The sequence below is a fragment of the Plectropomus leopardus genome, chromosome 10 (assembly GCF_008729295.1).
Source record: "Plectropomus leopardus isolate mb chromosome 10, YSFRI_Pleo_2.0, whole genome shotgun sequence".
Taxonomy (NCBI): Eukaryota; Metazoa; Chordata; class Actinopteri; order Perciformes; family Serranidae; genus Plectropomus; species Plectropomus leopardus.
This window is the reverse complement of record NC_056472.1, coordinates 4173745-4234692: the sequence shown is the minus strand read 5'-3', so window position 1 is coordinate 4234692 and position 60948 is coordinate 4173745. Positions and strand designations below refer to the sequence as shown.

Below are 60948 nucleotides of genomic sequence, written 5' to 3'. Positions count from 1 at the left end.
TTTTTAAAATCTGAATCAAAATATTTACCTCAGCATCGGACAAAACCTTGAACAGAGGCCCAAAGAGTCTAAATCCATTGTGATAGTTTTCGTAAACAAAGCAAAAATTCATCAAATCAAACTTTGAAATGTCTAAATATTTCAGTTGTAATGTGCTACAGAATTAAGCGCTAAAACAATCCTGTGGTACCAAACATCAAGCATCTTTTCACTGGTCTTCACTTTTGTCCTCCACACACTCTCCTTTGAAGATTGTGCACGAGGGTTGGGAGCTGACATATACTTTCTAGTGGATTCATCTTGGAGTATGGGCCAGGAGAACTTTGAGCATGTCCGGCAATTTTTGTACAGCTTGATACAATCACTGCACCAGGTTGGAGGGGACAGGTTTAAATTTGCCCTTGTGCAGTACAGTAATAAGCCACAAACTGAGTTCCAGCTCAACAGCTACCCAACAACAAAGGGAGTCCTGGCGCACATCAATGCTATGCCGTACCGTGGGGGGGGCACCCGGACCGGCCTGGGCATGGATTTCCTGATTCGCACACACTTGACCACTGCTGCGGGCAGCCGTGCTGTTGAAGCTGTGCCCCAGGTGGTGGTAGTACTAACAGACGGGCGCTCCCAGGATGACGTGGCCGAGCCGGCTCAGGTGCTGTGGCTGGCGGGCGTGAAGGTGTTTGCAGTGGGAGTTCAGGATGCAGTTGACTCGGAGCTCAGGGAGATGGCTAGCAAGCCCTATGACTCTCATGTGTTCAGTGTAGACTCTTTTCTGACTTTACGGGATATAATCCAAGATTTAGTGGTGGGGATTTGCGGCGCAGTGACCCAGTCAGTGGGTGGTCCTGTGGCAAACGAGGCACCCGTGGCTGGAGGAGGGACAGGTAATGAAATGGGACCAGTGTCACTACCATTACTAATGTGCCCACATGTGCAGGACGAAGCTACTGCATATGTGGCCGTGACTGGATTTTATTATTAACACAATCAAATGTTTTATAACCACAATAACCTTTCCCTGTCCACCTGCAAAATTAACATCACTTGTATTGTCTGACCACACTTAATATGTCCCTAATGCATTAAAAATCACAAAAAGATCTGCATGTGATTGACATCCCTACAGCCTTTAAAATTTTAAAGGCGCTTCACAATAATTAAGACACCATTTCTGGCAAGAAAGCAACAGAATAACATTGTAAAATCCATAAACTGACACCTCAGACTGACATTTGTCCAAAAGACCTTTGGAAAAGAAAAGGGACTCAAGGATGCCTTACCATTTGAAACTTCACATCTCAACATCAATCAAAGAGCTTTTAACAAAAGCTAACCATGCACCACTGCTTATGTGTCTTGCATTTTCTGTGTTTGTCTTTATCAGTCACAATGTCTATCTGTGTAAAAATATGTGCAATATTCTGTATTTGAAACAGTGATGAACCTGTTTGGACTCATCCTTGACCTGCAGAAGTACTTGGAGAATATTTGTATATGTAGATGCCCAGTTATTAAATGCCATATTTTACTTTACTGGAATGACAAAAATACATTCCATGAAACTATATACATAAAAAGTGAAGTTTTCAAAAAAGACCTTACCTTTGCCAGTATACTTGATTCAAATGAACATGAATTGGAAAAATCCCAGATGGACATATCTGGACTCTTTTTACATTAAATCACATGTAATATTTTCTCCATGCACTGTAAACTTGTGGGCCCCAAGGATGCGCCACAGGGTCATGACTGGTCACTTTATCTGACGTGCGTAACAAGAGTCTGCATGGGATGGCTGAACTCAATGGAGCTCATTACAGGGAAACATTTCACACAAATTTAACAAAGAAATTTGTATTACGTTTAATTTAGATAAAACTGCTCTCTTTTTTTAAATGTATCTTTTTTCTCTTTACTTACAGTTGTCATCATAGGTTGATCTTATTACAGAGAACCCTATTTAAATGTATTTCTCCTGAAAATTATGTGATGGATTTTTTTTCTTCTGCAAAATTATAACAAATAAATTAAGTTTTCATTAATTATTGTGGCTATAATTAATCATTAAATTAATGATTCTTAACAATTATAAGAATGTTTTTTACACATTTAAAACATATTAAAGGGGAACTACACAAATTTTCAAAATCCTTATCTTATTCCTATGATCAAAGACAGTCCAAATACATCAGTTATTATGAACTACTCTTTTAGATCCAAAAACTAGGAAAAAGAGTGCTAAATATTATTGATGTGTATGGTGTTAAGTTTGAAGCTGGACCAAAGACAGTGATTGGTGAAAAATGTACTAGATGACACTGAGAGTAGTCAGATTGTTCTGAGCATATGGGAACATTATTTTTTTTTTCAAAACTAAGAACAATGCAACAGAAAAAAGCTCATTTGGGTATAAAAAAGAGAACAATTATTCTGTGGGTTCACAAAATCGGTCTCCTAATCATTGTCTGTAGAGCAACTCCAGACTTTATATTTGATGACCTCACAAGTTAGAGACTTCTCTGATTTCTGTTTTTTAGAGAGAGTAGCTCATGTTCAATTTATTGATCTACACATATATTGACCACATCACTACTGTTCTGTACTCGTTCAGTCACCCTTATTGTATGCCATCCAATCCAAATAACCATTCAGTGACAGCAAAAACCACTCTACAGCTTGCAATAATCTTGACTATAGAGTGCTCAGTTACATTAGGAGGAAAAAAAAAAAGACATAACTTTAGGAAATCTCCTTGGTTCAGCCTACATGCAGTATGACGTGTTTTGCAATGTTGTTATTGATTTGTTCACTTTCAGTGTTACTTGACACATGCAATGATATGCTAGCACGAGTTCCTTGATTGGAATCTTTGTCTCTGTCTCACCATGTTAACGCTTTCACAAGTTCCATTTTGTTTTGTTTTCTCTCTCTCTCCTTAAAGCACAAGATTCCGCTGACCTAGTACTCTTAATTGATGGATCTCAGAACGTTGGACCAGCAAACTTCCCCTATGTGCGCGATTTGGTTGTGAGAATCATTGAGAACCTTGATGTGGGCAGGGACACTGTTCGGGTGGCCTTGGCCCTGTACAACGGCAGCCCAGAGATAAAGTTCTATCTAAATAGCTATGACAGCAAATCATCAGTCCTGGAAGCGGTGAAGGGCCTTGCCTACTCAGGGGGCGACGAGTCTAACCTGGGGTACGCCTTGGAGGAAGTGGCCAGTAGCCTTTTGAGCCAATCAGCTGGGGGCAGGGCAGACGAGGGTGTGCCCCAAATGTTGGTGATTATCAGTGCTGGGCCATCCACTGATGATACTGGTGCTGGTGACCGGGCCCTTAAGCGGGCCAGCGTTATCACATTCGGCGCATCGATTGGTGACACGGCCACAGCAGATCTGGAAGCAGTTGCTACAGATAGAAGTTTTGTCCTGTCAGCCTCTGATTTCAGAGCACTGTCAAGCATGGGTGACCAGCTGCTCCCGTACCTTAACGGGGTGGTCCAGCGCACCATTATAGTTGAGAATGAGTTCACAGAAGGTATGTAACTTTTCTGTAAATGTTGGCAAGGCATTGTGGTTGTGAAAGGGGACTTAAACAAGGAAAAGAGTTCATAATTCTTGTAATATAGTGTACAAGGTAAGATATGCTTGTGCTGAACTTGAAATTGCTATATTCTCAATTGTAAAAAAGACTTCTAACAGAGTTGGTAAAAACAATGAAGAATACTAGGGGCTCATTTACACTCAACGCTATTTAAGTATACCGAGTTAAACAGAGCCCTCTGTCTGCTCTCTGTGTTCATTTTGTCCAGATTTGTGCACATTTTCCGACAGGTTACAGATGAAGACAAAGCTGAGCTATACCGCGTAGTTTAAGCAAGATACCAATATTGGACATGATGAGGACTTTAAAAAATGGTGGAACAGAACAAATCAGTAATACCGTAAAAAGACCTCTCCATATGCATGTTGTGATATATGTAATGGCATCACAGACCACCGCTGTCCACAACGCTACCTCGGTTAAAAGGAACATTTTTACAATCTTCACCATTGTCCCATAGGCTATTGTCTGAAACTTTTGATTCTGCCCTCCAGTGCCATCTATTGGCTATATCTATGCCAATGTAAGAAGGGCAGTGATGTTTGCAACGTTTGAACTGTACAGATCTGTTTTCATATGTAAGCGGAGTATAAATGAGCCTCAACTCTAAATAGTAGTCTGTATTTAGAATTAGACTAAGCTTCTGCAAATGTATAGATCCACAGTTACATTAATTCACTGTAAAAAGACCAAACTCAATGGTCTAAAAAATCTGCATAGAACTGCAGAGTGGGTTGTGACAAAATGATATCACTTATGCCCAAAACACTTACAAACAACAAATTATAAGATCCTCTGTTCAAAATAACATTATTACCACACCTGTGGAATTTACAAGTAAATGAATTTGTGTAAATGCAATATACATGCAGATTACTTTTGAATACAGTTTTCTATATCAACCTTTGAGAAAAAGAACCAGCACTGCACTGCTGAAAACACTCCTCAAGTACATGACCTAACTATACTAGGCTTTGTAAACTAAATGATTGAATGATTTTAAGAACTATACTCAGGACCAAGACAAAAGAATCATGAATGGGATGGCAATTTATAACTCAAGTGTCACTTCTAGGCTATGTATTCATATTTTAGTTTGTTTACTTATCATCAATATTTTTGAACATTTCTATTCACATTCTAAGCTTAATTCAATCTTAAATGGTACAGTGAATCTTGTCTATATGTAGCTATTTAAACATCCCGTCATTCAAAACTCGTCAAATACCACAAGTTGATGTGAGTTGATTTTAACATTAGACACTTCCACAAAAAACACCTTTCATGGTGGTATAATATGCTGGCTGATGATGTCATTTTTTAATGTGGCCAAATGGCACGTGTCACAGCAGAATGATATGCCAATAGACGGCCGGACAGCATCTGTTGTGGTGGTATTATACACTGTTGTCTGCCTTCAGTCTGAAATGCTGTTGGTAATGACATAATACATGGAGCTGGAGAGTCCCTACAGGACGTGCAGAAGGAGTAGCAGATAGGTCCAACAAACTCTTGACTTTCATCTGGGAGCCAGCTGTTCACTTCTTGTATAAATGTGGAGCCAGCCATGGTTATTTTTCTAAACACTGACCACTTTTTTTAAACCTAGCCATGTGTATGCATCTAATGAACAGAATCAGTACATTTTCTGTAAAAATGGAAGTGTATTTTGTTAATGTTACTAAGCAAGCAGTGATATTTGATGAGTTGGGATGAGAATGTAAAAAAAAAATGTTCTTTTTGATTCCGATTGCAAATTAAAATACAAATCTTAAGAGAACACATCTTTATGATGTCCTATGCAGAAGGGTGTCCATCTTTTTTCTCTTCTGTCAACAATAGTTTGCACATATTCAAAATAATCTAATATAAATACAAAGTATGAATTAATGTATAGAATACTGTTGGTGGGCCTTGTACACCTTAAGTAGTAAGATTTCTCATTAACAAATCTCTTAAAATCTTAATTTTATCATCACATTAATGTTTTTCTTTTCTTTTCAGTTCTGGCAGTTGGAAAACGAGACATAATTTTCCTGATTGACAGTACAATGGGTGCAACGATAATCAACTCGGTACGCGAATTCATCAAGAAGTTTGTCGACATCATGCCCATTGGTCCAGACCAAGTTCAAGTGGGTGTGGCTCAGTTCAGCAATGCTGCTCGACTTGAGATGGATCTCAACACTCATGGGTCCAAGGAGGCGCTAATTGCTGCTTTGGGTACGATCAAACCAAGACCCGGACAGACAGTCAACATTGGAGCAGCCTTGGACTTTGTGCGGACAAATATGCTGCGGCCTGAGAGGGGGAGTCGTCTTCAACAGGGAGTACCCCAGGTCTTGCTTTTAATGACCAGCAAAAAGTCCAGTGACAGTGTGGATGCACCCGCTTTGGCCCTGCAGAGAATGGGCGTATTGACTCTGGCTGCTGGCTCCAAGGCTGCTGATGAGCAGGAGCTGAAGCGGATTGCCTTTGCTGACAGTGTTGCATTCGTGATGAAGGACTTCCGCATGCTGCTTCGCAACCCAAAGGCAATTATTGATGCTCTCTCCACTCTTGCTGGGGTGGTGGTGACTGAAGTACCCACTGAGCCAGGTAATGCTTTGTCTTGCATGCACATTCAATATAAAAAAAGTAATTCTATGATTGAAATAAGCGATGAAATGGAAATTTCCAGATGAGTGACTAGTTAAAGGAAAATGCTGAATAAGTAAGTAGAAAAACAACAAATGCTCATGAAGGGTGTTGCACAATAAAATTAGGTCATTAAAATGCTCTTCAATGCATGAAAAACCCAACTGAACACAAGTGGGAAATCTGGGACCAACTTGTTAGACAGCCCTTTCCGCAACTATCATCAAACCACCAAAAAAGAAAATGTCTTTTGGAAGAATAGCATCCAATGACATGAAATAAAATTGAAAAGGAAATCCCGTATTAGGAACAGGTCTGAGTTTGAGGGGTGCTAAAACCTTGCACAGCAGATTAGAATACTCTAGGACAGGATTTTGCAACTCTGGAAATTTATGATGGTGACAACTAAACAGAAGGAATAAAAATAATCATGCAGGAATTTGCTCTTGCATGCATAGGCACGAGGAGCTTTATCGCTGAAGAGCTAGAGTTAACAGACAATTTGTGTAAGCCTGCACGTGTTCACTGCGCTGTGTGGTTGGCTGTTCATGTCTCGACTAAGAACAAGTCCCCATGTTCACCACCTAAACCAATATCTTACTTACATACTTCATGTTGTTGTTTTTTAAATAATACAATAATAATGATAATACATTGTGCTCCAGTGAGACACTAGGAGGCATGCTAGACATGCTGAACAAGTTCATTGGTTAGTAACCCAATACAGCGTTTCCCACACATTCATTTATCTGTGGCACACTGCCACATCATCATCATCTATGACCAAATATAGATTTTCTAGATTTTAAACTGTGTTTCTCTTTAGTGAGAGAGTGAGAGTATGAGTCATTTTACAAATGGAGCGGCAAAGCACTGTAGGCATTTGTGAAACTTACATTGACTGTTTGTTATTTTATATAGTTCTAGTGTTGTTGATCCTTTCCTTCAGTCTACTTAAGATGAAACAGGCTTCATTCCCATGGAAACTGCGCACCATTTGGTCCAGCACTGGGTCTACTCTCCCCTGCAACCTCTACTTCTCTAATCCATTGATCTAATCTGATCAGCTCTGATCGCTGTGACCACAAAACTGATTGACGACATACCTGAGAGTAATAATCAAACAGATTGTTCCTCAATGATCAACCCTGCCACTCAAAAAGCAACAAACGACTGCTGTTGAAAAAATTAAAGGTCACAGAAGTTTGCTTGTGTTCCATTCAAGGACCCGTAAAAACCTCAGACTTTAGAGAAGGGTCATAGATAGTCACACTACCAGCACCAAAAAGATCATACTTCATGATGTTAGTTTTAATAATTAATGAATAAAAATAACAATTGCTCTAGCATTTCTATCTTTATGCTGTAACAAAAGTGTATCATACAGTGACACCATTGTGTCATATCAAACCAAACCATGAGTGTTATAAACCACTGCACCCCAAATGGCCTCTCTCCCAACTTTCAGCTTGCAGTGATAAGTTCTTGTAAGAAAGTGCTTAAAGCAAAAAATTACATATAACAGTTTTAATGTGTCACTAATAGTGTCACATCCTCTAGGATCTGAAAGCATATGTGCATTGTATCACACAAATGATAATCTGTTATGTTTTTTTGCTTTTCCCCCAGTGGTGGAGATAACAACAGTGCAGACTCAAAAAGTCGTCCGAGACATTGTCTTCCTTGTGGATGGCTCAAACTACATTGGCAGCAGCAACTTTCCCTACATCAGAGACTTCATGATCAATGTGGTCAACCAGCTGGATGTACGCCCTGACAGGGTCCGGATTGGTTTAATGCAGTTTGCTGAGAGTCCAAAAATTGAATTTTATCTGAACAGCTACAGCAACGGGCAAGATGTCGTGAATAAAATCTCTCAACTCAGGCTTACTGGAGGATCAGTTCTGAATACAGGTGCAGCCATGGATTACGCCCTCTCTAACATGTTCAAGGCATCAACTGGGTCACGCAGGAGGCAGGGAGTCCAGCAGGTGTTGGTTCTGATCACAGGTGGTCCAGCCCAGGATCAGGTTAAGAGTGTTGCCGATAAATTGGCTCTGGCTGGTGTTTTGACCTTCACAGTCAGTTCTGGGCAAGCGGATGAAGGACTACTGAAGACAGTTGCCTTTGTTCCAGATCTGGCTTACCATGAAGCAAGATTCTCTGGTTTACCAGCTATGGCTGAACAAATCATGCCAAAGTTGATAACAGTGGTCGGCGATACAGATGTGACAACATTCCCTGAAGAAACTGGTGAGTTTTGCATCTCTTTGTTTCTGTTAATAAAATAGATATGATGCATACAAAGGATTCCCTAGTAACCTTTTTTTGCTTTCCTTCAGTGGTTGGAGGTGAAAGGGATGTGGCCTTTCTCATTGATGGCACAGAAAATGTTCGAGCAGAATTCAACTACATCCGGGATTTTATCATTAAAATCATTGAACCACTTGACGTTGGTATTGACAAGGTGCGAGTATCAGTGGTTCAGCATAGCGAGAGGCCAACCCCAAATTTCTACCTCAACACTTTTCAAACCAAGGAGGAAGTGATAAATGCTGTCAACTCAATGTCAGTGGCTGGTGGACGAAGCCTAAACACAGGAGCTGCTCTAAAATTCATGAAGGACACAATCCTGTCTGAGAGGCACGGTAGCAGGGCTGCACAAAATGTCCCTCAGTTCCTGATAATTTTGGCTGGAAGCAGGTCGAGGGATAATGTGAGGGATCCCGCTGGTGCACTTAAGACAGAGGGAGTCGTACCGTTTGGAGTTGGTGTCAAGGATGCAGACCCAAGGCAGATCGAGGCCATTTCACACAACCCTTCCTTTGCCTTCACCGTGAGGGAATTCAGTGAACTTAGCTCTGTGCCACAGAAGCTCAATAACTATGTGAGCCTTCCAAGGGAGGAGCTGACTGTAGTTCTACAGCAAGGTAAGCTAAATCCATTTTCTTGGAGGTGTGTTGAACTTGCTTGAAGAAAAACAACACTTAGCACTGATGTTTTTGGTGCTTTTTCCAAATAACTGAATCTTATTTGTTGTGTCTTAGTACAAAGCAATGCCGCAAAAAGAGATATTGTCTTCCTACTGGATGGCTCTGATAACACAAGAAATGGATTCCCAGAGTTAAAAGTCTTTCTTAAGAGCATAGTGGAGAGCCTCTCTGTCAGTGAGAACCAAGACAGAGTGTCTGTGGTTCAGTTTGCTGATAATCCTGAAGTCAACTTTTATTTGAATTCTCACAAGGCAAAGAATGAAAGTATAAATGCCATAGAGAATTTAAAGCACAAGGGCGGAAGGCGCCTTAATATTGGGAGTGCTCTCCAGTTTGTGAGACACAATGTCTTCACTTCCTCCACGGGCAGCAGACGACTAGAAGAAGTGCCCCAGATTTTAATTCTTCTAAGTACTAAACCAGCCACTGATAATGTGAGAAACCCAGCTTTTGCTCTTAAAGAACATGGCATTGTGTCAGTGGGTGTTGGAGTGGGAGATGCCAATCTTTCTGAGTTGAAAATGATTGCCTTCAAACCTGATTTCACTTACAAGGTCACTGATTTTTCTGAGTTGCCTTCAATCCAATCACAACTTGTTGCTACACTGAACATAAACAAAGACACTGAGGAGACCATAACTGGAATCCCCGATTTAGTAGGTAAGAATTCCACATTACCTACATGCCTAAAATTGGAGTACAGCATTACATTATTTCTCTTCAAAATAACCATTTTTACTCTTAATCTTTTCTACTACCTTTTGTTTTTTCTTTTAATATATTTTCTCTCAATAATATTTAACATACAGTACTGTCATATTATCAGTCTAATATTATGAATTTTTTTGACACATTTCTGCTACATGTTAAAAAAATCATTTTGAAAAAGAAAATGTTCTGTAATTCCCATGCTTTCAAGAACTAGTCAAAATATTCTTTCATACATCTTTCTGATAAAAAGATGGTACATTAGCAGTTCGGCGTGTAATAGCACATTCAGAGCAATGGCTCATCTTTCTTCCATGCTCAGTTTATCCCTCTGAGCATGCTCATGCCTATAAATTTGCATGAGCGTAGACAAGTTTTGAAAGCGCAGTCCGTGAATTCTCTTTTTGTCTCTCTGTGTATCATCTTGTTGGCACAGGGAGCTATAAGAGGGACATAGTGTTTCTCCTTGATGGTTCGAATGACTCCAGAAATGGACTTCCAGCTATGCGGGAGTTCATCAGAAGAATGGCAGAAGAGCTGGATATTGGTGAAGATCAGGTTCGAGTGGCTGTTGTACAATATAGTGATGACCCCACGCTTTACTTTGACCTAAAAACTCACAGAACCAAAAAGTCTATGATCTATGCTGTTCGAAGTCTACGCCATAAAGGAGGAAGACCTCGGAACACTGGAGCGGCATTACAGTTTTTGCGAGATCATGTTTTTGCGGCTTCATCTGGAAGCAGACGTCATGAGGGAGTCCCTCAGATTCTGTTTTTACTGACTGGTGGAAAATCCAATGATGAAGTTTCAAGAGTGGCTTTAGACCTCAAACAAATGGGTGTTCTGTGTTTTGCCATTGGAATGAAAAACGCTAAACAGGAAGAGCTTCAAAAAATTGCCTACTCTCCCAGATTTCTTTTCAACTTTCCTGTCTTTGGTGAACTTTTGTCCATTCAGCCAGAGACAGCAGCATTTGTCCAGGCTGAAATACAAATTGAGCCTCCCACTGTTGTAGGTAAGAAGTGTCCCAAATTCTCATTTGAGAATCAAATTGACTCCATGCTTATGATTTACACTTGTCCTTTCATAGTTTGACTTTCAATGAAACTGCATCATCTTCTGAAGAATGTCAGTCGATCAGTTTCATGGTTCTCAAACTGTCTCCACTGGCTAGAGGCAACTTGTTGGTAATACTTTCTTCTTTGGCTCTCGTCCTTTTTCTTCTTGTACCCCGGAGAGTCCTTTCTTGACAGTCCCACATCAACAAAGTACTTTCTATTCTCAAGCTCTTTCTTGAGCCAATGATAATCACATCATTGACTGTGTATTTAGAGTTAAAGAACAGTGAACTCTTCCATTCAGCCTTCTCGGTCTTTCATTTGTGAAAGACGGATATGCTCCTTATCTTGTGGTTATTTCCAAGTTTCTCAATAATTTCTTCATCTACCAGTTTTCTTAAATTGTCTGGCATCTAACATCTTGTTTATTGCGGAAATTTATTTAATTCTGATTACCAGCTCTTTAAGCTTTGCCAGATATCAATTGTGTTATATTTACACCACATATACTGTTTTTTTATCGCATGTATTGTCTGATTCTTAAACAAGGTTCTCCTATTCTTTTCTAGTTGAATTAGAATCCCCCCAACGAGACATAGTGTTTCTATTGGATGGATCAGATGACACACAGAGTGGCTTTCCAGCAATGAAAACTTTTGTCCAAAGAGTAGTAGAAACACTCAGCATTGGTGAGAACAAAGACCGTGTGTCTGTGGTCCAGTATAGCAGAGATCCACAAACACATTTCAGTTTGAAGACTTACAATGACAAACAAAATGTTCTTGCTGCTGTCAAGTTGTTGAACCATAAAGGGGGCCGACCTCTCAACACGGGGGCTGCTCTCAACTATGTGAGGAATCATGCCTTCACTGATTCCTCTGGGAGTCGGTATCAGGAAGGTGTCCCTCAGATACTGATTCTGTTGAATGGGGGAAGATCTCAAGATGATGTTGGAAGTCCGGCGACAGCTCTGAAACAGAACAAGGTTGTTCCATTTTGTGTAGGAACAAGAAATTCAGATATACTCGAGCTCCAAATGATTGCACACAACCCTTCCTATGCTTTCTCTGTGCTTCGGTTTGATGATATTGGGAGTGTCCATCAACAACTTGTGTCATTTGTGAAAAGGGTGCCTCGACAGCTTCCAAGTCAAAAACCACAGAATGTATTAGGTAAGACTGTCTATCTATGTATCTATCGATCATAATCTTTATTTATTGCTAAATACCTTCATGTCTAACTCTAACTGAGAATCGTCTTTGTGTCTGTCAAAGGTTCTGCAGATGAAACTAATTCCATTCAACGTGATATTGTATTCTTACTGGATTCTTCGGATGACATTAGAAATGATTTTGAGGCAATGCTTGGCTTTGTTAAAAGAATGGTGAACAATTTCAATGTGGATGACAACAAAGATCGTGTTTCAGTGGTGCAGTACAGCAAAGAAACCTCTGTTGATTTTTTTCTCAACACATACAAAACACAGCAGAATGTTACTGACAACGTGCAAATTCTGAGGCATAAAGGAGGGAGACCCCTTAATACTGGTGCAGCCCTTCAATACGTCAAGGATAATGTTTTTACCACCTCTTCTGGGAGTAGGCACCAACAAGGTGTCCCTCAGATTTTGGTTCTCTTAACTGGCGGAAGGTCCAGTGATGATGTCAGAAATGCAGCAGAAAACTTGAAAGGAATGGGTGTGATGGTATTTGTGGTGGGAACAAAGAATGCAGATACTCTTGAGATTCAGTCTATTTCACAGGAAGCAAATCATGCTTTCTTTGCAGCAGATTCCAGTGATCTGCCAGGCATTGAACAACAAATATTTTCTGTCATCAAGAAGCGTGAAACTCCAACTATCAAACCAGCATCTTTTGGTAAGGATACATTGACAGTAGTGAATTTGTGTTGTACGCCGTCTGCACAACTTCATGCATTGTCAGACTGACTAAGACCTTGAGTAATTCACTCCAACTGAGGTTGAATAATGGATAGTAATAGACTAGTCTGTCATGTTGTTTTGGCAGTCCAAACCTGTCAAGCGAAGAGCTCAGCTGCACTGTTCCAGTGGTTTTATCAACAAGAATGGTCCAGTAGCAGTGGAACAAGTTGTGCAAACGGGGTTACTTAACATTTGAAGGAATTGAACTTTTCATCACAAACTCAATCATCAAACAATTTCTTTGAATGCCTTTGTGATTCCAGATCCCAGCAGAAGAGACATTGTGTTTTTGCTTGATGGCTCTGATGATTCTCAGCAAAGCTTCACAGATATTAAGGATTTTGTGCAGAGAATCGTGGCAGACCTAAACATTGATGCAAACAAAGATCGCGTGGCTGTGGTCCAGTACAGCAACACGGCAGTGACTGATTTTAACCTGAGACGTTACTCAACAGAGGACGGTGTTCTTGATGCAGTAAGACGCTTAAGTCACAAAGGAGGCTACCCTCACAACATTGGAGCAGCTCTCCAGTATGTGAGGGAATATGTATTTACTTCTGACACTGGAAGTAGACTTCTTGAGGGAGTTCTACAGATACTCATATTACTGAGTGGTGGGAGATCTGAAGATGACATAAGAATCCCGGTCAGAATGCTGAAAGAGACTGGTGTCATTACAATTGCCATCGGAACAACTGATGCTGACACCCTAGAGCTGCAGACAATATCTCATGAACCCAAGTATGCAGTCTCTGTTACTGATTATGAGGGGCTTCCTACTGTTAGGCAGGATGTGTTGTCATTGTTAAGAGATGCTTCCCGCCATGTAGACCAAACAGCTCCCACAAAGGATTTTGGTAAGATGTAACATTTTTAACCTTTAATTGTAAATGTTTGTCTCTAGTAAAGAGAGACAATCTCCATGACCTCATTATAGGGATTGTCACTGTAGCTGCTTACCTGCAGAAAATCACATTGTCTTTGTTTCTACGTCTTTGTCATTGTTGCAGATTCTGAGAAACGTGATATAGTATTTCTTATTGATGGATCATATGACTCAAGAAGCGGCTTTGAAGAGATACGAGGCTTTATTGAAAAAGTGGTTGAAAGTTTAAATCTAGATGAGAACAGAGACCAAGTGGCTGTTGTTCAGTACAGCCGTGATGCCACAGTCAATTTCTACCTGAATTCTTATTCATCCAATAATGATGTGCTCAATTTCATCAGAACAATAAGACACAAGCCGGGGAGACCTCTCAACATTGGCAAAGCACTTGAGTTTGTCAGGACTAATGTCTTTGCTGATTCAGTTGGAGGCAGACGTGCAGAATCAGTCCCTCAATATTTGTACATATTTAGCGGTGGAAGATCAGGGGATGATGTCAGAGGACCAGCACAGTCACTCAGAGAAAATGGAATTAAGACTTTTACGATTGGAACAAAGAATGCAGATACATTGGAAATGCAAACTATCTCTTTCACCCCAGCGCATCATTTTCATGTCACAAACTTTAATAATCTGCAAAGCATACATCCATCTGTGGATGCCACACTGAAGGGGGCTCAAGTAACAACTGAATTTCCTACTGTTTTTGGTAAGACAGATTGGAGATGTTTTGGGCAAAAAAGTTGTATGATTTTAAAAAGAGTATATTAAATATGTTTTGTCTATTCAGCAATTGCTGGTTTTGTGAAATGTTTTATTTATATCCATTTCAGACACTCCCACAATTGCAGGATTACAGAGTGCCGATGTTGTTTTTCTCCTTGATGGATCTGATGAAATGCAAGCAATTGAAAGACAAATTTTGGATTTTGTCAGAGAGCTTGTCAAGCAAATAGAAATTGGGCCGAGCAAAGTGCAAGTTGCTTTGATTCAGTACAGCACAGAGCCCACAACTGATTTCCTCCTGAACACACATGCACTGAAAGACAATGTCTTGAGCCATCTGAGCAATGTAAAACTAAAAGGAGGGCTAAACGTGAAGACAGGTGTAGCCCTTGATTATGTGAAGAACAATGTGTTCACTGCTTTGTCTGGAAGCAGAGCTCAACAGGGAGTTCCACAGATACTGATTCTCTTAAGTGGAGCAAAGTCACAAGATGATGTCCTAGGTCCGGCAGACAGACTGAGGAAAGCTGGAATTGTCCTTTTTGGTGTTGGAGTGAATGATGCAGATAGGGAGGAGATGGAGCAAGTAGCTCACAGTCCTAGAGCGAAGTATATTATAAATGAGATTTCTGACTTTTCTCTTGTGAGAGAACAGTTGCTCTCAGACATTGCATCTCACAAAGACACTGTCAGCCCTGGTGTAGGTAAGTGAAAACAAGTATTAATCAACTTCAATTTATCCCTTATAATCTCTGATCTTTATTTAAAAGAGAAATCTGATAATATCTTTAAACAGTGTATTTAAACACTGTAAAATTGATGTACCTTTACTTACATCAACATAAATCAGATTTCTGGGGAACTGTTGACTAATACTATCTACACAATTGTGGACTTTTCTAGGTTCAAGCTCCACTGTGAATAGAGATATTGTTTTCCTCATTGATGGATCTGATGATGTCAGGAGTCGATTCTCCGCTATACGTGAATTTGTTGCAAAAATCGTGGATGGCATTGATGTTGACCAAGGAAAAGATAAAGTTGCTGTTATACAGTATAGCAACAATGCTGAACTCAGTTTCAACCTGAATAATTACAACACAAAAGCTGATGTTCTCAAGCAGGTCGCAAACTTAAAACCAAAAGGTGGAAGGCCTCAGTATATTGGAGCAGCACTGCAGTTTGTGAGGGATAATGTCTTTGTCAGAAATGCCGGAGGACGACATCACGAAGGTGCCAAACAGATACTTGTTTTATTGGCTGGTGGAAGATCTAGAGATTCTCCACGAGGGCCAGCAAGTATGCTCAAGGCTGCAGGGGTTGAGACATTTGCAATTGGATCAAGAATGTCAAACTCAGCTGAGATGCAAGTCATTTCCTCTGATCCAAAGTATGCTTACTCAATCTCTGACTTTGTAAATCTCCCTCGTATTCAACAAAGTTTGATGAATCAGCTTATCCAAATGGGGGTTGTTGAGGAAACTAAAGAAGGTGAGTTTCTAGATTATATGATTAATAATTTAAATAAATCTTCTTTGGGTGTATTACATTTACAGTTATTGTGAAACTGTGATTAACATAATACAAATTATATCTATTTTTGTGAACAGAGCAAGGTCATGAAAAGGAAGGGGACACAGTTTTTCTTTTGGATGGATCTGATAATACCAGAAATGGGTTTTCAGCCATTCTTGATTTCCTGTACAAAGTACTAGAAAGGCTTAAAATTGAACCAAAATAAGACAAAGTTGCTGTGGTTCAGTTCAGCAATGTGGCTCTAGCCAATTTCTTTTTGAATTCATTCATGAGAAAGGAAGATGTTCTTACTGCTGTCAGAAGGCTCTCACACAAAAATGGAAGACCTCTGAAAACAGGCACAGCTCTAAAATAAAATGTATTCACAGCTGCCTCAGGGAGCAGATATACTGAAAATGTGCCACAAATTCTTGTTGTTTTAAGTGATGGACCATCGACAGACAGTGTAGATTTGGCTGCTGCTTCTCTTAAAGAAAGCATTGTCACAATAATTATAACTGGAACAAAAAACTCTGACCCCAAGGAAATGGAGAAGATATCACATGCTTCATGCTACACTTTATCAATTTCTGAAGTCACCAAACTTTCACATATACAAGAGCAAGTTATTGGTGTAATTACAGAGGAGAAATTAAAAAATGAAATTTCAAAACCAGAAGTCATTGGGAAGAATAATAACATAATACTGTGCATTGCATTATTCAGTTCATACACAAGTACACAGCCTTTTCTGATACATGTTCAACTTGCCATTTTTAACATTATCTCAATGCATGGGTCCACACAAACACTCACAAACAGATATTACTGGTGTTTGCTACTTTGATACAGACAGTAAGGGTCGTCAATACTAGGCCAGAATCACCAGTATTGATAGAGAGACCAATACTGCCAAATGATTTGCCGAACATTAACAATTTTGTTCAACTCTCCTTTGTTAAACAAAATTAAACACTGTCAATTGTAGAAAAGACAAAAGTTCAGTGTGTGATCTGAACTAATCAGGTGATCACTGTGCAGAGGCACACAACAGCAGTAGAAAAGTAAAGAGTGCAGGCTGTGCTTTTTTCTAATTCAATATAAACATGACACAAGGCCTGGTATCCAAGTATCCCCAAAGACACTTGGGTATGGATCACACTTTTCTACCGTGGCCCTGAGAGCTCAATGCACCGCATATTAAGAAAACACAAGCAAAAAGACACATGTAGAAAAAGATACATCTTACATCACGTGTCATCCAATTTGATGACGTGCATTATTTAAAACAACTATATCAAATTGTCAACACACAAGAACATAAATTAGATGACAAAATGCAGTACTTTTAAAACTCTGCAAGAAGCTCACAACACAACAGAGACTGTTTCCAGGGGATACTAAAGAAAGGGTGCACACACCTGTGACACAGCACTTTTTTTGTGGTCGCTTTTATGCCTTTGATCTATAGGAAAGACTTAGCATGAAAGGTGGAGAGAGAGAGGGGGCAACATGCAGCAAAGGGCTGAGGATGGAATCAAACCCATGGCAGCTGCAGCCTCTGTACATGGGCCACCCGCTCTATCCACTGAGCCACCAGACGCCCCACACATCACTTTTTGCCATTTGCTCATTAATGAAATCAGCTATCCATCAGTGGTGATAGGAAAATTACTGAAAATATATGGGTTTTTTTTCATGCTTATTTTAAGACCACAATGAAGTCCTTACCCAACTGTTTCCGGGGACCAAAACTGTGGTTATTTTGCTTATGGTAAAAATTTGTTGAGTTTGGTGCAATGTAACATCTCTGGTCTCCCCCTCTTTCTTTATCTGTTCTTGAATATAGTGTGGTCCCATCTCAATACACTACAGAGTGTCTACTTCTAGTGGTAGTGACGCACTATCAATAAATATGTCCTGTAGAGCTGTAGAGATCTAAAGAGCTTGCACTTGACACTGCACTTGGATTGTAAGCAAACCACACAAAGTGTGAGTTCGATTGGATAAAAGAATCTTGAGAAAATAGTTTCATAAATACAGACAGACAGAGACACTCCTTCCATCTTAGATATCTTGATATCTTGATGTGCTCATACTGATCAATAGCCAACTTCAATAACTTAATAAGCCAAAAACCATGGCAATGACTATGGTGTCCCAGCCATGTGCATCACATTTTAGTGTCCCCTGGAAGCGGTTCCCATTGTGTTGTGAGCTTCTTGCTTTGTAATTTTTATTTGCACAATTTTATCTCAATTCTGCATGTCATCAACTTCATGTTTTCATGTGTTGTCAAACTGGTGTTCTCTAATCGCTTTGCATGCTTTTTTTTTTTCAAATTGGTTAAGATGTTGTTGTTTAGTTCTGTTTTTTTTTTTACTCCTGTTGTGTTATTTGTAAGTTGTTTTTTTTTTAATTTGTAGTGCCTGAGCTCTTAGGGCCACTGTAAATTTCTTTGACTCAGTGATATTTGTGTCATATCTGCGTGAGAGAAAAAAATCTCATTTTCTGATAAATGTGCAGATGGAGTATTTTATGTGCCTTTGAATAAAGCAGAAGTGTAGAAATAGCAGCAGAGGCAAAATTCCTACATCAGTTCTAACACTGTAGTAGTTGAACACTTTGCCAGTAAATTTAGATTTTCTTTAAAGTGCTGGGAAAAAAACAGAAAACAGAAGTTTATGCCACTGCTGAAGAGTGCTGCAGACATCTTACCTCTTGCAACAACACTGTTCAGGATGATGGAGCTTAACAGTCAGAGCCAACTGCTTGAGTATTTACCCATAATTGTGTTCTGTTTTGACAGATTGTACATTTTTAAACTTTATTTCTGACAAATTATGAAAATAAGACAGTTTTAAAAAAAGGGTGACTCAAACATTATACATGAATATTGATTAGCAAATAAAGAATAAAATAGGAATACACGTTTTCTGATGAATGATCTTGAATTCCATCTAGATATGACTTTTTTTCTGCATTTATTAGTTTACCATTATCTGATATGTTACCTTCAAACTCATTTGAAGATGATGTTATATAAATAAATGCAGAAATAAATGAATAAATGAAAGAAAAAATAGTGAATGAATAAAAACTGAAGAAATGCAAAATAAACAAATAAAAATCACCTTGTAAAATACATGAAAATGCACTGTTTTAATATTAACAGCACGTATAGAGAGGGCTACTGCTTTGGAAATTACATGTTAGTGATTGTTCAAATTTTCTGTTATGATAAAGAACAAAATACCATTGGAAATGTATGAAGCAAGTAAAAAATGTATGTGACAGACAAAAATTTTTAAATCTAATTTATTAAAACATTTCTTAGAGGTGTCTTTTGCATTTCTGACGTATATATTTATTATTGATTTGATACACGATGGTTAATATCAAACATAAAATAATTAGTGAGAAGAAAGCAAAGTACATTGAAAGATAACATTGCAAGGTGAACTGTCTCAGAGAGATCACTAACTTAAGGTTAGCCAGTGCCACTTGACCAAACAGTTGTGCCAGCAATAGCAGAGCAAATGTTGCAAAGCTTGAGGCTAGCTTCCATCGTCTCATTATTGCATGGAAAACCTTTGACGCATGAATCTAAATATGTTTCTTCATACTCTGTTTCCCTAGTAGACAGACAGCCACAAGGAAGGGATGTTGTGTTCTTGTTGGATGGATCTGATGCTACTAGAAGTGGCTTCTCAGCCATGCGAGAATTTGTCCAAAGACAAGTAGAGAAACTCAGTGTGGATGACAACAAAGATCGTGTCTCAGTAGTCCAGTACAGCAGCGATCCAGCCGTCCAGTTCTATCTGAACACGTACACCACAAAGGGCGAGATCCTTGACACTCTCAGAGATTTGAGGCACAAAGGCGGAAGACCCCTCAAGACTGGAGCAGCTCTCCAGTACTTGAGGGATAATGTCTTCACGCCGTCCGGCGGAAGCAGGCGCCTGGAAAGAGTTCCACAGATCCTGGTACTGCTAAGTGGTGGAAGGTCTTCTGACAGTGTTGATGCGCCAGCCTCTGCTCTCAAACAGCTGGGTGTCTTGATCTTTGCAATTGGAACCAGGGACTCTGATAGCAGCGAACTGCAGAAGATATCCCACGACCCCAATTATGCTCTATCTGTGTCTCAATTCTCTGACCTTCCCAGTGTCCAACAGCAACTTCAGTCCTCCGTGGAGACTGTGGTTACTGACGTCACCCCAGAATTACCAACTGCACCGGGTATGTTGAATGATTTCACTGCAATACCTGTTTAGCTCCAGCCGTGCATTTAAACAGAGGCGGTGGTTAGCCGTCTCTTCTGTGCAAAACTGAAATAGCCAGTGCTAGGCGCTTTGGAAAACATACTCCAACACTTGGGGATGAGTCCACCAGCATACTTTAGGCCAAGGTTTTTCATTTCTTCTCTTCCTGTCTTTCCTCAGTTGGCACTGCCAAAAAGGATATCGTATTCCTTCTGGATGGTTCTGATAGCACGCGGAACGGCTTCCCTGCCATGCGTGATTTTCTTGAGAGAGTGGTGGAGAAACTCAATGTGGGAGAAAACAACGACCGCGTCTCTGTAGTCCAGTACAGCAGAGATGCGCAGGTCCATTTCAATCTGAAAACATACACCACAAGAGAGGATGTTGTGGATGCGGTTAGAGGGCTGACACACAAAGGAGGCACGCCGCTCAGAACCGGGGCCGCTCTCCAGTACGTCAGGGACAACGTCTTTACAAACTCCTCCGGGAGTCGGCGCCTGAGAGGCGTTCCACAGATGTTGATCCTGCTAAGTGGTGGGAGGTCTTATGACAATGTAGATACCCCAGCCTCTGCCCTCAAACAGCAGGGCATCTCTGTGATTAGCATTGGAACAAGGCGCTCTGACAGCGGAGAGCTGCAGAGGATATCATATGACCCGAGTTACGCTCTATCAGTGTCTGAGTTCACTGACCTCCCCACTGTCCAAGAACAGCTCTCCTCTGCAATGGGCAGGGTGCTAGCCAGGGACACGCCCATTACACCAACAGTAGCTGGTAAGAAAGTGCCCGATTTTTACATTCTGAGATTGTGGTAGGATGGAAATCCAACTGTACTGAAGTGTGTTTCACTAAGGTCAGGTCAGCCAGTGCCACTTGACCAAACAGTTGTGCCAGCAATAGCAGAGCAAATGTTGCAAAGCTTGAGGCTGGCTTCCATCGTCTCATTATTGCATGGAAAACCTTTGACGCATGAATCTAAATATGTTTCTTCATACTCTGTTTCCCTAGTAGACAGACAGCCACAAGGAAGGGATGTTGTGTTCTTGTTGGATGGATCTGATGCTACTAGAAGTGGCTTCTCAGCCATGCGAGAATTTGTCCAAAGACAAGTAGAGAAACTCAGTGTGGATGACAACAAAGATCGTGTCTCAGTAGTCCAGTACAGCAGCGATCCAGCCGTCCAGTTCTATCTGAACACGTACACCACAAAGGGCGAGATCCTTGACACTCTCAGAGATTTGAGGCACAAAGGCGGAAGACCCCTCAAGACTGGAGCAGCTCTCCAGTACTTGAGGGATAATGTCTTCACGCCGTCCGGCGGAAGCAGGCGCCTGGAAAGAGTTCCACAGATCCTGGTACTGCTAAGTGGTGGAAGGTCATTTGACAGTATTGATGCACCAGCCTCTGCTCTCAAACAGCTTGGTGTCTTGACCTTTGCAATTGGAACTAGGGACTCTGATAGCAGAGAACTGCAGAAGATATCCCACGACCCCAGTTATGCTCTATCTGTGTCTCAATTCAATGACCTTCCTAGTGTTCAACAGGAACTTCAGTCCTCCGTGGAGACTGTGGTTACTTACTTCACCCCAGAATTACCAACTGGGCCTGGTATGTTTTCAAAAACAGCCTCTTGATGGTCTGTAAGGCTACCTGACTTGTTTTACCTAAACTGAGTGTAGTGTTTTAATTGTAATAGCTGTTAAGCTCCATCTGTGCATTTAAACAGAGGCAATGGTTAGCATTTTTTGCTGTGTAAAATTGAAAGAGGCAGTGGTAGGGCGCTTTGGAAAACATACTCTACCACTTGATGATGAGTCCACAAGCATATTTTTGGCCAAGGTTTTGATATTTTTTCTTCCTGTCCTTTCTCAGTTGACACTGCCAAAAAGGATATCGTATTCCTTCTGGATGGTTCTGATAGCACGCGGAATGGCTTCCCTGCCATGCGTGATTTTCTTGAGAGAGTGGTGGAGAAACTCAATGTGGGAGAAAATAATGACTGTGTCTCTGTAGTCCAGTACAGCAGAGATGCTCAGGTCCATTTTGATCTGAAAACATACACCACAAAAGAGGATGTTGTGGATGCGATTAGAAGGCTTAAACACAAAGGAGGCAGACCCCTCAATACTGGGTCCGCCCTCCAATTCATCATGGACAACATCTTTACAAACTCTGGGAGTAGGCACCTGAGAGGCGTTCCACAGATTTTGATCCTGCTAAGTGGTGGGAGGTCTTATGACAATGTAGATACCCCAGCCTCTGCCCTCAAACAGCAGGGCATCTCTGTGATTAGCATTGGAACAAGGCGCTCTGACCGTGGAGAGCTGCAGAGGATATCATATGACCCTAGTTACGCTCTATCAGTGTCTGAGTTCACTGACCTCCCCACTGTCCAAGAACAGCTCTCCTCTGCAATGGGCAGGGTGCTAGCCAGGGACACGCCCATTACACCAACAGTAGCTGGTAAGAAAGTGCCCGATTTTTACATTCTGAGATTGTGGTAGGATGAAAATCCAACTGTACTGAAGTGTGTTTCACTAAGGTCAGGTCAGCCAGTGCCACTTGACCAAACAGTTGTGCCAGCAATAGAAAAGTAAATGTTGTAAAGCTTGAGGTTAGCTTCCATCATCTGATTACAGCATGGGAAACATTTCGCACATGAATCTAAATATGTCTCTTAATATTCTGTTTCCCTAGTGAACAGACAGCCACAAGGAAGGGATATTGTGTTCTTGTTGGACGGATCTGATGCTTCAAGAACTGGCTTCCCTGCTATGCGAGAATTTGTCCAAAGACAAGTGGAGACACTCAGTGTCGATGACAACAAAGACCGAGTCGCAGTGGTCCAGTTCAGCAGAGATCCCATTGTTCAGTTTTATCTGAATACTTATGCAACAAAGAGCCAAATCCTTAAAATTGTCAGAGGTTTGAGGCACAAAGGCGGAAGACCCCTCAAGACTGGAGCAGCTCTCCAGTACTTGAGGGATAATGTCTTCACGCCGTCCGGCGGAAGCAGGCTCCTGGAAGGAGTTCCACAGATCCTGGTACTGCTAAGTGGTGGAAGGTCTTTTGACAGTGTTGATGCACCAGCCTCTGCTCTCAAACAGCTGGGTGTCCTGATCTTTGCAATTGGAACCAGGGACTCTGATAGCAGAGAACTGCAGAAAATATCCCACGATCCCAGTTATGCTCTATCTGTGTCTCAATTCACTGACCTTCCCAGTGTCCAACAGCAACTTCAGTCCTCCGTGGAGACTGTTGTTACTGACGTCACCCTAGAATTACCAACTCCAACGGGTATGTTGAATGATTTCCCTGCAATACCTGTTTAGCTCCATCCGTGCATTTAAACAGAGGCGGTGGTTAGCCGTCTCTTCTGTGCAAAACTGAAATAGGCAGTGCTAGGTGCTTTGAAAAACATACTCCAACACTGGGAGGGTCGGTTTCTGACTTCACTCCAGAATTACTAATGAAATGTGGTACGTTTAAATGAAAGGGCATCTGACTTTTATTCTTTCTTTCCTTACAAAATGTAATTTGTTTGGCAATCAAAGCAAATTACAGTACAGGCATTAGCTATAGCAGTAGTATTACAGACATTATGAGCAGTGTCCTGACACTTACAGTCAAATGAAGTCGGGTAAAGCGAGTTTTTGGCAGATGGACATCGGCTTACTCTGATGACAGACATGTCAGACCTATCTCTTTCTGCTGTAAAGTCACTTCTTTTGTTGGAAAGGACAAACTAAATATTCGAAGGAATTAATAAGAACATACTCTCCCTAAAGTGGATTCATTTTTAATTGACATTAACCAAATAATATTTCTAAAGCAGTGATCGTCTGCACTTACTATATGCCCGATTTTTACAGCATCTGTTGTCTACAGCAGCATTTGATAATTCTGCATCCTCCAGTTTGAGATGTGCTGCAATCCAGCAGTACTTTTCAGAAAATACACAGACTTTCATCAAAATCTTGATTTCTTCACATGCAGGTGTTTACTTGCCATACAAGAATAAATCAATATAAAATCCATTAAGTTACAACTGTCAGGCCCCATCTTTTTCTTCTCTGACACTCTCAATGTGCCTGTCATTTGAGATGTTAACAAGACCGTGTTGCACGTATCTTTGGGACTGGCCTCATTGGCCAATCACAATCCCAAGTCAGTTCAGCTTTTGTCTGCTCCAAGGCAGCCTACTCTGTCTCCAGTTTTGTGGTTTTCAATTGGTAAATCATTTTGAGCATCATAAATTCTGAAAAAGTTTGGAAAATCCAGAAAAGCTGCACGATAGAATTATTTAATTCCCATTCAGGCTAGCATAGAGCTACAGCAGAAGTTAGTCGTCACAAGACACTGTTGCAATTTTTTTAATAGAAATTAAACTAGCACAAATCTTACATAATTCTTACTTAATGAAACCAAACAAAAATATGTCCCTAAATTAATGCAATGATGATTTCAAAAATTAAAAACATAGCACTGCCTATATAAAAACTAGTATATTTTACCCTGGTATTAGGGCATTATACATATTTTAAAACAAGCCAAATAAGACAAGCAAATGTTTGTCATCTTTCAACAGGATACTTTATACTGAACATACTGTAGTATGTCATCAACCCTCTCATTTTTTGTATTGAAATTTACCATTTGTAAAAAAAAAAAAAAAAAAAGAAAGCACTCCTTGAACAATGAGGAATGTTTTTAGTCTGACGCTCTTGAGTCAGTCTCAGTATTTCCCAATGGCATGGCTGGCATCGCATCTTTTTAAGTCACATTCTTTCCATTGCCAGAGACCAACTGTTCCTTTTTTTTCATCTTATTCATATTTTGTATGTTCGTTTAAATTCTTTTCATATTCTGTATTTGATTATTAGGGGCCAGGCTGCTCTGCTGCCGGTCAATGCCTGTTGTATTTGCCATTTCCTCCTTCTCCTTCTCCTCCTCCTCCTCCTCCTCCTCCTCCTCCTCCCTCCCATTCATGTAAATAAAACAAACTTGGTGCATAGGTCCAGTCATAATACAATAGTTTCTCAATGGAAATTAGGGGCTAGCAGTCCTGATCGTGAAATTACAGCGGCTGTTTGAAGTTCAGACTTTGAAGATTCATAACAAACCACTCTGATCTGATATTTCATTGAATCTAAAACTTAATAAACCTATCTCCTCCCACATGTTTTGCTTAATTCATACCAAAATGTTTCATCTACATCTTCAGAGTTTCCTACATAATAGGGCTGGGTATCACCACTGATTTTGAAAATGTAAATGAAATAAATCATATTCCTGACATTTTCAAGAGACAGTTACACAGACACAAAAAAATAGACATCAGTTATTCTCTTGTCCTCTGTTCTCCTCCCTCTACTGCTGAGGAGGGTCACTGCCTGCAGGTCAAGTTACTGGTGGTATAAGATACAATGCAAACTAATCAAAACTGTTGAAAATAAACAGTTGTTGTTTTATGCTTGTTAATTACAATTCGCTAGCAACTGGAAAAGAGACTGCAGACAGAAATATTGCTTTGTTGAAAAGTTGTTATGATAAAGTGTTGGCTTTTTCCTCATGGAGGTTTTATTGCACTGAAAGTAACGAGTCAAGCTGTTGCAAACTTAAATGATGTAATCTTGATTTCACCATCACCACCACAGCCATATCAGCTCAGTGCCTGTGCACATGTGAAGCAGCAACCCTAATGCACAGACAGGGAAAGGCTGCTGCAACATGATAATAAATGACACTACACATGTTAAAAAAGCAAGCTAACAGATAAAAGAGCTGGTAGGGTCGCAATTTTTAAATACTGCAGTCTTTAAAAATTTAGCACAGGGCCATTAAATACCGGCAAGATTAACAGGGCTGAAGCTCTGGTTGGATTTTATGTATTTATGTATGGATTTTATGTACCAATATTGGATTACACAACATAGGATGGATTTAAGCAGATGAATTAATTATTACAACCCAGCCCTACTATGTAAACGCACTACACAGATATTGGAATGATCAAAAATTGAGCCCACAGAGCATCAAAATGTGTCACTGTAAACAGCTACTGCAAATTCTCAATAAATAAAGCTCTTATGTTCATGAAAAAACTGATAACGTTTTGTATTTTACATTTTGAATTCTGCCATCAGGTCACCTATAGCAGTCAGTGGAAAAGGAGTATGATTAAGCATCATTTTTTTGACTTAAAGATCATTATTTGTGTATAATTGCTGCTGTAATATACGTTTGACCTTTTCTTCCATATTTTGATCATTTCTGAAGCAGATTATAATATTTCCTGTTCTCTATCTCTTTCAGCTGAGAGGCAGGGCCCCCGAAAGGATATCATTTTCCTCGTTGATGGATCTGAAGGCGTTGGACGGGAATTTCCGATCATCCAGGAGTTTATCCGCAGAATCGTGGAGAGTCTCAATGTGGGCGAGAATAAGATCCGGATTGGCGTGGTGCAGTATGGTGACACTGCTCAGGCTGACATGTATCTCAACACACACACAACCAAAGAAGGTGTTTTGAATGCTGTCAGGGGAATGAGGCAGCGGGGAGGAAGACAACGTAACCTGGGTCAGGCCTTGCAGTTTTTAAGTCGGGATGTTCTGACAGCATCACGTGGCAGCAGGAAGCAAGAGGGTGTACCCCAGTTTGTGATTGTCGTCTCGAGTGGGTCTTCAACGGACAACATCCGCAGTGCAGCAACTTCCCTCAAACAGTCAAGAGTTCTTCCCTTCAGCATTGGGACCAGGGATGTTAACCCAGCAGAGCTCCAGGTGGTGTCATACGTGCCTAACTTTGCCTTCACTGTAGATGACCTCCCCGGCCTGTACACAGTCCAAGAAAACTTGATCACCACTCTCACTGAGCTGTCAGATGATGACATCAGCAGGATGCGTCCAGTCTTCCCAACTACTGAAGGTAATTTTACTCAGTGATGTTGTATAAAAGATCATTTACAGCCTACACACATTCTTGCACACCAAGCCCCACTTGCTTTACAGAAGGCACGTGCACAGATAGACCCCAGGTGGTGCTCAAGAACCTGCCCTTTTACCCTCTGATAGATAAGTGCCCCTTTTGCAAGACATTTCAGTTTTTAACCCTTAAGGTCCGCTTTAATATTACACACGTGTATCACTCTGCACACAAAATGTGCTTATCAGAATCAAGCTTTAAAAAATTGCATAAATTGGTATGATTTTCTACATATAGATTTTTTTAATTAACATCAGCCCTTATCAAAAATATCAAATATTTATTGGTATTTTAAATGAAATCAAATTTCTTACAAAAACGTTTTGTGAACAGATAGGATAAAACCCAGTGTTTGTGATTATGTTGCCAAAGTATAAAGGTTTACAATGAAAATTAATAATTTTGGGGGGTTGAATTGTGATTCTCAAAATGTGTATTTTAAAATGCTATCTAATTAATGTAGCTATTAACTTGCCTCTCATGATTAATTGGTTGTAAGCTGTTGTTACACTGAATGACATTTTAGAGGGGTGGTTTTATGTAAATCATGTTAAAAACGTTTATTATTTCAGTTAAAAATAATAAAATTGCACTTTTTACATCCCAGTGTACCATAAAAAGGTGAAATGGTAAAAATGTGTTTCACTTTAAATTTTTGGGTGCTTAAAAAAAAACCAATTATGTCTTTGACCCATACATACTCTATGGAGTCTATAAAGTAAAGTCCATGAAGTCTATAAATCTATACAGTAACTAAAGCTGTCACATGAATGTATTGCAGTAAAAAGTACATAATTTGCCTCTGAAATGAAGAGACACAGCCTACAAACTGGCATAAAATGGAAATACTCCAGTAAGTACATGAACCTTAAATTTGTACTTAGGTACAATACTTGAGTAGAATTATTTAGTTACATTCCAACACTGTTGACATAAATACAAATCTAAACAAATACATGTCTAATGATAGCCATTATGAATTACTTCCAGTTTTGTCACTTCATGAGGTAGATATTTCAACTTTCCAAGATTTAGTACTTTGAATGTAAATAAGGAGTATCAAATTAGAGCTTGTTTGTCAAAAAAAAAATTCCAGAGGGAGGATCCCCCTGGACCCCTATACTTAGGTCCAGTCTAAGCCCCAAATATCCTCAAACTCTAAAAAGCAAAGCCAATTAGCTTTGGATAGAAACATGAAATGCCTACATCATAGCACACATCAATTTAAGAATAAGTCATATTCGCAACCAACATCTCTTTCTGCCCCTGTATTCAAAGCAGTCTAGAACCAGGCATGACTTAACAGCATTGCAGGTAAAGCAGGTGCCCTGCAGTTCAGGCAAGAAGACAAGAAACATGTCTGTAGGATGATGATGAATATGATGTAAATGAGAGCGGTGTAAATGACCAGTTTCATCATGATAACAAATAATATATATTCTCTTGACAACAGGATGTTTGCTGACACATAAAAAATATTAATAATTGTAACTTGCAGTAAAGTTTACTTAAAATTGACTCCACAAACACACAACAACCAGGAGAGATGATGAAATGTATACATTTTAAAGCCAAACTATGACCTTTTCCCGAAAACTTCAGGGCTATATGTCATTAAGTCCTGACGCCAAACTTCTCCCAACAGCCATAAAACATGTATTAACAACAATATGATTTAATAGTGGTATAAAATTCAGCTCTTTAATGACTGCCAAGCTGCACAGACAAAACAGCTGTTTTAGCTAGTCACACTGTGTTAGTTTAAGCACGCTCACGTTGCATAAATTGACCTAGCAGCTAGCAGAGTTTAGCTTGACAATTAACATGTATTTTTCATACTTTTTCGTACTCACCGCTTGCTGAGTCAATGTATCTCCCGATAGAACAGCATAGTTGAGTTTCAGTCTACGTGGACATTTTCCAGCCTTACATTGTTGAAATAAAGCTGCTAATGTCGCTGCCTGAAGTTAGCCCATAACATGTCTGTCCAGGTGCAGTCATTAATCCCATACTGTCATTGTTTACATACATGTGCTCTGTCTGTTGATCCGTATTTTCTTCTAAATCCACGATATTTCCACACTGCTGATTTATTCCCGTGTAAATAGCGTTCTCCTCATCATCTTCTTCCTGTTTCCCTTACTGCGGTCACCTTGTCTTTACTTCAGAAAGAAGCGGTCGCGCAATTGGCACTTGAAAATCCAATGCGCGTCTCCAAATGCTGGGATAAAGCAGAGAGGGACTTCATGGTGCATTTAAGGTCACCTCGTCAATTCAGTAATCTCTACTCAAATGGCATGAAGATTGATAAAAAAGCGGAAGTTCCGACTGTTTCATGTACATTTATCGAAATATATATTTGACGTAAGTTTATGATTATTTAAATACAGAACTGTAATATGGAATAGAAAGACTTTATTGTCATTATACAAGTACAATGAAATTTAAAGAGCTGTTCCCGAGGTGCACCAGCAATATACACTATAAGACATTCAAGACATATATTATAAGACTTGATAGGGAGAGCCGTGAGCCGCTGCGTCTGTGTGCTCCACTATCTTAGATACATTTTGATGGTCATATGCCAAAATAATGACAATATCCCTATATATATATATATATATATATATATATATATATATATAAATTCATTGAGAACTATAATCTCATGTAACATGTACCTCTATGATGATTTCAAAGTAGATTTACAGCGGTAATTTGTTATAAATTCAAAGTCATATCCCCAGGTAATTTTGTATTGATTTTCAAGTAACCTTACTGCAGTATTTATTAATAATTGGATTTTAAAGTTATATCTCATATAATATGAATTCTCATTTGCCAAAAAACCCATTTTTAAAAAGTCGCATTGTTTTCAGCAAACTATAATAATAATAACATAATAATCGTGTTCAGATTACAAAGCAATTATAAGTAACTATGCAGTAAAATTACTTGAAAAACCTTACAGTGGTACCTGGGGGCATCTTGAACAAGATCATGATGGAGTTTGATGAAAACAATGATATTATTTTTAAAGGATTTTTAGAATTTAAGATTACAGTAATGTATGAGTATGGGGTATGACCTTCAAATTATTATTAAATGCTGCAGAGAGATTACTTGTAAATCAACACAGTGGTACCTGGGGACATTTTAACAAGATTATAGTAATATTGATGAAAGCAATTTGATAGTATTTTTTAAGCAATTTTTAAATATGGGAGTGCAGTACTGTATGAGTATGAGACATAACTTTACCAACCATTTTAAAAAGATGCTGCATGTAAATTACTTGAAAATAATTGCAGTATTACCTGAGGACATGTTGAACAAGGTTATGATGGAGTTTGATGAAAAGAATTTTCTATTCTTTTTAAGGATTTTTTAAATAGAGTACAATAATGTATACATATGGGAACTTTACCATCAAATTATTAATAAATGCAGCAGTAAAATGACTTGACTGCAGTTTGCTTTTTGACAGTGACACAGAATTTCAAAATAAAGGTGCATCCTAAAGATGGTGATATTGATTGATATTTTCACTTTGCCTCAATCAAATCATTGATCATTTAACCATTTAAATTTCACTGCAGAACGCCATCCCTCATTTATCCACATTAAAATGTGTGTTGACTCAGTCAATGACAAGAAATAAGTGCCGATAGAGATGTGATCTATAGAGGAGCAAATATTTCAAAGAATGCCCGAGAGTCTTACTGCATTAAAATCATTTAGGCTTATATTTCTGTTTTGGTTTGTCACCTGCCACCTGAATTTTGTGTTTTCCTTTACATTATAAAATACATTTCTATCATAAATTGATGCAGAAAAATTCACCAGAAAGAAGGAATTGAAGTATTTGATGCAAAAAATTATTTAGGGAGGACCCTAAAGAATTGTGTGAGCATTAAAATAAATATGTAACTGAGCTAAACATGTGCTACTGTATATAACTTTTTTTAATAATTATGAGAGAGATGCCCTTTTTTGTTCGTTTTTTGCTAGAGCACCTGCCCCAAAATTGTCTGTGCACAGGACTGCATACACTGTATATTGCTCTACATGTGGCTTATCCTTTACACAATATTTGGTTCCGTCAGTCATACTGTGTGTTCTGTGTGTTTATTATAAACGTTTTAATTATACTTGTAACTGTGCTTGTGTTCTTTTTGAGCAGTAATCACAACAGAATCCACAGGAGGAGAAAAGAGGGATGTCGTATTCCTGATTGATGGCACAACAGCAGTGCGTAGTGAGTTCCCCTCCATCCGCGAAATGATAAGAAGAGTTGTGGAGAAGCTGGATGTAGGGTTGGATAAGGTCCGAATTTCAGTGGTGCAGTATAGTGATGACGCCAGGGCAGATTTTCTTCTGAACGAGTACTCCACCAAAGATGAAGTACGCCAGGCTGTGACAAGACTTCGAAGCAGAGGTGGGAATCGTCTAAACACAGGCCGTGCCCTCGAGTGGGTCTACAGAAATATCTACCAGAGGACAGCTGGAAGCCGCATTGAGGACGGTGTGCCTCAGTTCCTCATTCTAGTCACAGGTGGCAAGTCAACAGATGATGTATCCAGTGCTGCTGACCAGCTTAAGAGAGGCCAGGTTGCACCCCTCGCCATTGGTTCAAGGAATGCAGACCCTAATGAACTGAGACAGATTTCCCTGAAGCCCGAATTGGTATATACAGTTGACAGTTTCCAGCAGCTTCCAAGAGTGGAGTCACAGCTCATTGATTCAGTCAAAACAATATCCACTGCTGATATCATCAGTTCTTACACTCCTACCACAGTGGCCGTTGGTAAGAAATACAGTCTCATATATTCAAGGTTTCACTTCAATCCAACTATTTTACATTCTTTCTATAGCTGACAAAAAAAAAGAAAGAAAGAAGGCTCCAACAACCTGTTGTCTTTTATTTTGGCACCTGTGTTAACAGGTTACAGCTGCCACACTGCTGGCATGAGCAGTCCTGCAAAGGCACATCATGGCTGCGGCTCAGCTACAGCGCGTCTAGAGAAACTGAGTCTCGCTAATTTTTTTCCCTGTGACACGTGTGGTTTTTGCAAAAATAGTGAAAATGGTGTTTTGATAATTAATAATACCACCTTTTACTACAGTTTCGCTGTTCTCATTTGTCACAAACATAAAGAAACACAAATATGTATTTTGACTCAATTTTTCTTTACTGTGTTTAAAAAAGCCCTCTGATAACGGTCCTTTCAACAGAATCCCTTCAGTTGTTGACACAAGGCTTTTCACTGGAAAATATTTGCAGGACTGTGTTGTTGACAATACAGTGGCTTGCGCAGCTTCATAATGATTGGAGTGTGTGTTTTTAATAATTAGAAATACAGTGCAGTGGTTGCAGTAGCAGTAGGCAGCTCTGCAGCAGTGCCGCAGCAACAATGCTATCAGTTTGAAAACCTAAAGTACACAAACCGCAGCAGTTCAGCAAGGTGGCCATTGTGTGCTGCTCATGGATGCAGTGTGCACTGCACTCCATGGGTATGTTCACCTATTTACCACCGCACAGCCTTCGGGCTCGATTCTATAGTGGAGCTTTGTTAAAGTAGTAGATTTTTCATGCACCAGCCTCTTTTTAATGTATATTTCAAATGAAGTATATAACCCTTATTCTTTTTTGTGCTTATTTTGCAGACATCCTGGATCTTGGGAAAAAGGACATTATCTTCCTTATTGATGGCTCAGACAATACAGGTGCTGCTGGCCTTGCTCATATCCGTGACTTCATCCTAGACATTGTCAAACAGCTCGATGTCAAGCCTGATCAAGTGCGTGTGGCTGTTGTCCAGTATGCAGACAGAGTTCAGACAGAGTTCTCGCTCAACTCTCACAACAATAAGCCAGCTGTTGTCTCTGCTGTCAGAAGACTTCGTCAGATGGGTGGCCGGTCATCAGATCTGGCAGACGCCATTGAATATGTCATAAAGAACGAGTTAAAACCCGCTGCTGGCGTTCGTCTCGCTGATGCCTCTCAGCATCTTGTGGTTCTCACAGGTGGACGTTCACCCCAGGATGTTTCAATCTATGGACCTCTGCTTAAGGGCTCCCGGGTCAACTGCATTGGTGTTGGATCTGCTGGTGCTGACACAAGGCAGCTGAACCAAATTGCCACCACACCAGATGATGTCCTCCAGGTCCGTGACTTCAATGGCCTGCCAGCAGTCAAGCAGGGAGTTCTTGAGAGGTTGAGTGGGACAATCACTGTGGAACCACCCACAGATCCTTGTAAGTTATGAAAAAAAATGTACACTTATTGCACATACTTAGATACCATATGTTTTACCTAAATATGATCTAACAGTGCTAAACTCTAATCACGATTGCCCCCCCCCCCCCCCCCCCCCCCCCGCCCCTTTTCCATTCCATGTCCTCATCAATATCTCATCTTCCGTCTCAAAGCAACAGATCTTGCCCTCACCCAAAAAGGCTGATATAGTGTTTTTGGTGGACGGCTCCATCAACTTGGGCAGGGACAACTTCAACACAGTGATGCAGTACATCTCCAACCTCATTGATCTGTTCTTCAGCGAGAGAGATGACCTGCGGATTGCCCTGGCGCATTTTGCTACAGATGTGAATGACGTCTTCTTCCTTAACACCTACAACAACAAGCAAGACATTGTAGAAGCCATCGGCCGAGCAGAGTACAAGGGTGGACGTACACTTAACACCGGTGCAGCCATTCGCCACGTTCAAGATGTTCACTTTACCAGAGAAAAAGGCAGTAGGATAGATGAAGGCACTCCTCAGATCCTAATGCTTCTCACTGGAGGACGCTCCACTGATGATGGCAAAACAGCAGCCCTTGGTCTGAAGAAAAAAGGTGCACGAGTCTTTGCTGTAGGAGTGGGTGACATTCAGAATGAGTTAGAAGACTTGGCAAGCGAGTCCACCACTGTGGCTCGAGCAAGCACCTTTAAGGAACTTGACGAGCTCACCGAACAAATTCTGGAGACCTTGGATGATGAAGTGAAAGGGAAGCTGTGTGTTGGTGTGCCAGAAACTTCTAAATGTAAGAGACATCGTATTTTTACTTTTTTTTTCTAAATGAACTTTATTGTTGAGCTGTTTTACAGTTTCAATTTCCAGTTGTGTTCTGTGGTTCACAAAAAAATTGCCTTAAAATGAACCCATGCTCTGTTTTACAGCCTGCAACATAGAGGTGTTGGTGGGCTTTGATGTTTCTGCCCAGAACATCTTCAGTGCTCAGACCAACCTTCAGAGCAAGATGGGAGCCATTTTGCAGAGGATTTCCAAGATGGCACCTATCAGTTGCTCATCAGATCCCACTGTGCAAGTGGGCATGCTGGCCATGGACTCTGCCTCTGAGCCTGTCCAGCTGGATTTCAAAGACAATGCTGATGAGCTCTTTGAATCCTTCAGAGCCCTACGGAGTCGTGGCCCCTTTGTCCTCAATGGCAAGACCATTACAGCTTACAACAATAGGTTCAAAACCAGACAGGATGACACTGTCAAGGTTAGTTCCTGAAAAAGTTTTAAATATAAATGTCCTGAGCCAAAATAACATGGGAAAAATGTGCATTGTATCTGTAATGTCAGAATTTAACTCTATCATTAGCAAAAGGCAGTGTACAAAGGATCCAGGCGGTAGCTTCTTTTTTTTGGCCAGCACTGAGGGCTTTACAGCATGCGACATCCCTCTATCCTTAGGACCCTCACGTCGTCTAAGGAAAAACTCCCAGTCTGTAGCTGTTATTTCAATGTATTATAGGCTATATACAACCACACTTCCACAAAAGTTGGGACACTGTATAAAACATAAATCAAAACAGAATGCAATGATTTGCAAATTCTTTTTGACCTATATTCAATTGAATACAACCCAAAGACAAGATGGTTGATGTTTAAAGTTTTTTTTCAATAATCAAACACTAATTCTGAATTTGATGCCTGCAACACATTTTAAAAAAAAGTTGGCGCATCTTTACCACTGTGTGACATCACCTTTTCTCTTAACAACATTGAGTGTTTGGGAACTAAGGACACTAATGGTGCTTTTCCACGACATGGTACTGGCTCTACTCTACTCGCCTTTGGTATCAGATACTTTACTAGGGGTCATTTTCCATTGTAAGATAGTACCAGCTCAGTGTAGCTGGTTGTCATAGGGATGCTGTGGGACACTCCCACTTAGGGAAAGCCCCATTTTCCGGTGCGCACCACTAATACAACATGTAACATTCATAAAATGTGCGGCAGCACACGGTCAATAACAGGGTTTCTGCGAAAAAGATTCTACTAATACAATACCCGCTGGTAACATTTCCTCTCTCTCTCTCTCTGTCCCTTCTGTCGGATGATGAGGACTTCAGGTGACTACTTAAATGTAGGAAGTTAAATGCAGCACCGCTTCATGCACAGATGGCCGCAGCAGGAATAAACACAGAAGTTAAATAGTGGAGACAGATGTTCGGAAATGGAATGTAGTGAGTGAATAAACATACAACATTGACATATTTCTTCTATACTTTTTATTATTTCAGGAACCGGTATGTGCAGAAAATATATAATCTGTAACACAAAAGTGACCCATTTTTTAGAGCTCCCCCTGAATGTGTCAGAGGATCCGAGCTCCCCTTAGCTCCCCCGTCATTGAACCATGCATACACACAGACCTGCACTCGCTGGATACGCTCGTTGGCCAGTTAGGTGAGGAACGTTTGCATCTCCTCAACCGACCACGGTGCAATCTTTATGGTTACCATTTTGGGAGGAAAAAAAAGATATTAAAGTGCGGCCGCTACGTTAGCTTAACTGTTTGTGCTGTTTAGGGTATTCTGTGCGTGCCATGCATTGATGACGCAGCGACGTTTCTCTCTCACCAATCAATGGTCTGCAGTGTTGTCACCTCATCTTTTAGTACCTCTTAGTATGTGGTCTCCTGTTTTTCGAGCCCCAGGAGCGCAGGTACTAAAAAGGTGGTACCAGGTACCAGGTACCTAATGGAAAACCAACAAAAAGGCCAGCAGAGGAGAGTAGAGCTGGTACCATGTAGTGGAAAAGCGCCATAATTGTTAAAGGCTGGAAAGTGAAATTATTTTCTAGTTTAGCTTAATATGTCTTGAGTTCCTCAACAGTCTGTGCCTACATTGCTGCATTTTGTGCTTCATATGCTCCACACATGTTCAGTGTATCGAGTCTGGACTGCAGACAGGCCAGTCTAGTACCTGCACTCTTTTAATACATAGCCATGTTGTTTTAACACATGCAGAAGTTGTCTCATTGTCTTGCTGGTATAAGCAGGGATGTCCCTGAAAAAGACACTGTCGAGATGGCAACATATGTTGCTCCAAAACCCTTATGTGCCTTTCATCATTCATGGTGCCTTCATAGATGTGAAGTTACCCATGATGCCATGGGCACTACTACTGAAATCCTAAATTTCTTGCAAAGGTGCAGAAACGTTGTTCTCAAACTGTTGGACGATTTGCCCATGAAGTTTTTCACCAAGTGACCATCCTTGCTTGTGAACAACTGGACCTTTTGAGAATGCCCCTATCAAAGCTAATAATGATACTTAAGCCTATTACCAGTGAACCTGTTTACCTGTGGAATGTTCCAAACAGGTGCTTTTAGAGCATCCCATAGCCTCACCAGTTTTGCTGCCCCCGTCCCGAATTTTTTGTAAAGTTTTGTAGGCATCAAATTCAGCATAAGTGAAAATTTGACAAAAAATAACACATTTGATCAGTTTGAACATTTGGTCTCTGTACTGATTCAATTAAATATACATCCCAACTTTTTATGCAAATCATTGCATTCCATTTTTACTTATTTTTACACAGCATCCCAACTTTTCTGTAATTGGGGCTGTATTTAATTTACATGTAGGTAAATAAAACTTCAGGATCAGGATTTGGGCCAAACACCTGATATGGACATCTCTAGTTTAAATTTACCAATGAAAGGATTTATGGAAAATGTAAGGAATGGTAACATTAAATTGTTTTTCCTCCAAAGATTGTCATTCATCTGACTGATGGTCTTGATGCCCCATATAATGAAATGAAAAGGCGAGTTGAGGAGCTTCGGCAGTCAGGTAAGAGGATGATCCAGCACAAATGTTCCTTTATGATTATCTATCCTCTTTGAAATTATAGCAGTATTATATTATGGAGAAGTAATTGGTGTACCTAAAACTCTTGGATGTGCAAAACAGGAGTGAACAGTTTCATCCTGGTTGGGCTGGAGCGGGTGCCCAAATTTGAGGATGCTTTGCTCCTGGAATTTGGTCGTGGCTTCAGGTACACAAGACCCTTGCGCCTCAACATCATGGACTTAGACTATGAGCTAATGGAAGAAGTGGTGAGTACTATCAGAAGTCAAAATATTTTTGTGAGCTTTCTGTTGTTCCCCTTTCCCAGTGCCTAATATTTTTTTTCTTTTGCTGTATAGGACAACATTGCAGAGAGGGAGTGCTGTGGTGTGCCATGCAAATGTACTGGCACCAGAGGAGACAGAGGAGCTGTTGGCCTTCCAGGGTCTAAGGTATGCAATGTTTAAAAAAATATTTTTTGAGACCCTGTCTTTAATTATACCAGAAAAGAATTGTTTATCAGAGGCTAATACTTTGGCGTTTGTCTTTCAGGGCAGTCCAGGATCAGCAGGAAGCCAAGGACATCCTGGAGATGAGGGTGGACCTGTAAGTTTAAATGCTTTGCTTACATATGTAGCAGTCTGACATGAGTAACATACAAATGTAATTTCTAGGAGACAGGGTTGTCCCTGCTGTAAACTCTCCTGATCCACACCTTTTTCAGTTCTGAGAAAAGTTAAGAGACAACTGTCTTTTTTTGTCTTTTTTTACTCAACACTTCATGTCCCTTTATACTGTATTCCTTTTGCATTTTGCCATGGTATTTATTGTCTTCATTCCGAACTAACAGGGAGAAAGAGGTCCTCCAGGTGTGAATGGAACTCAGGGTTTCCAGGGATGTCCTGGACCAAGAGGTCTTAAGGTAAGGCTATGATATAAGCTGTAACATTCAACTTACTTTAAATTCAAGTATCTTCAATATAATGATGTAACACCATTCCTGTCTTTTGTTTAGGGCGGTCGTGGGTATTCAGGAGAAAAGGTGAGTCTTTGTCTTTTTCATTAATTCAAAAAAGATATTATTAGATAAGGGTGTTAGAAAAAGGCCAACACACTGATTATTTTACCAACTGCTGCTATGTTGCAGGGTGAAAATGGAGAAATTGGGCTAGATGGAATCAATGGAGAAGAGGTAAGTGTGTCTTAGATTTTGTGATTCAGTCCATTTGATTTATTATTATGTATTTTACGGAATCATGAATGATCATTTATTATCCTAAGCTGTTTGGTGATCTGTGTTCATGTGGCAAAAACATGTGAATGTGCTTTGTTTTGTGCATGATTGTGGGTTTTAATTTGCATTTGCTTTTTGCTTTTAGGGCAAAAGTGGAGTGGCCGGACCCCCAGGAGACGGAGGAAACCCCGGCAGAAGAGTGAGTGACTGGATGCAATTTTAGCTCAGCCTTTTCCACACGTTTTTCTGTAAAAATCCCTAACTCTTATCGCTGATAAATACGTTTTTGCTTTTAGGGTCCCAAAGGTCTCAAAGGACAAGCAGGAGACAAAGGAGAAACGGGAATCAGAGGAGACCCTGTGAGTATTATGGAGACTGTTTATGTTATCATTTATGGATTCCCAGACCAGCTTGGATTGAGACATTAAGCAAAAGCCATCCATTCTTTTAGGGCCACTGTTTTAATACCCTTGAGCTTAACTCTCAACAGTCAAAAAAGAAAATGTGCTGTCTGACCATTTAGCATATGACTGAAAAATTCCCGCCTCAGCCTGCCATCACTCTCCCAGGCAGCTGGTATACATAAGTTCTTGGTTTGTGGTTTAGGTTGTTTGAATGTAAATTGAAAAGTGGATTTCTGTTTAACAGGGTACAAGTGGAAGAGATAACAACACCCCAGGACCTAAAGGAGATCCTGGTGATGCTGGACCAGCGGTAATGTCTTCCTTCATACTTAAAGAAAAAACAAAGACAACAGTCCCATGAATGTGTTATTCACCCTTGGAAACCTGAGAAAATTGGCAATGAGCAATTTGACACGAAATGAGCATGAGGGAATAGAAGATACCAGAAAATTACCTAAAGAAAATTAAATTTAAATTAAATAATAAATTTAATAAAATGGAAAAAACAAAATAAAAATGAAATGACCTGGAAAAAAGTTAAAAAAAAAATTATAAAAATGTTTTAATAAAGTCTTTCTGTAACATTATTTAATGCATAATAATGATAATTCCAACCATACATTTCCCCCTGTTTTTAAATTTTAATTTTAATAATTTGACTCTTTCTTATTTGAAAATGTTACAAATTTCTTGCATTTTGCGGGATATTTTTTGCCAAACTGCTGCCTATCCCCCTATTTTTTTTAAACATATCAAACCAATTTGTTCACGCTTCAGAAGTTTAAATGCTTGTAAATGCAGCACAAGTAATCTTGTCAATCCAGGTTTAAAAGGGTTAACTAATATGGTTGGTTTTGTTTGGTGTGTGTGTGTGTGTGTGTGTTTTATTTCTTGTGAAATGACAGGGAGAGCCTGGCGAGGATGGAAAGAAAGGAGGCCCCGGTGAAGTTGGAAGAAGGGTAAATCATTTCACTATGTCACAGTATATTTGCTAGATATTGACTTGCCTTTTTTTGTTAATCAAGACTTATTTCTACTCCCTCTTCATTAGGGTGCTGATGGCAGAAGAGGCCCACCTGGACAGTCTGTAAGTCCCTTTTTGTTATACCATATACTGTTTAATACTTAAACAACAGTAACTGCTGTAGTGGCAGTAAATGTTACATATTGTTCCTCGAATGTCATTCAAAGGGAACCCCTGGAAAGCCAGGTGCTGATGGTGTTCAGGGAGGGCCTGGTATTGGAGGATCTAGAGTAAGTTTGTCATTCCTTTCACTGTATTTGGCAGATTCTTAAATACACTTGCCAAAACATGCATTATAGTGGATGTTGTCATTATTGCTCATACTTTTCTTGGCCACATCAGCAAGATGACATATTGTTTTGACTGGACTGTGTTATATATTGTGTTGTCTTAAGGGTCCGGAGCTTTTCTGTGTATTTAGTCTTTTTTTAACAAGTCAATCTAATTCTTGCAGACAGAAGTTAAAGAAAATAAAACCAGGTTTTTAAACAAAATTCTAATGCACCATCTTTTTGGTAATAAAACTATAAACTCTTCTCTGTCCACCTCAGTCATTGTCTGTCCATCACACACACTGATTCCCCTGATCTTTTCAGCTCCCACACCAGGGCAATTATCTGATCTGTTTCAGCTGGGCAGCAACCATTGTCCTGACTGCCCTGCTTGCTTACTATAGGTCTTGCAGTCTTTTATATGGTGACATAATGGTTTGTAATATGTGCAAAATATGTCAGGCAGACAAGAAGACAAACATGCATGAGAGCACAGATAATTGACATTTTACACAGAACATAAATAATAATAATAATAATAATAAACAACAACAACAACAACAACAACAACAATAATAATAATAATAATAATAATAATAATAATAATAATAATAATAATAATAATTGTTATCATTATCATCATCAAAATAATAAATAATCATAATATCAATACATAAACCAATAAAAAGTTAAACAATAAAATAAAATAATAGATGAATGAATGGACATGGACAGAATTATGACAAAGATATAATTTGTCATAATGATGATACAAGTAAAAAATATCTGAAGTGAGTTGAAACGCTATCCTCCCTTGCTCTTACACATAACAAAAAAGCAACAGCTTTTTAAACTCTTTCAAAAACATATTTGGCAAACCCCCCTAATGAGATATGAAATATGAATTATTTTTGTGTGCTTGCTTTTGTTTCTGTCTGAGTGAATACATCTCCCTTCATGACTCTACCTCTCATGACATCTCAATATCTAGAAATGTGAGTTCATTCTTTACTTGTGGGTCTGGAGTACAGTTCTAATATGTAGCATCTTTGATGTCTGCTTTGTGTTTTTTAAGGGTCCATCTGGACCACCTGGAGCACCAGGACCCAGAGGAGAAGCTGGAAACCCAGGACCCAGGGTGAGTGAACTCGTTGAGGCCATTTTCTAAAATACAACCTGTTTCTCCACCTGTAACTTATTCTTTATGGATCACATGCAGCACCAGTTTTAAATGGTAAAACACAGAAAGGGAGCACAGAGCAGACATATTAAAATGTCACATAACCTGTGTCGACTACACATTACCACAACAGCAATGGCACACTGCTTTAATCCATTCAGATCCCCCATCCATTCCAATGGACATCACTTTTCTCAGATGTCTAGATGGACAGAAAACCCCCCACATAATTAAGAATAATAATACCAAAAATGTTTAATGAAAAATGATTCATGAGTGAATTTAGAGTAGAACTCTTCTATTCATTAGTAAATATTTTTTGTGTTTGGAACACCATTAGGTTCTGAGCAGGATAATAACTGACTTGAAAACATGTGCACAGTATTTTGAGAAAAATCGTCTTGCCTGTGTTCTTGTCCTCTGATGTCTAATTGTTTTGTTTTTTAGGGTCCCGGAGGTAAACCAGGTCCCGCAGGAGATAAGGGTAGAAGAGGAGCTCTTGGGCGCAAGGTATTGAGTGGTGGCACAACTTAAATTCTTCCATAACAGGCTTGTTTAATTTCTAAACATGCTGGCCTGAGCCTAGCTCGCTCACATTACTGGACACACACGTGTAGTCCATTGGCGCAAACATGAAAGCACTATAAGAAAACATTGAGGCTCAGCTTGAGATCGACTGCAAAAAGACAACATAGTAACTTAATTAAATCTATAGACAGTGTAAGGAAATATTTGACTTTTAATTTGAAGCCTGGACATTTTTTGAATCTTCAACTCTTGTGTATTATATCTGTCTCATTCTCTGTTTCTGGCTATCTCTGCACCTTTGTAGGGAGAGCCAGGAGATCCAGGACCTAAGGGTGTTGTTGGACCTCTTGGTCCCCGTGGAGAGCCTGTAAGAATGAAATCTTTATTGCATGCACTGTAACATAGAACTGGTGAAAATTAGCAAGATTTAAACTCCCATGATATATCGAATTTGCATGGATTGTCATGTTGTTTATAAAACCAGATATATTCTTTATGATATAGTAGATGATTATTAGATAATCTTCTCAATAACTGTCCTGTGAAAGAGAACACTTTGGCAGGAGAGTTGTGGCTTCAGGCTGCAGGTTGAAGAAGCTATATACTTTGCAGCACTGCCATGTGTGATTTAGATCAAGACTTGTGTTGCTGTGTGTGTTATATGTTAGAATGTTTGGTATGCGACCTGATTTAATGAAGGAATCAACGTTTTTGCTGAGGAGGATCTTATTCCATGTGTTCTGTGTTGAATGAATACCATAACATTTCTTAGTATCATATATCAACACTGTTGGGACAGAATGGGGTGGGGACATGGGGGGCTGTTGGCCTTGTTTCCTTTTTACTACCAAGCATTTCACACTCTTATTTGTTTTATAGGGTGATGATGGAAGAGATGGATTTGGTGTTGCAGGGCCTAAAGGAAGAAAGGCAAGTGAATTCTGACCCCTAGTAATACACAGTAAAGGTATATGTGGTAATCCCCTGGTGTGTCTTCATTTTGGCCTTGATTATCACCTGCTATTATAGCCAATATCCAGGGAATGTTAAAATCACAGACAGAAATTAAAAAAAGTACAATAAAGGTAGTTACAGAGCTGTTGGAGTACTATATAAGAAATAATGTACAGCGAGAGGGTCATTATTGCAAAATGAACCCCAACAAAGAGATGCAGCGCCCCAGTGCAAAGAGGTGGGTCTTGAATCATCCGAATCACCCACTCACTGTGCATCGTCCTGCTTGTTACACGGCAACATACTCAAGACATCAATAATTTGACACAAAATAATGATTTAATCATACCTATTTAAAAATTATTGTATTGCTTCTGCTAAGTGTCAGTGATTAGAACTGCATCCAGCTTAGACTGTATAAATAAAAGACAGCTACAGTGATATCACCAATTGGTCTGTAAACTCCCACTTCGAACTCTCAAGTTTAGCATTTTGGCTGTCGCCAGCTTGGATTTTTGGGGCCAGAAATGACCAAATTTGGATGAAATATTGGAGCTGTGGAGGAGTGAGTGGCAAATCTGACATATATTTATTTGGAACATCTTACAAACATATAGGGCGGCACGGTGGCTTTGTGGTTAGCACTGTTGCCTCACAGCAAGAGAGTCCCTGGTTCAAATCCCAGTTGGAACGGGGTTCGGTCTGGGCGGGGGCCCTTCTGTGCAGAGTTTGCATGTTCTCCCTGTGTCTGCGTGGGTTCTCTCTGGGGTCTCCAGCTTCCTCCCACAGTCCAAAGACATGCAGGTCAGGTTGATTGGTGACTCTAAATTGCCCTTAGGTGTGACTGTGTGCGTGTATGGTTGTTTGTCTTTATGTGTCGGTGAGCCCTACGATGGTCTGGCGAACTGTCTCCAGCCCCCCTCCAGCCCCCCTGCGACCCTTACGAGGACAAGCGGTTACAGAAAATGACTGACTGACTACAAACATATATACAAACTCAACACAATAGTTACTATGGGCCAGTTTAAAACTATGATCACCAATTACTCCACTTTTGAATGGAACTGTTTTTAATGGTACATTGCCTGTTGTTGATGTTGTTGTTTGTTCTTTCTTTGTGTTTTCTGTGCTCTCAACATCAATGATCCCTTAAGATTTCAATAAAGGTTAAATGAATGGATAAAGATACCCCAAGTACAATATATCAGGCTTTAAACATGTATATGTCTTTGGACATTTTACATGGGGGTCTAAAGGGCTTTTGTTGCCTGCCTCCATTCCAGGAAATGCAGTTTTTGGCACATCCTATTTGGCTTTAATTTTTTCACTGACAAAGTGATATCAGCTAAATAATGAATGCCATGGCTCAGGCCCATTCAAACATATGTTTATCAGGGAACAACTCTTACAAATCTCAAGATGAATAAAGTTAAAGTTTATATTCACAATTCTCTACAGGGTGATGACGGCTTCCCAGGATTCCCAGGACCAAAGGTAATGGAAAACATTGACTCTTGAAATGAAATTCCAACAAAGTTTGTATATTACAGCATTACACTGTACACTCTGGGCAAAGGGCCTTCTTATTGATGCTGGTTAATTATATTCATTCTCTTTACTTCCATCATTTTAGGGAGAAGCAGGCGACCCCGGCACCAAGGGAGGACCTGGTCGCAGAGGAAATCGTGGACAGAGGGTATTTTTTTTCTCATATAACTTAGATTAGGGTAATATAAGTGTATAGTTTCACTAAATCCTTTTAAAACTCTGGACAGATATGTTTGGTATGATGCACTAGAGATCTGGTTTTGAAGTGTTATTTTTTTCAAATATGTAGTATGTAGTTTTGGCAGTAAGTGAGCTGCATGAGCATTAATGTCTGAACTTTTGAAGTGTTATTTTTTTCAAATATGCAGTATGTAGTTTTGGCAGTAAGTGAGCTGTATGAGCATTAATGTCTGAACTTTTGAAGTGTTATTTTTTTCAAATATGTAGTATGTAGCTTTGGCAGTAAGTGAGCTGCATGAGCATTAATGTCTGAACTTTTGAAGAGAGTGAATATTTTAAGCTCTTTTTTTGACAAATAGGCTTAAAAGTGAATTATTCTTCTCTTTTTCTTTTTAGGGAGTCTCTGGGCAGATTGGTACACCCGGTCAGAAGGGAGATGTTGGATATCCTGGACCATATGTAAGCAACATGAATTAAACCCCTTTTTTGGAAAGCTGTGTGAATTGGTTTAAATGACATGGTGCCACCATGGCAGAATATGCGTTGTGATTTACAATATACACTATCTTGAGTGGTCTGATTTTTACAGTATCTTCATGTACATTACTTCAATCAAATTTATGACACATAGTTTATACTGCACAATGTAACACAGTAAAATTCTTAACACAATTAACAAAAATAATGGTATTATATATACAGTGTTGGGCTCATACCTCCTCATACCTATACTTTTAAAAAGTAACATTAGTACTGTAACGTGTTACCAGTATTGAGCAACATGTTATTGCCCAACACTGTATATAAGCAATACAAAAAATAAAGTGCTTTTTATCATTGTCCATGTCCAGGGGTTAACACAACTGTTTTTGTTCCCATAGGGTCAGAAAGGACCGAGAGGACCAGGTGTTGTGGTATGTGCTCATATATCAGACTGTTTTGAATGTATTGAATGAACAAACCAAAGTAATTTCTAATGCCTGTGATCAAAAACTTTCAACATTTTTCCTTAAATGTGTCTTTTTCCTCAGCAATGTGACCTTGTTAAGAAGATCCGAGGCAACTGTCGTAAGTATAATTTAATAAGCACCAATAATGATAATATTGTGTCATGTGCTCCAAAAATGTCTCACCACTTTTTTTGCCCCCCTCTCCCCCTCCTTTTTTTACCAGCTTGCTGCTATGGTAAGTACAAAAAATAATGTTCATTTGATGATAACTGTTTGAATGACTGTTTATATGTTGTATGCACTTCTATACAAAGACCAAAATCCTCTGTGTGTATGCCATTAGGTAAGGAGGAATGCCCGCTCTACCCCACCGAGCTTGCCTTCGTTCTGGATAGCTCTCAAGGTGTTGGCCGCCCAGCCTTCAACAATATGCGTGACACAGTTCTGCGCCTCGTCAGAGACCTCACCATCTCTGAGAGTAACTGTCCAAGAGGAGCTCGTGTTGCCTTGGCCCTGTACAGTAGCGAGGTAACCACTGACATTCGCTTCTCTGATGCAATAAAGAAACGTGCTCTGGTGCAGCGCATTGAGGGCCTGCAGGTCCCAACAACCAGAAAGGAGCGCAGCTTGGAGACGGCCATGAATTTTGTGGCCCAGAGCACCTTTAAGAGAGTACGCAGTGGCTTCCTCATGAGGAAGGTGGCAATCTTCTTTGTCCAAGGACCAGCTGGTCGGGCTCAAGCACTTACTAATGCAGCTCTCCGCCTCCATGATGCTGGAATTGCGACTCTGTTCCTGGTCAACCGTGATGACAAAGAACTAAGCAGAGCACTGCAGGTAAAACAAAGCAATAAACAAACTGGTATCTCAAAGGGGAACTGAGCATTACATATGTTTGTAAGGCATGTTTACGGTGTCTGTCTCAAAAAGAAAGAAATTCATACACTGTATTATTAATATTTTTGCCTTTTCTTATACACCAGGTCAACAACACAGCACTGGCCCAGGTTATTGTCCTTCCCAATGCTGGAAGTGCACAGTATGATTCAGTCATCGAGAAGGTGATGAACTGCCATGTTTGTTTCGGTAAGAGCTCTGTGTTTGTGAAAAAATGGTGACATCACAATTATTGTCTCTTGTTTTTTTTTAAAGATAAAATAAGATAAGGTAAGGTCTGGTAAGGTATTGTATGCTATGATAAGATAAGATTAGATAAGATAAGATAAGATCCAGTCTGCATATTAAAGTATCCTTGGGCAACATACTGAACCAATAGCTCCCAATGGCTGTTCATCAGTGTGTGAATGCGTGTGATTTTTTAAAAAAACTGAGTGGCAGGTGACACCTTGTACAGTAGCCTCGGCCACCAGTGTGTGAATATGGGTGAATGTGACAAGTTGTGTGAAAGTGGTGAGAGTGTTCAAAACGACTAGAAATCAATATTGCCATTTACCATTCTGACAGTTCTAGCAATGAAAGAAACATTATGTTCTGTGTTTTTCTTATTGTAGACTTCTGCGATCCAGGCCAAATGTGTGACTACATTCCCCAACCGCCCAGCCGAGACAGGAGGTCCTCCATCACAGACGTGGACATCGACATGGCATTCGTCATGGACAGCTCTGAGTCCACCTACCCAACTGTCTTTACTGAGATCAAACGTTACATCGCGCACATAGTTGAGCAGCTACAAGTGTCTCCAAATCCTGCTTTATCTGTTCACCAAGCCAGAGTGTCTGTGATCCAGCAGGCACCTTATGAGTTCATCCACAACAAAACCGGCATGCCCATCCATGTGGATATCGATTTGACCGAGCACAACTCAGCTCAGGATATTGTCAAATTTCTGCTGGAGAAGACACCGCAGTTAGAGGGCGGCAGGGCGCTGGCGGCGGCTGTCGAATCAACAGTAGAGCAGGTGTTTGAAAAGGCACCCCTCCAGCGTAACAGGAAAGTACTCATGCTCTTTGTGACAGGAAGTGTGGAAGCAGAGGAGGCACAGCTGGTGCATATTGCCACCGAGGTTAAATGCAGAGGCTACTTCCTGGTCATCCTGGGTGTGGGTGAGAAGCTGACTGCTGGAGATGCTCGTGTCTTGTCGCGCATGGCCAGTGAGCCGTCAGATGTCTTCTTCAAGCGGTTGGACAGCATCTCAAGCTTTTACGACAAACACATCCAGACCTTTGGCACGCTGCTACCAAAGTATATCAGCAGTAAGTTCAAGATGGATAGCTGTCAATCAATCCATCTCATTGCCTTTTTGTAGACTACGAACTTTTTTAGGCTGACAGCCATCAGTTGCATTAATTAAACCAAGTCTTGTGAGTGACATACTCTGTTCTCTTAATTTTCTTCTCAGTTGAAAATGCTTTCTACATGTCCCCTGAAGTCTCCAAAAACTGCAAGTGGTTCCAGAGTGACCAGCCACTTAAAAACCCCTTCACATCATCACACCAAGAGGAGTAAGTACTGTGATATTCCTGTGCCCTATCAATTGTTTCTGTTCAATCCTTGGATACATCAATGGTTTCATTCACTATTTATTGGTACATTTACAGGAAACATCAGAAACATCATGAAAACCACCAGACAGTCCATCAGCACAGACAGCACAAAGGTACGATTGTGATTGTTTTAAATCAGTATGAGTACACTATATTTAGAATGTTTTCACTACTTTACCTCTCTGTTAGTCAGTGATTTTCAATAGGAAAAGGAAACTGTTAAATCACTTTTAGCTAATTGAACACAGGAACTGCTGGTCTACCGCTGCTTCAATCAGTTAGTTAGTGCTATTGTGTGACTTTGGTAAATCCGAACTAACACTTTTAATGCCGAAGTCACACTATATTACAAACTTACTGTTTGAAGCAGCGGTAGACCAGCAGCTCCTGTCTTCAGCAAGTTTAAATAACTGTTTTTGTCAATGGAGTCTGATGGCTTTGACGAGAGCAGAAAAGGGAAACCTTAAGCTTTCTTCTTGTCAGAACCGGATGTTTAAGCAGTGAAAATACTCTCATTATAGCATAAGCATAAAATCTTCCACATCCATGCATGAGTCCAGAGAGTGCACAAGTGCACAAGTGTTTCCTCTGACCCCGCCTTGGCCTTAGGCTTGGTCACAATTAATGAGTCTGGATTGGGCTATCAGTGACTTTTACAACTTTTAGGACATACCGATATAAATAAGGGCTATTTAACCCTTTTAACCCTGGATTGACATCAGTTAATTTGTGCTACATTCAGACACCTCTCACAAGCTGTTTAACCCTTTAGCAAATTGGTTTGCCATTTTCTTCCCATGTTTTTTTTTTTTTTAAATCAATGACCAACTTGACAAGAAATGTCTCGCAAATTGTGAGAAATTAGTTAAAGGTGACAGGAAAATGACCTGAAAGTTAGTTTTACAAAGAAGGGAGAATTTTGAGAAAAATATCAATAAATAAATAAAAAAGGAAAAAATGTTTAGAAAATGATATTCTCTTATTATTCTTTTATTATTATAATTATATATTTAAAATTATGGTACAGAACAAAAAAAATATTACATTTTTCTTTTTTAAAAAATTTTCATTACTTTTTTGTGGGTCACTTTCTTTTTTCTTTTATTATTATTATTATTATTATTTATTTATTTTTCTTTCTTTATTTATTTTTTAAACTTTTCTTTTTTCTTTTTTTCCCAGGTAAGTTTCTGATTCATGTCTTGTTAAGTTGCTTATACCCTTTCACCCATGTTTACTCAGATTTCAAAAGGTCTTCATACTAGGTTAAGTTAAACAGTTTGATTTGATTCGATTGGATTCGACTGGATTCAATTCAGTTTAAACCTTAATGCTGTGAGTTGTAAAGTGCAGATGATATTTCTAAAAAAGTTCACTAGTGAAAAACCATATTTACACCCATTTATACCTCCACAATTATGACCTAACATTAAAGTAATATCATCTTAGCTACATTTATCCACGACAGCTACTGTCTTGCTGTTACTTTGAGCAAACTGAACACTTGCTTTCATTTTGCATTGTCCTGCCTTGACACTGTTTATCTTATCCCCTCAGATGCAGATGAGCTGCACGTCTCTAATGTCACCTCCAGCAGCTTGAAACTGCGTTGGACCAGCTCAGACCCCAAGCTCTTTGTTTACTTTGAGGTAGTGGTGACACGGTTACATGACCATGCCCTGGTACTGAGGACCAATGTGTCGGGCACAGAGCTCACTGTGGACAACTTGCAGAGCGCTCAAACATATCATGCTGTTGTCACCGCCCACACTGCAGAGGGTCAAATTGTCTCCACCCGCAAAGGCATCATGACTACCAGTAAGTCCATAAAGACATCAACAGATATGTTGTGAGTTTGCTTTTTAACCCACAAGATAACATATTATTGAAAACAGCAAAAAGCAGTATCCCTGCCCCATAACTCAAAACATGTCAAAATACTAAATATATGTGTTGACAGTTACTTTATCAATTCCACTAAATGATAAAAGTGAGTTTTGAAACTTTGCAGCTTTAACCCTTTTTTACACAGAGATTGCACTATAGGGCCACAACTAAGTCCCTTCTTTATGCCTCCTTTGCAGTTTCACATAGAAATCATCATGCATCATGCTGCTACAGTGTGTGATTTTTTAGACAGCATGCCAGCGTGGCCGAAATAAAGGAAACATGACGAACATTTAACACAACAGCATCGACCTCTCATTTGACATTTAGCATACATGTCAGCAGTATTTTATAAACAATAACCATGGTACATGGTCATTCCTTGTATACAAAGCATACAAAGATAGCCAGATATTTCTTGCCAAGGTGCTCATTGCCTTTTGACCATGTTTTCAAAACAAATAAAAGTAATTTTCTAAGGTTCCAGACGTATAAATTTTCTTGAAAAAGGTGTCTGAGAAACAAGAAAACTGATGTCAATCCAGGATCTAAAGGCTTAAATCTCTCTCACTTTTTTTAGATGTCTTGGTCCTTTTTCACCCCTTTAATTCATTGTAATTTAAACGTTAATGTATACGCTTAAGCTAAACTAAATTGAAACCACATATTTAACGCTGTGTTCCATGACTTATGATTTCACTTTGACAGAAGCAGCAGAGCCCAAACCAGTGCATAAGCCAGCCAGCCAAGGGACAAGTACTGTAATAACCGCACCACTGGACAAACCAGAAACTGGTGAGTGACTGTGCTTTTATGCAAGTGAATATGTGCACACATTTGTGTGTGCAGATTTGATTTCTCATTTTACCTACATTCTTTCACTTTTAACCTGCATAACTTGTTATTTAGCAGAAAAAAATGTGCTGTCTTTGAACATTCAGCACAAATTCATTCAATGTCTGTGCTGCATTAACATTCATGGTTTGTTTGTATTTGGCTGTCTCCCAGACAGAATATTAGTCATATGAATTAAACCTGCTAAAGAACAGTGCTATGCAGCAATGTTACAACTTTAATACTACACAAAATTTCACTAGTAAAAATACTGTGGGTCATTCAGAAAAACTTTTGAAATCTTCTACTCACTGAGTCTTGGTTTGTAGATTTAATCTTTTCCTTAATATTTTGTGACAATTAAAGGAGTTGAAGTTGCACTCTCTGTGTCACTTTGGAGGAAAATGCCTTTTGTTAGAGGGAGAGTGGAGGCAATGAAGATGATTTACAGCTTCCGTAGTTGTTTTAGGGGTAAAGACTTACAGCTGCTGCTTCTTAAAAAACACAAAACTTAATGCATAATTGAGACATGAGAACATCTACTGGCTGTAAATTAACGAGGGTCTTTGCAGAGGCCCTACTTTCATTCAGTTATTATTATAACAGCAGCAATGCTGTCTTTATTTACAAGACTTTGATAAGCCAGTGTGGGCAGCACCCTGCAGTTTACACAAACTGACCAGAAAAGAATGAAACAGCAATGCAACTAGGGATGCACATTTATATCAGTGCATCATTGGTATCAGATGATATTGGCTTGAAGATCAACAATGGGAATGGGCCAACATGCTAATAATCGGTTTGTCATTGGTATTGGCCAAAATTGGCTTTAAAATCAACTATAGGCCAACAACATTTTCTTATTTTGCACAATAAAAGAATGTAACATACATTGAAAAGCACTGTATTTCATTTCTCCATGTGCTGGTGGGCCATCATGATAAGAGTATGCATCATATGATGTTAATTCCACTACAGAAGAGACTCAATGATCACTAAAATTAGGTGGGGAGAAAAGTATAACCGATACCGATATATCTGATAACCGATGGCGCTATATCGTTATTGGTATCAGTTTTCGGCCAATTGAGTTGTTATGTGTTGGCATATTGGATACCAGCAAATAGTCCAATATCGTGCATCTCTAAATGAAACCAAGACTCTAGTGGATTTTTCCATAATTAGTGATGACAAAGTATCTCAGGGGTCCAGCCTAGTCGCAAGAATAATGTGTCGGTATTGTACATTTCTGCAAACTACAGCTATGCTACATTTCCAATGTTTCATATCAACATTTCTAAAGTAATGTAGTTCAGATTACATGTATCTGAGTTAAATTTCTAATCAGGAGGAGAAAGGGGATGTTGTGTCATGTGAGACTTAGGTGAGATGGCTGCCAAGCTGCAGACCACTGTTTGAGACCAGTGACATTTCCAGTCATTGGTCTGGCGACAATATTGGGTATTAAGCCAAAACGTGATCTTTTCCAAACCATAAACGAGTATTTTCTGTGCTTGAACCTAACCACACATTAACCACAGTGTTGTCACAACACCAAATTGTAAATCCAAAGTGAAGAGAGTTTCAACATATCAGCTACATATGAAATGTACAAATGTGACATATCAGTGTTTTGCAGAAATGTACAATGCCAACATTTATCCTAGATAACTAAAATCAACTAACAGTAGCTGTAGATATAACTAACTTTCCAATTCACCAATGAAAACCTACACTTAAACCTCTTTCTTTCTACTGACTGCTTCATTTCAAAATGTCCAAACTCCTCATAATACCAGTAGCCTGAGCCCTCTTAAGAATGTTATGCCATTTTGAATGCCAATTTCCAATGCACAATGAGAATGAACCATAGCAGCACTATTTAGACTCCATTAGAGCCTTTTAAACACTCTTCTAATGTGAATGTACCCATTACCAGCATCTTCTTTAACAGCATATAGTAACTTGTATGCATCATATCGTTTATAATTTAATCTTAACACAAACTCTTTTCTCTCTGTCTGTCGTCCATCACTGCTGTTGTTTTTGTTTTTTTCCTTTGTGCATGTTCTAGTTAATGAATTTGCAGACCCATGCTCACTTGACTATGACCCTGGAATGCCGTGCAAAGACTATCAGGCTAAGTGGTTCTTTGACAGAAAGAACGGGATCTGTACACAGTTCTGGTATGGAGGTTGTGGAGGCAATGACAATAGGTTCGACACTGAGGCGCTCTGCTTGAAAAACTGCATGAGCTCAGGTAAGTGGTTATGGGTGTGAGACCCTCTGAGGGAATGTGCCACTCCCTGGTATGATGGCGAAATATTAGGCTGCATATTGTGAGCTTCAACTCCAGATACGAAACCATGGATATATTATTAGATCTGGATACTGGACACCAAGATGGTGTCTATTCAGTACAGTGAGAATTTCTTGCCTGTGCATATGCCAAAAAACCTCTTGAATTTGCACCGTAGTGTTTCTTCTACTGTCCCCACCCCTGACTTCCCTCTTGGACCATATATTTGACATTGTGATGACATCATGACTTTTTAAACTATTTATATATATATATCTCTGCTCAAGGAAAGTTTTACAAACATAAAACCCCCATGGATCAAAAATTCATAAACGAAAGAATCACAATTGACTTAGCTTGCAGTTCAAGGTCTCCTGTTAACTGTTTTATAGTGGTGGCCTATGGGGAAAATGATTTTTGGGCTGCAGGGTTTTTTTTAGTGCTGCATTACTGCAAGTGACCACTGGGAAAATTGAAAACAAGGCTCAGCTGCTTCCCTTGGGGCTTGTACAAAATGTACAAAGGAATATTTATGAAACCTTGCCCTAGAACTGTGTTTGTCCATAACTTAGCAAGTGTGACTAGGCACACTAGGCCTGTCAAGCTCTGAATATCTCCATATGCTAAAATGGTGCCTGCATACGATTCTGATAAAAGGGACCCTAGTTTGGAGGGTTGTCTCTTTTCCTTTCCTACATTTCATGTAATGTTTCACAATGTATCACAGCATTTAGGGTACTACTAACTTCCAATGCCTGTCCTTGGAGGCGCCTTTAAAATAAGAAACATAAAATATGATCACAGACAATACCCAACAAGCTTAAATAAAGAGATGAAATTTTTAACCAACTAGCGAAGCTGTAGCTTCAGCATTAGCTTTTGCCAGCTGGCCATGGCTTATAAACTCTATTTGCTGCAGTTTCATCTGGCAAAATCCATGGTTGTTGGCTAGCAAATGTGATGCTTGCTTGTTTGTAAAACTTAAGACCCATTGGTAGTGGCGCTTAGCTAACAGTCAATTAAATACATGCAATACATAGAAATTGAGGAGGGTGTATTGAAAGTGTCATATATAACTGTCACCAAGGGATAATATGACTCACATCCATCAGTGAGTTAAAAGGATGGTTTTGATTTTTTTTAAGTGGGGTTGTATGGGGCAGTAATACATAGTCAGTGTAGTTCTTACAGTAGGCTAGATGCCAGTCAGCATGCCCCCAGTCTAGAAAAGCAGGCTGAACTAAATGTATTTTAACCGTCTAAATAAGACCCACCAAAAAAACAATCTCAAACAGTTCAAGTGCACACTATGTTGAGAGTATTTTAACTGCTTTACCTTTCTGCCAGACAGCCTATTTTGACAGAGAAGCCATTAACAGCTTCAGTTCCACATCTATGCTCTCATCACAACCACCTGACTCCATTGATTGTCATTTTAGCTCACTAGTTAGTTTTAAACTATTCAGTGATGCTAAATCTTTTTCTCAGTGGAGTCTGCCTTTGAAGAGAGCAATGTGTCTCATTTCTTGGTGGAAATCACTGTCTGATATTTAGGTAAAGCCATGAAAATATGCCCAATATAGCGTACATTTTAACTGACATACATTTTTTTAAAGTGACTAAAATATGTTTTTTTGCCGGCCCCTCCACAGCAGTAGATTGCTTAGCATCCACGTCGGACTCCAGCCTGCTTCTCCAGAAGGGGGCTTATCGACTGACATCTTTTCTAATGTAATATGCTGTATTTGGATAAGTATGTCATACAACCCCACTTCAAAAAACCTAAACTACCTCTTTAAAGTTGGAAAAGAAAGCAACCTACCAATGGTTATTTGTGACTGATAATGTGGTCATTTATATCCATATTGCACCATGTTAAAAATCCTCTTGGTATTTTTCCAACAGCTTGTGAACATGTATTTCTTTAAGCTGAAGCCACTTTTATGTTTCCACAGTGCCAGAGCCTCAGTCAGAAGTGCAGCAGGTTGAACAGGTGAAGATCATGCCAGTTCCAGGTGAGATCTCATCCACAAATTCACATGAGTAGTTTCCTGTCAGCCTACAATATTTTGTGACTGTTCCTTCCCCTCTTACTCCCTGTTCTGGAGACATAACTGACATTGATGTGGGTGCACGTGTTTGCCATGCCAATGGTAGCCAATTAGAAAAAAAAAACACTTCCTTCCCTGTCTAGTTTTAAACAAGCAAATCCACATCCTCCAAACATGATTTCGATCAAACCTTGTCAGACCACCTCTAATGTTGGGCATATATCTGGACATCAAGTCACCACTTAGGCATCCTCTGTTACATAATTCAGTTTCCACAAACTGTGCTCACTTTGCAAAACAAAAAGTTCTTTGTATTCAGCTGGAAACCCGACCACCTCCTCGACTGCCCCTCAGATGGTCCAAATGACTGACTGAACAAGTAAAAAGCCAAGCATGGAAAACCGAGAAGGTTACGCTTTTGTCATAGGAGCGAGCCAAGTCATAACCACAGAGAAAATAAATGGAAAGCCTTGTTCACTGGTTCATTGTTTTTTGGCAGTGCGCCTCACTCAGAGCAAGTTCAATTTGTCAGTCCCGCGTCAGTATCAGAGTAAATTGGCACGAGATACTTACAGTCCATGCTATATCTCATGATTATGGAAAAATTGAAGTCCGCTGTCAGTGCTTTTGTTCTTTCCTTGAAACATTTACAAGCCGATTTCCTTTCCACAACGCAAACTGGTCTCTGGCAAAATAATGCCATTATCTCTTCAGTACAAGTCATTATGTATAATGATATATTTACAGCTAATTGCGCCAGTCATTGTTGTTCATGAAAGCACGCCAGAAATATTTGCTTTCCAAGTTGCACGTGTTATCAAACTTTCCCTGATTGTTCTCCTTCTCTCACAGCGGCCTCAACAGCCGTAGACATTTGCCAGCTTCCCAAAGAGGAAGGTTCTTGCGCCAAATTTGTCCTCAAGTGGCACTTCGATGCTGTCAGCAAGAGCTGCACACGCTTCTGGTATGGAGGCTGCGGCGGAAACCAGAATCGCTTTGACACGCATCAGCAGTGTGTGAAGGCTTGTGGAAAACCAGGTACTTTCTTGTTCATAGTAAGAATCTTCTGCTATCACTGATGAGCTGTTTTCTGTGAACAGGTTACTGAGCAATGATGGGAAACACCTGAGGGAAAGCAGCACTGTGGTTTATTCTGCAGGGCGATGGACACATGTAACACGACCTCAACTCCCAGTGAATACAAATGACAATCAGTTAAAGGGAGTCATCTTTTCCGGTTCTTGCATTGAAATGTTAAACTTTTATTCCAATTTTTGGGACAAAAGTTCACTTGAACTCAGTCTGTTGGTCACTTTGACTCTGCATCCTTCTCATTTTCATGAATGCAGCATCTCAGGAAGGCATTAAATTATTTTTTTTCAAATTTGGCACAAACGTACACTTGGACTCAATGAAGAACTCATTAGAATTAGAAATCAATGGTTAAAGGTCACTTGGACCTCAAAAACATGTTTTTGGCTTTAACTCAAGAATTCATAGGTTAATTTTGACAAAGTGTCACAAATGTTTAATGGGATGTAATGATGAAGTGATGACATTATATAACCAAAAAGGTCAAAGGTCAGATTACACCATCTACAATGAAGATAGTTTAAGGCATTAAAAGGTTTTTGAGACATAATCTTAATGTGTAGATAAATCTTTGTTCATAATAAATGGCTAACTGTTTTTTATCTATTTATTCATCACCAGCACCCGTCAACCAAGGCGTCATCGCTTCAATAAGAACATAGGACAAAACATGGCCAGCTGTCCCCTCTGTTTTGGGGATTCTGAGGAGAACCATCTAAAATGGCCATACTGTAAGGAAGCAATACCAAAGCAATGGTGGCTGCACTGGATTCCACAAAAATGGACTTTATCCCCAACATTCTTGAAGTAGTCTTTTTAAACAACAAGAAGGAAGGCAACACGATTTGCTGCATGATTTGTTTTAACCTACTGGTGCTACATAGTATGTTTGTTTTACCGATGGAGTTTCATTCAATTTTGTAAAGTCCCATTTTCTGGAACAATGGCATCATATGATTTTTTTAATTCAGTTTTATAATTAAGCAAGAAACATATATGAATATCTTGGACAGAGATTAGCAATAAATCAGTACATGCAGGGCTGGCATTATTCAATGCAGTAAACTTTTTTTATGTTGTTTTTGTTTTACATTCCACATTCACATAGCAACATTGGCTTTTATTGATTTACATTGTTTTAGAACTCACTTGATCCCTGTGGAATCATTACTTCACTATTTTACAGTCACAGAATCCACAGCAATGTTTACACAGGTCTTGTATGGTGGTGTGTGTATTTAAATGACAGTGACCAAACATTAATGTAATGTTAAGTGCACTTCTGGATCCACTGCCTCAAACACACAAGTTCCAGCTATTGAGAAATGGAATGTACTTGTCAAGCTGTTTTTATTTTTTATTTTTTTGTTTCATTTGGTTTTACTGAAATTTGTGTTTCATCTGGGTATAGGGGAAATAAACATGAATTAGACTTTCTAATAAACATGAGCAACTCATTCTTTTCTTTCTTGTTTTGAATTAAGACTTATACACAAGAAGCAGTTACAGAGGTTAGGTTACTGACTTTTACTCAGAATATGAATAAAAGCAGAAGTAGCTGACATATTCACACTGAATGTGCAGGTGGCAATTAATGTGACGCTTGTGGTTGTTATTTAAAGGGGAACTATGCCCATTTTCAAAATCCATATCTTTTATTCCTATGGTTTATACAGTTAAAAAATAATAATAAACATGAACAACTTTCTAAAATCGAGAAACCAGAAGATTTAATGATGATGTCATAGGGTCAAGTCTGACGCTACTATAAAATAAATAAATGGTGAAAATGTTCCAGAGACACTGAGTATGTTTACAACTTGAATTATTGTGTAAGTCTGATAAAAAAAATAGACTTTTAAGATACATGTAAACGTGTTAGTCCAACTGAAATCATACTGAGTCGAATTTCTGTGTGTTAGTCAGATTAAGACACCTAGATTGTGCAACTGCTGGTCGATTTACTTTTTCATGTATACACCTCAACTGGACTTGGACTGGCCTAGGCGTTGTGCACATGGTTCATGGTCCCTTTTCCACGTTCCAAAGTCGAACAGCATAAATTTGTAGAAGAAAGTCAGGAAAAAACAAAAGAAGAAGAAGGGAAGAAAACAAAACTAGATGCAGTGCCAAGTAAAGGATAGAGTACGAAATGTTCAGCACAAAAAAGTTATCCATGTTGTCAACATTCAACATGCAACCTGTTTGCAGATGATAATTGTTTGGTGTGGGATGTAAACCAGAAGGTTCAGCTACTAGCTAAAAAGCAGGCATATCGCCACATATCACGGTGGTGTGGGACATACTTCCATCAATAAATCAATTCTCCCCCACTGTTTGTATGCAGTGACAACAGTGGTCCTATTAAAAGGCCTGATTGAGCTATAGCTGCTTGACTTAACTGTGCATGTAAAAGTATTGACTGAGAGCACCCAGGGAGATGTTCTGAGAATATGAAAACATTTTCTGCTTCTGAACTGAGAAGACTACAATAGCATAAAGCTTATTTGGGTATAAAAAAGAAAAAGAAAAAATAGCATTCTGTAGTTCCACAATATTACCGAATTTTATACTTATGAAATCAAAAGTTTGAGACTCTGGTTTCTGGCTTTGACAGAGAGTAGATCATGTTAAAAAAAAAATGTTTGAACTTTTCTAGACCATAGAAATAACATATTAGAATTCTTGACCTGTTCAGATTCCCCATCCAACTGATCTTACTTTTCAAGGATGTCAAGATCTATGATTACATTCATCTGACTTTACCTATATGCACAAACATTGGATTATTATATCTCTGAAAGCCAATTGAAGTGTTCCACGTCATCTTAAGTGGACTGCAGTAGAGTTACACCCCCTGAAAAACTATGTTTTAGGACATATTAAATATTTTTTTGGCATACTAAATAGTATGGTATTATGGGTGTTGAAATGCAACTCTATTGTCATAATTAAGAATGTTTTATTATGAACTCGTTATTGCTCCAAGTATTTATTGCAGCCACCTGTGATTTGATGACTCCCAGAGGAAAGCCTCAGCCCAGACACAACGTATTCACCTCCAGAGGCTGGATCCTCTGAACCTTGTGGGATATTAATGTGGGTCATCAGGACCTGAAGTCCTCCCTCACTAAAGTGGTCTTACTGCAGAGACCAAAAATCATGGTGTGTTTGGGCAATATTTAATGTGTAAAGTCAAACATCTCAAAGTTTATTACAAGTAAAGCTGCCGTCCGACAGCTGAGAAAATCCAAATAGCAGCTTTACACACTTGATAAATAGTAACGAGCTGCTGTGAAACTGACTGTAGAGCTTAAAAAAAATTAGCCAGAATATTCACAGATGGACGATGTTTTGCCAACAATAGCAAAGTACTTTTAAAGAGCTCTATAGCAGTAACTGATTAAGCACAGTTTTTTAAAAGCTACCACTGAGGACACTGTGTTTTCATGATTGTGTAGGAATTTGGTAATTTTAACAACCTTAGTTTCATTCTACAATAACAAACACATTGTACCTAGTGGGTTCTTGACATAGACTGTATGAATAACAGACATATAGCTACTGTGTTGTCACTCACTGGTTGCCATTCCACCCTTAAATATGCACCACATTGGGCTTAAATAAAATGTAAACTGGTTAGTTATATAGAAATGAGGCTTGGAGAGGAGCCTTTGAGCCAATGCTGAGCTGACTGGGGTGACATACAGCTGGTTCTCCCCATAAATAAAGCATGTGGCAGTGAGGTGCTGATCACCTCTCATAATCACCAGCTAGCATCTGATCCCACAGAGCAGCTCTTCCTTGTTTTGGCTCCATCTTCTGGTCTTTGTTGACCCAAGGTGAGATGAACACCACAATATGCATGATGAAGTCATAATATACCCATCGGTATATCAGAGTATGTGTTAAGGTTGTGCATTTTAAAAACTAAGAAAAAAACTCTTTAAACATAACCCTTTTATACCTTTCACAAACCTTTGAACCCAGAGCAAAGTGGTGCAATTTCTTTCAGATTCATGAGGAAAATGGCAATAAGCAAGTTTTAAAGAGTTAACCCCTCTGAAGCCTGGGTCGACATCAGTATTTGTGCTGCATTCAGACACCTTTTGCAAGCATTTAAACCTTTGAAACCTGAGCAAATCTTTGTTTTTTACTTTTATTTTTAGTTTTCTGGTAATTTTCCAGCAACTTCTGTTGAATTAATTTCACACTTTGTTTTGCTTTTCTTTTCTTGACAATTTTCTGGGGTTTTTTTGCAAAGTTTTTGGTTATTTTTTGTTAATTTGCTAATTTGCTAAGTTGTTAATTTAAGGGTTAAACTGGTTTTCCTCACCAGTTCTTCAGGCTGAGGCAACACACTGTATTAGGTGATGTGACCATGTTAAACTGTGTACTCCAAGATTCGGTCTGTTTGAACAGGGATGCGGACATCCCGGGAGAGAGATCAGACCTAAATCATTTATAAGCAAACAAAGTAAAGACGTGAGGAGTGCAGGCTTTGTCACTGTCTGGATAGAGGAAGATTAAATATTTGGTCAGTGAATATAAAAGGCCTAGGGATGTGTTCTTTCCTCTACCCCAGCAGAACATCCAGAT

At 39.5% G+C, this 60948-nt stretch overlaps 1 protein-coding gene across 1 annotated transcript; it reads left to right on the top strand.

Annotated features, from left to right (window-relative positions):
• Positions 1-688: 688 nt before the first annotated feature.
• On the top strand, positions 689-57793 carry LOC121948882 (collagen alpha-3(VI) chain-like). The gene is given in 44 exon segments (XM_042494407.1): positions 689-884; positions 2942-3538; positions 5609-6202; positions 7871-8494; positions 8584-9171; positions 26650-27261; positions 31502-32125; positions 32986-33576; positions 33751-33764; positions 33766-34363; positions 34500-34828; positions 37333-37411; positions 37532-37677; positions 37768-37860; positions 37961-38014; positions 38259-38330; positions 38424-38450; positions 38556-38600; positions 38788-38841; positions 38939-39001; positions 39291-39356; positions 39952-40005; positions 40098-40133; positions 40238-40300; positions 41418-41480; positions 41970-42032; positions 42355-42417; positions 42930-42980; positions 44463-44498; positions 44638-44700; positions 45129-45191; positions 45614-45646; positions 45764-45800; positions 45906-45917; positions 46026-46519; positions 46666-46768; positions 47194-47895; positions 48042-48144; positions 48241-48299; positions 49744-50004; positions 50782-50868; positions 55162-55221; positions 56110-56295; positions 56971-57793. Coding segments are annotated over 44 exon segments (8763 nt in total). The 5' UTR covers positions 689-724; the 3' UTR covers positions 57012-57793.
• The last annotated feature ends 3155 nt before the right edge of the window (positions 57794-60948 follow it).